Consider the following 72,089-nt stretch of genomic DNA (forward strand, 5'->3'; position numbering starts at 1 on the left):
GGTAATTTTTTAATAATGGGAGGATCAGAAATTGTTGAGCACAACAATAATTATCAGATAGCAGAAGTCACAAAAAATAGAAACTATGAAGGAAGAGGCCCAGAGGTAAATGATCCTGGAGGAACAGAAGACGATAAACTTCAGAAATCACAAGAAGACCCACAAGGACACAACCCAACATAGAAGGAGAAACAGCAAAAACAAAAAACAGAAACAGTAAATGTTACTGTTACATTGGAGAAAAAGCAGTTGCAGCTGTTAAAACAAGGAGAAGAGAAGGCCTTAGTCCCTAAAAAGAATGTATTTGGAGCTACATCAGGAGGGAAGGAAGACAATGAAGAAGGAGAAGAACCTGGTAGATCAGGATACGACATGGATCACGAATCAACTACCCAACACCTTATAAATGCTGCAAGGCAAGGTGACTTATCACCTACGCAAGTGGAAAAGGCAAAATCAGCAGCAAAAGGTAAGAAGAAGCAACAAAAAGAAAATTTTGCAGCCCCAAAACCTGGGGTTCACACAAGGAGAACGCTAACTAAATCAAACAATCAGTGATGAATGCTCTCATTTGGAATATAAGGTCAGTCAACACACATCAGGCTTTTGAAAGATTGACAAAAATGCACAGGAAAAATCACTATGAATTTGTAGGATTAATGGAGCCAAAGCAACAAGCAAAAAAATTGAAAAGGTACATAAACAAGATAGGACTTGCACAAGCAATTTCAAATGTTTCCAACAAGATCTGGGCTTTCATAGATGAGGTAGTTGTTATGTACAATATGGTACAACAATTAACACTACGATTGTTTCATACTGAAAAGCATGCGGAGTTTGTCCTAACATTGATATATGCTAAATGTCATGAAATTGAGAGGATAGAATTATGGGATTCTTTATATGAAATGGGAAGGGATATGGATGCACCATGGCTTGTAGGAGGAGATTTCAATGTAATATGGGACGAAGAAGAGAAGTTTGGTGGGTTACCTGTGTCTTTGAATGAAATTGATGATTTTCGACACTACATCAACATGTGCAATCTCTTCGACCTTGGATTTAAAGGTAGCATATTTACATGGTGGAATGAGAGAGCAGAGGAAGACTGTATATTCAAAAGGCTAGACAGATGCTTGGCCAATGTTCAGTTCCAACAAACATTTCCAGGAATAGAGGTGCAACATTTGTCAAAGACTGGTTCCGATCATAGTCCAATGTTTCTGAAGTGTGATATTGAGACTCTACCAGTAAAAAAGCCTTTTAAGTTCTTGAATTTTTGGGTGGAACATGCGACTTTTAAAGATGTGGTGAAAGAGAATTGGACAGCTGATTTCAGTGCAAATCCTTATATTCTTTTTAATCACAAGTTAAAAAAAAATTAAAAAAGGCCCTTTCATTGTGGAGCAAGGCTACATTTGTAGATATTTTCCAAAAGATAGCAAGCATGGAGGAGGTAGTGATGATTCATGAAGCAAAATTTGAAGCAAATCCTACAGGGATGAACTGGGAAAGGCTACAAAAGGTTCAGGCAGAATTGATCAAATGTTTTGCACTAGAGGAGAAATATTGGCAACAAAATGCAGGCATGACTTGGTTCAAGGAAGGGGATAGGAACACTAAGTTCTTCCACGCACAAGTGGGAGGTAAGAGGAAGAGACTTCAGCTTAACAGAATTCAAAATAGTGGAGGAACCTGGATTGAAGAAGAACAAGAAATTGCAGAAGAGGCTATCAAATTCTATGAGGAACAGTTCACAGAAGAAGCTACTCCTTCATCATTTGATATCATAGAGTATGTTCCTAACCTGGTTAACACTGAGCAGAATGCAGAATTGATTAAGCAGCCAACAAAAGAGGAAGTTAAAGTGGCAGTACTCGGACTTAATGGTGATAGTGCTGGGGGGCCAGATGGTATGACAGGCAAATTCTATCATTCTTGTTGGGACATAATAGGGGATGACCTGTACGACATGGCGAGGGCTTTTTTCAATGGTCATGAGCTACTCAAGTGTGTAACACACACCAACCTAGTTCTGCTACCAAAGAAAAAAGAAGTTACCACTTTTTCTGATTTAAGACCAATAAGCCTCAGTAACTTTTCAAATAAAGTTATATCAAGGGTGGTACATGAAAGGCTAGTGAAATTTCTCCCAAGTCTAATATCGGAGGAACAATCAGGTTTTGTTAAGGGCAGGAATATTGTAGAAAACATCATTCTAACTCAGGAGATAGTGACTGACATTAGGCTTAGAACTAAGGCTGGACCTAATGTCATCCTGAAGCTAGATATGACCAAAGCTTATGATAGATTATCTTGGCTATTCCTAACCAATGTACTGAGAAAGATGGGATTCACAGAAAGGTTGATAGGGATTGTCTTTGGATTAGTTTCAAACAATTGATATTCTATTCTAATCAATGGTCAATCTCATGGGTTCTTTAAGTCCTCAAGGGGAGTAAAACAAGGTGATCCTGTATCTCCAACTTTGTTTATCTTGGCAGCAGAAGCATTATCTAGGGGTCTCAATGCACTACATACTAACCTGTATTTTTGTGGATTTGGGATGCCACAGTGGAGTCCAAAGATCAATCATTCGGCGTATGCAGATGACATGATTATTTTCTCATCCTCAGATGAAACATCTCTGATGATGATTATGCAAGTGTTGAATGCATACGAAGCTGCATCTGGGCAGCTTGTTAACAAGACCAAATCAACTGTGTACCTACATCATTTAACAGACATGGAAGTGGTCAGCAAGGTGGAAAGGATCACAGGCATTCATAGGAATGATTTTCCTATCATATATCTAGGTTGTCCTATATTTTATGCAAGGAGAAAGTTGGAATACTATCAGCCCCTAATTACTAAGGTAATGGACAAACTGCAATCATGGCAGGGTAAGTTATTATCAGTAGGGGCAGGGCAGTTCTCATATCCCATGTACTGCAAAGCATGCCTATGCATCTATTATCAGCTGTAAACCCTCCAAATTATGTGATAAATAGGTTGCACAAATTGTTTGCTCAGTTTTTCTGGAGCAGCTCTGTAGGAGGAACTAGTAGGCATTGGGCTTCATGGAATACCTTATGCATGCCAGTTGAGGAAGGAGGAATAGGTTTCAGGTCACTGCATGATGTAGCAAAGGCATTATTCAGCAAATTGTGGTGGAATTTCAGAACAAAACCAAGCCTATGGAGCTCTTTCGTATGTCAAAAATAATGTAAAAAATTGAATTTTGTAATTGTTCCATGGAAAAGGGGGTCTCACATTTGGATAAAAATGTTAGAATGCAGAGATCTTATTGAACATCAAATCTTTTGGCAAACAAAAAAAGGATCCTCACTATTTTGGTTTGAAAACTGGACAGGTCTTGGGGCTATATTTTTTAGTTCCTCAGGACTTTGGCATTGATGAACCTATACATAATGTACATGATGTTACCTTAGATGGTGAGTGGGACGTGGACAGGCTATTTGAAATGCTTCCTGAAGATTTAGCAGTACACATTCTGGAAAAAATCAAACCACCTTCACCTCAGCAGGTTCTTGATATGCCTTGTTGGATGCTGGAAACAAGAGGATATTTCAGTGTTAAGTCAGCATGGGATTATACGAGAAGAAGAGACGAACCAAGAACAGCTTATAGGATGATTTGGGTAAAGGGACTGCCTTTTAAAATAGCATTTTTCTTGTGGAAAGTGTGGAAAGCAAAGCTACCTTTAGATGATTTCTTGAAAAGGGTAGGCTACTGCATGCCATCAAAATGTTGGTGTTGTGTACAGCCTGACGAGGAATCTCTTCAGCACTTGTTTTTTAGATCAGAAACTGCAAGGACAACTTGGAAGTATTTTCTATCGAGGGCAGGAATAGTTGTGGAGGGACTTACTTTGCACCAAGCAATCACAAAATGTTGGACTGCAAATGTGTGCTGAAGGCTCAAACCAGTTATGTAAGCCCTTCCCTCGTGTGTAGTCTGGGAACTCTGGAAAAGAAGAAATAGTATGAAGTATGGTGATGTTGTGACAACTAGCAGGGTGATTTATCAAGTTTCATCAAGTCTACAGGCATTGGTGATAGTGAGAAAGCCTGGGATGGAAATGGTACCTCACAAATGGCAAGATTTATTAGCTATGATGGAAAATTTCACTCCTAAACTTAAGTTTACCAAAGTCATGTGGGAACTTCCAAGTGCAGGATGGCTAAAAGTTAATATGGATGGTGCATCGAGGGGAAATCCAGGTAGGAGCTCAATAGGTTTTTGTATAAGAAATGAAAATGGTGACATAGTCAAGTTAGTAGGGAAGGAGATTGAGGAGACAACAAACACAGTAGCTGAAGCGAAGGCCATGGTAGAAGCACTAAGGTTTTGCAGATTTCAACAATACTCTCATGTATGGCTTCAAACTGACTCAATGTTATTAAAAAAGATAATGGATGGGATCTGGAAACCACCATGGATCATATCTGAGCAGGTAGAGGAAATGATGCAACTAATGAATTGGGGCAATTACGCAGTTACTCATATTCATAGGGAGGGGAACAAGCTGGCAGATCACTTGGCTAATTATGCTTTAGATCATGGAGAAATAGAATGCCAACAATTCTGGCATCTAGATGCACAGGGAAGGAGGTTAGTTAATGAAGATAAGATGCAAAGTCCAAGGCTAAGGGTGAAGGTGGACAGGAGATAAGAAGCAAAGAGAAAAGGAAGAGCATGAGGTGCCACTACATTTGCTTATGGCACTCAAGGCAGCAACTTTTCGAGATAACCTTTGCTAAAGAACAAAAACACATCAATAATCGAGCACAACAACAAAGACTAAGGGCATTGGAAACCCAACCAGCATGGGGTGATCGCGTGCTTTCAATTCTTTGGATATACAACCAGCATGGTGCAGAAGTGCTTAATTTCGAGGAGAATATGCCAGTTGAACAAAAGCAAACGCAGCTTTTAATAGCTTGAACTATTACCGAGATTCACTACTTTAAATACATTTGTACAGAAGCAGGAAATGCAATTTTAAAGGGGCAAAACACACGCATGCTTCAGTTCGAGACATGATCTGGGAATATAAAAATGATTGATCTTCATTTCGAGCACAACAAGAACCAAAACGCATTGGAAACACAACTAGCATGTGCAGAAAGAATGTCTTCAAGAAAAGGTGTCAACAAAGGCCAATGCAGTTTTTTGATTTTTATATTAAAGCATGCTTTGTCCAACAGCTGGTTTGCAAGCTTGTTTATGTCTTTCTTAATGGAAGCATGATTCTACATGGAATTTCATCAATCAAGGCAGGCACAACAATAGTCAAAAGCATACTAAAGCTTGGCAATGTCACGCTGAAAAGCTAACATTGTCTTGACAAACAAGGCCCTCTTGGAATTTTAAAATAGCTAACATTGGGTGGAGGAGCTGGTACAATTTTTAATACATGGATCATCTCCCAATCTTGGTATTCACATGCCTCAAAGCATGCTCCTTGGAAGAATCACAGCATGCTCCTTGGAGAAAGAATGGGCACATGCAAGAGGAAGGCATGTGCTTTGGGAAGCAAGCCTGAAGTCTTCAAAAGCTAACGTCTGCTACAGTGAAATACTACAGTGACATGCTACAGTGTCGTATGCTACAGTGCCATGCTACAGTACCAAGCTACAAAATTGGTGGAGTCGACGTGAAGTTGCTGAAAAGGGGCTATTCATGCAAATCAAATTTAACTCTACAACTGGGACGCGTTGGACTGTAGATACAACGTCGACATGGACTCACTTGGGCTGTTTTGACAACTACAAAGTTTTAATAGGCATAATGTGATATTAATTTGAGTATTATGCTCAATTTTAATAGTACGTTACATTAGAGTGCAAAGTCTATTTCCTTTCATTGAAGGAAGACAATGACAATTTACTAATTATTGTATTTTCGTTTCTATTTTTAATAAAAAAAACTAGCCCTAGGTGCTTGCCTAACGAATTGAAAAAAAAATAGAAAAAAAAAGAGAGAAAAAAAAATGATAACAAAAACAAAAGAAAGTCAGAAGAAAACAGAGGAATTGGGAACTACGTTTGACCTGATTCCTCAAAGAGGATACGTAGGCGCTTCACGGCTCGGTCATAGGGTGCATAATGGCCATAATGGTCATAGTGTGCATAGTGTAACATAGCATAACAAAAATAAAAATCCCCAAGCAAGAAACTGGGGCAAGAGTTGCGCTTGTTGTAAACAAATATGATTCCGAAGGTTGTAATTTTGAACCCTAAATTTATTTTGTTTTTGAGCCTTTAATACCCTTTCTTTCTAGCCCTATCCAAAAACCCACATTACGGTCCAAAGAAAGACCTTCTGATCAGTCTTCAAAAGATGCCAAGTCAGACAAATGAGAGTCTTACCGGTGAACATAACACTCTGTTCCACAGCAGAAAAGACTCTAATCCCCAGTAGAAAGAGTCATACCGGCAACACTCCAAATCCCCAACTGGAAAGTGATACAAATGAGAGAGTCTTATCGGTTAAAATCTTTACGGACACCATAAGGCGATGAAAGTTGAGAGAAAAACCAAAATGAGAGAGGCTTGATAGTGAAAACCCTTCGGGCACTACAAGTCGAATAAGATTGGGAATCAGATGGGGAATCGTCAAGGGAAGATCTTGAAAGATGATTGACGGCGGAGGATAGGCCACATGCGCATGTCATGATTATTAGAGTCAGTATCTGCGTTTGATAGGCTTTTATTTATAGTTTCTTTTGTTAAGGAGTCATATTTTCCTTTGTCTTTTATTCTATTCCTTTTTATCTTTCTCCTTTCGTAGAAAAATTCCCCAGTAGAGTCTGTTTGGTCAGAACGAGTGAGAAATGACTTCAAAATCTGCCATCAGCTTTCCAATTATACAAGACCAGATCCGATTAAAACATCCAAATGATCTAAGTCAGGAAGGAACAAGCGCGAGGCCAGTGTCAAGAAAGATATCCCCCGCAAAAGGAGACTAACAAAAGGACGGGCGAGTATCAAGAAGGATATCCCCGCCGAAATCAAAGGTTATTAAAACTCAAGGCCAAGGCCCGTGGGTAAAGCAAAGAGAGCTATGAGCATGATTTGGGAAATTCCTACGAGACTAAAAGGTCGGGGAAATGCCAGTTTCCGAGCTATGCCACAAAAGAAGAGGGATATCCCCAGAAAAAAGGGATTATCCCCAGCAAATAATATCATCCCCAACAAGTTTTTGGAACGCAAAGCAGGGAAGGAGAAAGGGAAAAGCCATCCCAGTAGGAGTATCACAACCAACCACCGCGTTTTAAACTAACAAATTTTGTTTGATTTGAAAAAGGTAAAGGAAATGGCATTGATAACGGAAATGCATGCCACAAGAAAGATTATAAAACTGGGGCAGAAAAATTTCCTTCCATTTAGAAAAATTTTCTGGAAGTCAGGTACCCATTCGGGGAAGAATAAAGATAACACCAGTCTCAAGGGAAGTGGTCTTTGAACCAGTGTTGCCCCCAACATAATAAGTTTCAATGGAGGAAGTTGTTCCCCAGCGGACAGAACAAAGGGATGAAACTTGAGCTCAGAAAAAGTAAAAGGCCTGTATCATTCCCAACAGCCTTCCGAAGAGTGAAGCACTAGTTCTGAAGGAATCAGAATCCCCCAGCAGTGTTATCCTCGACAGCGTTATCCCCAGCTGATAACATTTCATCCCCCAACAGGTAAGTAAATAATTCCCCAACAGTGTTATCCCCAGCAGTTTCGAGGAGTCCAACACAAGTTTGGTGAAAATCGGTATCCTCAGCGGTTCCTTTCGGGGAAAGGCAAAACGAGTCTTAAGGGAGGTAGTCTTCGAAGGAAGAAGCTAGCAAAAAAAAAGGAAGTAGATAGTTTTGGAATTACTCAGCAGAGTTATCCTCAGCAGTGTTATCCCCAGCAGGGTTACTCAGCAGTTCGCAGTGTTATCCCCAGCGGATCATCGAGATGTAGAAGCATCCTCGACAGAGTTTCGACCAAGTTTCAAGAGGGTCAGACAACCCAGAGTGGGTAAGGAAGAAAAGGAAAATTCATCCCCAGCAAAATAATCCCCAGCAAGTTTTGAGGTAAGACATTTTCAAGTTTTGAGGATATTTTGGGTTCATCCGCCCTCGAATAGGATATTTTGGGTTCATCCGCCCTCGAATAGGATATTTTGGGTTCATCCGCCCTCGAATAGGATATTTTGGGTTCATCCGCCCTCGAATAGGATATTTTGGGTTCATCCTCCCTCGAATAGGATATTTTGGGTTCATCCGCCCTCGAATAGGATATTTTGGGTTCATCCGCCCTCGAATAGGATATTTTGGGTTCATCCGCCCTCGAATAGGATATTTTGGGTTCATCCGCCCTCGAATAGGATATTTTGGGTTCATCCGCCCTCAAATAGGATTTTATTTTCAAAGTTGTTGTTGAAGTCAGGAGCCCGCATGAAGAGAGGAATGACGTTTTTATTTTTTTTATTTTTTTAAAAAAAGGTTGTTGAAATCTCGCCAGCCTAAAGAAAGGAATGACATTTTATTTTCAAAGTTGTTGTTGAAATCAGGAGCCCGCCCGAAGAGAGGAAAGGCGTTTTATTTTTTTTAAAAAAGTTGTTGAAATCTCGCCAGCCTAAAGAAAGGAATGTCATTTTATTTTCAGAGTTGTTTGTTGAAGTCAGGAGCCCGCCTGAAGAGAGGAAAGGCGTTTTATTTTTAAAAGTTGTTGAAATCTCGCAAACCTAAAGAAAGGAATGGCATTTTATTTTCAAAGTTGTTGAAGTCAGGAGCCCGCCTGGAGAATGGAGGTGTTAAAATTTAAATTGTTGAAGTCAGGAGTCCGCCTGTAGAACGGAGGTTGTTAAATTTTAAGTTAAAGAAGTCAGGAGCCCACCTGTAGAATGGTATTTTATTTTCAGAGTTGTTTGTTGAAGTCAGGAGCCCGCCTGAAGAGAGGAAAGACGTTTTATTTACAGAGTTGTTTATTAAAGTCAGGAGCCCGCCTGAAGAGAGGAAAGGCGTTTTATTTTTCAAAATTGTTGAAGTCAGGAGCCCGCCTGAAGAGAGGAAAGGCGTTTTATTTTTAAAAGTTGTTGAAATCTCGCCAGCCTAAAGAAAGGAATGACATTTTATTTTCAAAGTTGTTGTTGAAATCAGGAGCCCGCCTGAAGAGAGGAAAGGCATTTTATTTTTCAAAGTTGTTGAAGTCAGGAGCCCGCCTGAAGAGAGGAATGACGTTTTATTTTTAAAAGTTGTTGAAATCTCGCCAACCTAAAGAAAGGAATGACATTTTATTTTCAAAGTTGTTGAAGTCAGGAGCCCGCCAGAAGAGAGGAAAGGCATTTTATTTTCAAAAGTTGTTGAAATCTCGCCAACCTAGAGAAAGGAATGGCATTTTATTTTCAAAGTTGTTGAAGTCAGGAGCCCGCCTGAAGAGAGGAATGGCGTTTTATTTTTAAAAGTTGTTGAAATTTCGCCATCCTAAAGAAAGGAATGGCATTTTTATTTTAAAGTTGTTATTGAAGTCAGGAGCCCGCCTGAAGAGAGGAAAGGCGTTTTATTTTCAGAGTTGTTTGTTGAAGTCAGGAGCCCGCCTGAAGAGAGGAAAGGCGTTTTATTTTTAAAAGTTGTTGAAGTCAGGAGCCCGCCTGAAGAGAGGAAAGGCGTTTTATTTTTAAAAGTTGTTGAAATCTCGCCAGCCTAAAGAAAGGAATGACATTTTATTTTTAGAGTTGTTTGTTGAAGTCAGGAGCCCGCCTGAAGAGAGGAAAGACGTTTTTATTTTTTAAAGTTGTTGAAGTCAGGAGCCCGCCTGAAGAGAGGAAAGGCATTTTATTTTTCAAATTTGTTAAAGTCAGGAGCCCGCCTGAAGAGAGGAAAGACGTTTTATTTTACAAAGTTGTTTGTTGAAGTCAGGCGCCCACCTGTATAACGAGAGGAATACTTTTCAGTCTTATACTGCAGATTTTGAAATCAGTAACCCCACCGAAAGGCAGAAGGTTACAACAGGAATCCCCAGCAGGAAACAATAAAAATCTCATCACCGGAAAGCAGAAGGTGGCAACAAGAGGTCCCAGCACAAATTCAAGCGCATGAGTCAAAAGGAAGAAAAGACGCGTCTTGAAAGAAGCAGCCTGTGAACATTAAATTATGCCCAGCATAACAAATCTGATGAAGAAAGTCGTATCCCCAGAGGAACCGCTGAAAAACTTAATGAAGAAAGCCATGTCCCCAGCGGACCGAACAAAATGATGAAAACTGGTATTTAGAAAAGCAAAAGGCCAGTGTCATCCCCAAAGTCTCGGAAGAAAAGCACCGGAAGAAACACAAGCCGACAAGAAAGCAAGGCAACAAGAACAAGTTGAAGATAGATGAGATCTTATGATTCGTAGTCTAGCCTAGCTTCTTGTTTTCTCTTAAGCACGATGTAACAAGGAGATCGGTAAGCAGTGGTAATAGCATGCAACAGCAGTGACATTGCAGTCCCACGGTAGTCCCAACTACTAAAACTTCCCGAACTACATTGACCTGATTCCTGTTTAGCCCAGGATATGTAGGAAACCTCTAAAGCAAATGTTCGGTCAAATCTTTTTCAAAAAATGCTTCATACGGAGTACTCGTATGGGCAAAAATCGCTCACTTTATCTTTGCACGAAAACCCTTCGTGTCTTCGGGCAAAGAGGGGCAGCTGTAAGCACGTGATTTTTTCCCTATATGAGAATTACTCCCAAAAAATTCAAAATAAAATGATTTTCCTTGGTGTGCAATTTTGAGAATTTTTGTGACATTTTTGGATAATTGTTTGTATTTGTCTGTGCATGTTTATTTGATAAATTAATAAAAAAAATACAAAAATATGTCGCATTTTGCATGTAGGATTTAATTCTACAATTGTTAATAATTAAGTTTATTTTACAAAAATTGAAAATTACAAAAATAGGCATCTTTTGCATTTTTAGCATTTAATGTCCAAATGTATAATTTTATGCGTAATTGTTACTTAATTGTGCGTTAATTGTTATTGGGAGTTAATTTGCGCTTTTATAATTAATTTAGTTCTATAGAATAATATAAGGATTTTTAGAATTTAGTTTTAGAAAAATAAAAGAAGAAAAGAGAGCAAAAAATAAAGAAAATCGGAATTGGGCTCTTCTTCAAATTCAAGCTAAAAGCCCAAAAAATATTCAACCTTCCCTACGACCCGGTCCATTTCAAACCGGGTCGACCCAGTCCCTAACCCAAATACCCAACACCCCTCATAATCTTCATTTCATTTCCTAAACCTAAAACTAAACCATCCGTCCCCTCTCTTTTCTCTTCTTCTTCTCCAAAACTCCCAAAAATCCTACAATGGTTGCCCTCGCTACTTCCCTTCCACCTCACGACCAGCTTCTGCTCCTTCACGCCACTGCTGCTCTTTCTGCTTCACCATCCAAACACTTCGTCTTCTTCGTCGCACAACCCCGCCATGGACGACCACAAGCTCGTAGACGTGAGCTGCTGCTGCGCGCAGTTTCAACGCGTGTGTTTCATCGCCCATAACCCTGCACAGCAACTCCAAACCAAAAGCCAAGCAGGTTGCTTCCTTATTCGTCGTCGATCTCGAGCTTGAGCTCCCATGGCTGCTTTCCTTGGCGACGTCCAAAGAAGCTTCATGGCTGTTTCTGCTACATCCAAAGAAACCCAGTCGTTGTTGCTTCATCTTCTTCGTTTTCGTCGAGCTCGAACTCGAGCTCCCATGGCTGCCTACGCTCACCACTGCCATATCCGAGCTCCAGCCATGGACATGGGGTTTCACTTCATTTGTCTCCATCCAAACGACCAGCTGTTACTACTTCTTCTTCGCTACGTCCAAACAGACCCCATCGTTGCTGCTTCACATTTGGGTTCGTTGCTTTCAGTCCAGTCCAAAAACGAGACTCAACCATCTCGTTTGTTCGAGCTTTGGTCAAGGTTTGTCGAAACAATCCATACACAATTCGAGTTCGTCGTTGGTCAGTCGTTGTTCGTTGTTTCGATCCGGTTAGTGGGTTTTGAGTTTCACTTTTTGTCCGTATTTTGTTTTGATATGCTCGAATCTAAAATCGGTAAATTTTGATTTTTGTTTTGTTCGTGTTCCTTGTTTTGTTAATTTTTCAGTTTGTTCATGTGAAATTGTTAGTTTTAATGTCATTAGATTCAAATTGAAGTTAAATTAATTATTTCTTCAGTTTGTTTCATGTATTGTTATGTATTTCTTTTTCAGAAATGGTTAATGTTGGTTAAATCATTTGAATCCGTCATGTTTGTTGTTTAAAATAGATTTAATTCATGTTCATCTTTGTTTGAAGTTCGTTTGTAACCCAGTGGTTTAATGTGAGTTTTCTGTTTTTGATTAGTCGATTTAGTTTGAATCATGTATTTTGTTGTTGAAATTTGTTTAGAAATTGGTCATATTTACTGTATTTTGGTTGAGATTGATTAGGTAAATTGGTTATAGCTGATGGGGTAGTTTGGTAAATTGCAGTACGTTCAGGGGTAAATTGGTAATTGCAGTAAGGTCGGAGGGGTAGTTTTGGAATTGAACATTTTGAGTAATTGTTTATGTTAGGCATGGGGGACAAGATGTAATGGGGTGGGGTTGATATAATTGTTTAATATAGTGGGGGACAAGACATAATGTAGTGGGGGGAATATTGTAATTGTTTATGTTAGGCATGAGGGACAAGATGTAATGGGTTGGGGTTGATATATTTATTTAATGTAATGGGGGACAAAGCATTTAGGCATGGGGGACAAGGGTTTAAAATAAGGAAAACATTAAGTAGTGGGGACAAAGCATGCAATTGGGGGAATATTTCGGGTTGGGGATTCAAGACAAGAGTCTTGTTATATATAGAGTCATTTGACACATTTTAAAGGGAGCTTGAGGACTAAGACTTAGAAAAAAGACTTTTACACTTGAGCTTCAAGACTTAGAGTTGGATGACTTGAAAGATTTTTGAGGTTTACTTTTGAGAGAGTGAGACATTCTGAAAATCCTAAGAGAGTGTTAGAGAGTTAAAAAAAAAAGAGAAAACAAAAACAAGTGAGAAACGAGTTGAGTTTCGGGTTTAATACACGCGTGGTTTATTGTTGTTTAGTTTGTTTACAAGCTTTTGGGTTTGCTCTACTCAGTTGTTCGATTTTTCTTCAAAGTTTTCTGGGCCTCGAATCTGATTCGAATTGCTGCTGTTGGGTTGCTGTTGTTGCTGTGTATTTACACTACTGCTGCTTCTACTGATCTTCATCTTCTTTCCTTGCTTTCCAAATACCAGGTACACAAACTGATACACTGGTTCATCTTGTAAGCCACTCGAAGCATGAATGCAAAAATGAGAAAGATTTGAAGTTGTAATTTAATGTAGTCTTTTCTTTCTTTTCTGTCTGTATGTAGAATATTCTATGTGCTGCCCATATAAACTCTTTAAACAACTCACTTTCGAAACATAACTATAATAACTCGAAAGTATGTAAATAAAAGTAGGACCTTTTCTTCATTTATTTTAGAGAAAACAAAAAATAGAAAATGTAGTCATTCTAAGATTATCCTTAAAAAAAATGAGACAAGCCTAGCCCAAATAAAAAAAAATATACAAATTGCAAGGTCCTCAATAATTGGTCATAATAAATACTTAGAATTTGGGATGGACTGTTTAGTGAATTTCACTGCCTTCCCCAAAGATAATAACGCGTTAGCCTCTTTAGACACGATTTAATTAAATTACTTTCTTAAACTCGGGTGCACATTTATCTGACCCAAATCCAAATCTCAGTGGAGTCGAAATGTGTCTCTAATCACGGGTACATTGATTGTGACGTGGTTCGAGATGCGTGTCCATGACGTTGCAAATTCCTTTTAAAAAAATAAGAATGAGATGAGCCTCGCCGAATAAAAATACAAATTGCGGGGCCCTCAGTAAATATTTTCTTTAAAAATTGCTTAGACTTTGGGATGGACCGTTTAGCAAAATTCCACGGCCCTACTCAAAGTAGATGATACGCTAGTCGCTTTAGGCGCGCCTTTAATAATTTAATTTTCTTAAACTCGGGTGCACATTTATTTGACCCAAATCCAAATCTCAACGGAGTCAAATCGTGTCGACGACCACGGGTACATTGATTTTGACGCGATTCGAGATACATTTTCACAACGTTGCAATTTCCTGTAAAAAAAATAATAATAATTATGAAAGCGGTAAAAAGTTAAAATTTGCACATAAGTTCATATTTGTATAAAATCAGATAATCAAGCCGAATATGACAGTTGAGCGACCGTGCTAGAACCACGGAACTCGGGAATGCCTAACACCTTCTCCCGGGTTAACAGAATTCCTTATCCGGATTTCTGGTGCGCAGACTGTTAAATAGAGTCATTCTTTTCCTCGATTCGGGATTAAATTGGTGACTTGGGACACCCTAAATCTCCCAAGTGGCGACTCTGAAATAAATAAATAAATTCCGTTTCGATTGTCCTTTAATTGGAAAAACTCCTTCACCCGCGGGGGCGAAAAAAGGAGGTGTGACAGCTTGCATAGTACAATTGCTCTAGTTATTTGACTTTCCGTTGTTAACAGTGTATATATTGGAGAACTGATTTGGAAATATCCTACTACTAAAATTGTGTGTTAATGTTTTGGGGCTTGGATTCACTGGAAACACATGTCTGTCGTTAGATTTGGTAAACTATGATGCAAATTTTAATTATTGTTGATTGGGAGCTTCACTTAATTATTTGTCAAAGCTTCACTTAATTTGAATTAGTATAATGTTCCTCCATGTTTCCCTTTGTCCAGATCCTGTGAGTTAGCAATGTATTCATATTTTAGTTTAGGAAATATTTTCTATGATATTTTTGGTGTTTGGTTGGTCAAAATTAGGTGGCATGTGATAATTGTATGTGGTGGCGGATAGAAGCTATTTAGTAAGTGTAACTAATTGTCATTGTCAAATGTGCTCATTGCCGTGACACTTGATTTTGTTAATAAAACCCTTTGGAATAAATGGAGGTGTGTTGTGCCGAACAAAATGACAATTGCATGACCCTCGTTTTAATTAGTCTTGTATTGATCCTTAGAAATCGGGATATGCCATTTAGCGAATTTTCATGGCCTCCCGCAAAGTTAATAACACATTAGTTGCTTTAGGCGTGTTTTTTAATAATTTTACCTTCCTAAATTCGGGTGTGCATTTATGTAACCCAAATCCAAATCTCAACAGTATTAAAATATGTCAAAAACTACGGGTGCATTTATGTGACGTGGTTCGAGACGTATTTTAATAACGTTGCCAAATTCCTAAAAATTAATTTAAAGCGGTAAGTAATGTAAAATTGCATTATAGATGAAACATGTATAAAAATCAGATATTTAGCCATTTATAACAGTTTAAGCGATCGTGCTAGAACCACGGGATCCGAAAGTACCTAACACCTTCCCTCGGGTCAACAAAATTCTTTAGTCAGAATTTCTGGTTCGCAGACTTCATTCGGAACGTCAAAAAATTTCTCGATTTGGGATTCAAGAAAAAACCGGTGACTTGGGACACCAAAAGTCAAACCCATCCCAAGTGGAGACTCTGAATAAATAAATAATCCCAAATTCGAATAATGTCACTTAAATTGGAAAAACTCCCTTATACACTATCTTTCGGGATAAGTGTGTAAAAAGGAGGTGTGACAATAACAATAATGGCAAATCTTCTTAGATGCCAACATCAGCAACAGAAGAAAGAATCAGTATGAATTCAATTCCAAGACGATATAATTATGGAAATCCTCAGGAGGTTACCCGTACGGTCTCTTCTTCAGCTCAAATGTGTTTACAACTCTTGGCAGGCATTAATATCTGATCCTTACTTTAAGTTGAAGCATCTCAATCATGCCAAGAATAACCACAAATTTCTTATTTTCCAGTCATGGTTTGGTAGTGTTGATATGAAACCCACCATCAAATTTAGTTTCTATTTTCTCCTTTATCGAATGTACAGCAACTCGATTATCAATCAAAGTGTGTACAAGAACTCGATTGCCCTTCAACCTTCAAACCATTTGAGTGCCAGTTATTTTGTTGTTTCAATGGGTTGGATGTTCTCGGATTTGGTAAATCTGATCAACTTTTTCTATGGAACCTTTCCACAAGAGAGTCGACACTTCTTCCCCATTTAGAATTTAGACGGTTGTATACTATGTTCGGATTGGGATAAGACGCGACGGGTGATGGGTACAAGATCCTTAAGTGGATCATGTGTCAAATACTACATTCCGTAGAAATTCTCTCGCTAAAAAGTGGTTCTTGGAGAAAGATTTATTCCTATTCAACTACCATTGCCATTTGCCCTAGCTGGGGACAGAAACTTACGATTTATCCTTACCGAAATGACAATTGGTATATAGATACTATGGTATTTGTTCATGGAGCATTTCATTGGCTTGGTAAGACAATATCAAGAATTTATCATTTGGTTTTATTTGGTTTTTAAAATGAGGTGAACGGAGATACCTTTGCTAGAGCAAATTCACATAACTAATGAAGATGTGTTGTCTAATTATGGTCTTTCAGTAATGGAAGGAATGGTTTGCGTTTCTTCTACTCATAAACATCAAGGATGGGGCACTTTTAAGTTGTGGGTAATAAAAGACTATGGTGTCAAAGAATCTTGGACTGTATTGTTTACCATACGACTCAATAATATTGTATAAGCCAAATTGAAATATAGATTTGCAAATGGTGAAGTGCTACTATATTTATTTGAGACTTTAGGAAGTGCACCTTGGACCAACCATATGGATACATTTGGACATACTTCACTTAGGACATCCACAGGTCCTTTTGGATTCTGGCACGAATATTTTAGAGTTCATGATGGAATTGCTTATATAGAAAGTTTGATCTCTCTAAAATCACTTATTTAATATTTGCTTATGTATGCAAGAAACTTTTTTTTTCGGAGATCATGTAAGGACCTCAAGTACTATTTATCGCTTTCAAACTTTTGGTTCCTAAATGTATTCATTTAAGTTATCAACTTATTTCATGTTCGCACTTGTACTGGGACATAAGTGACTGAAACCCCCCTTTCGTTTTATCTATTATGGTTTTTCACCTCAATCTAACACTTCCAGAGAAGTAACACATGCGTCTCTAATGCCATTTTTTTATCTTTTTTATCTTATACTATCTTTTTATCTTTCAGATCTACTATAACAACGTCATTTATTCATCTCTAGATCTTATTATCTTTACTTTTGATTGTTTTTAAGCTTACAAAGTATATTGATAACTTTTGAGCCAAACAATTTGGCGCTGTCTGTGAGGATTTCGAGAATCAAAATCATAGTTTGCACTTAGAGGACAACCAACTACCATTCTCTACACCGCGCAAAAACAAAAGATTGCCGAAAATAACACAAGAATGAAAACAATAGTGGATTTTACAACCAATCTCATAGGTCCTCTCAACGAGGCTGGTGAAGAGGGTATTTTGAACACAACACCCGGTATCGTAGCCGATGGAGGAACCTCACCCTCCCCATCTGAGGATCTGACGATCTTACATGAAAAAAGAGCTTCAACATCTGTGGCTAAGGAAACACCCCCGGTAGTCAAGCAGCTATTGGAAGAGTGGCTGACAAGTACTCTAAGTGGCTTTGTCGAGAAGTCACCACAAAGTAACATCAAGTGCACACCGACGGTAGGCCTCACTACTTCTATAGGTGAACCTGAGGTTGTATGAGCAAATAACACGCCCATCGAGGCACTGACCAACAACGGCACACTCGCAGCCATCCTGAAGAAGATGGAAGAAATGGAGAATGAAAACAAGGCACTCCGTGACCAAATGAAAGAACATCAGGAGAGGGTAGACAAGATCCCCGGTGCTCCCAAGTTGCTACCAAAATGCGACGTGGGAAGGTTCGTTGAGCAACTGTACGCCGAGGAAGCTGCCCCTCACTCTATCCCAAAAACCTTCAAAATTCCACCCTACTTAAGGGTATATGACGGATCCACAGATCCCGAGGATCAACTGATCCACTATGTCATTGTTGTGAAGGGCAACGACCTATCAAAGGAACAAGTACCATCCGTGCTGCTGAAGAAGTTTGGTGAGATGTTAACAGGAGGGGCCCTAACATGGTACTCCCAACTACCAGCTAAAACGATATCCACGTTTGAAGAAATGGCGGATAAGCTCGTCACCGCCCATGCAGGAGCAAAGAAAGCGGAAGCAAGGGTAAACGATATCTTCGCCGTCAGGCAAACCGCAATAGAGGGACTCAGGGATTTCCTAGCCAGGTTTAACAGGGTAAGGATGAGCCTACCAAACGTGTCGGAAGGCAAGTCGGTCGCCACTTTCCAGAATGGGCTGAATAGAGATGGTTCGAGGGAGACTAAAAAGTTACTAAGCCGCCTCATGAAGTATCCCCCTACCACATGGGACAAAATCCATAACGCATACTGTGCTGGGGTACGAGCAGACGAGGACGACCTCAACGGGCCGATCTAATGGTTAACGACGATACACTAGGAGGGATCTATGCAACGAGGGGCGGCGGGAGCAAGTCCCACGTCTCAACAGAGAAAGGCACCATCCCTACATCCGATCCTCCCATCCGCCACCACCAAGGCACACGGACGCACTACAGAGACATGTCGCCCCACTCCGAAACGAAATAGGTATGCCCCCTTTATTATCCGCCCATAACTTTTGTGTGTCTCCTTCAAAAATAGTGTACGCACTAGAGAAGCTGGGCACCAAGGTGCAGTGGCCGCAAAAGATGAAATCGGACCCTACCACAAGGAAATCAAACATCCTATGTGAGTTCCACCAGGAACAAGGACACAAAACCGAGGACTGCATAGGCCTACGGCAAGAGGTAGTCAGGATGCTGAACCAGGGATACCTAAGGGAACTACTCAATGACAGAGGGAAAAGTAACTTTGCATGCGGATGGGAACAACCCCATGGGCCGCCGAAGCCACCCTCCCCAGCACGTATGATAAAAATGATCGTCGGAGGCGGCGACGACTCAGCAATCAATCACGTCAAGTTCACCACCACGCACAAACTGAAGTGAACCATAGCCCATGAACGGTATGACGACTTCGAAGATAGTATCACCTTCGATAAGTCCAATGCCAACGGTTTGTCTTTCCCTCAATACGATGCATTAGTTATCACTTTACGTATCGCCGATACGGATGTTAAAAGGATCATGGTTGACAACGGAAGTGGCGCCTGTTTTATCCATCTGAGGGTCCTCGTACGATGGGGACTCGAGGACAAGATAATACCGCGTTGCATAAAACCAATTGGTTTTAATAATGCAGTGGAACGGACCTATGGAGAAATATCATTACCCGTTTTAGTAGGAGGAGTCACGCTGGAAACAACTTTCCACATAATGAACCCGGAAACGGCGTACAACGCCATCATAGGACGCCCATGGATACACGCCATGCAAGCGGTCCCTTCAAGATTTTACCAAGTGATCAAATTCCCTACCCCGTGGGGAGTATTCAGCATTCGAGGCGAGTCGTGCACCGCACAGGAATGCTACAAAATAGCTCAAGATTGCGCCCACACCAAACAGCTAAAGGGGGTGAGTGCAGAGGCATAACAATCAGCTATGTCAGGCACTAAGGTTAACCCAACAACGGACGCCATTAGAGACCCCGACGTTGTGGAGGCCTGTAAAGCGACGGTAGAAGATCTCGACCCAGTCCAATTGGTCGACACTGACCTTATAAAGAAAGCCTACTTCGGGCATGGCCTCACCAACCCAAGTAAGTATCGTGAATTCTTAACTAACCATACAGATTTATTTTCTTTTTCCCATTTAGATATGTCGGGAATCCCGCGAGATATCGCCACCCACAAGCTGAATATTGATCCATTACATCCGCCCGTGCGGCACATGAGAAGGAAATTCAACGCCGCTATTAATAAAGCGGTCAGTGAGGAAGTAGACAAGTTACTAGCCAACGGCTCCATCAGAGAATCGAAGTACCCCCAATGGGTCGCCAATGTCGTCATGGTCAAAAAGAAAAATGGGAAGTGGAGAATGTGCGTGGACTTCACCGACCTGAACAAGGCATGCCCAAAAAATTCATTCCCGCTGCCCCACATCAACCAACTGATCGACGCCACCGCATGACATGAACTGTTGAGATTTTAGATGCCTACTCCGGCTACAATCAAATCATAATGGCCGAAGAGGACTAGGAGAAGACGACTTTCATCACCCACCAAGGGATATATTGCTACAAGGTAATCCCCTTCGGGCTCAAAAATACAGGGGCTAGGTACCAAATACTGGTCACTAAAATGTTCAAAGAGCAGCTCGGTAAGACCATGAAAGTCTATATCGATGATATGATGGTGAAGTCGACAAAGAAAGAAGACCACATCGACCATCTGAAGGAAGCCTTCGAGATATTGAGAAGGTACGGGATGAAGCTGAACCCCGAAAAATACGCCTTCAGCGTAGCCTCAGGAAAATTCTTAGGATTTCTCATATCACAACGAGGCATCGAGGTCAACCCAGATCATATCAAGGTGATAGACGCAATACCTGAGATTTTGAATAACAAAAAACAAGTACAAAAGCTGACGGGGCGAATAGCCGCCCTATCCAGGTTCATCTCACGATCCTCCGACAGGTGCCATAAATTTTTCAACGTGTTAAGAAAAGACCACGGGTTACAGTGGAACAAGGAATGTGTCTAGGCCTTGAGAAAATTAAAAGCATACCTATCTTCGCCACCACTGCTGGTCAAAGCAAGCCCAAGCGAACCCTTGCTGGTGTATCTAGCCATATCCGAGGTTGCCGTCAGCGCGATCTTGGTTCGCGAAAACGAAGGTACGCAATCTCCTATTTATTACATTAGCAAAACCTTAGTGGACGCAGAAATACGGTATCCACATCTTGAGATATTAGCTCTAGCATTGGTCGTAGCTTCACGAAAGCTCTTGCCCTATTTTCAATGCCACCCCATAAAAGTAATAACGACCTTCCCATTGAGAAGTGTCCTACACAAGCCCGAATTATCAAGCAGGCTCGCTGTTGATACCCAATTTTTTCCTATATATTTTTATACCAAAATTACTTTTAAAATAGCATATATGTGCATATAAGCACCTCAAAAGGTTTTGACATTTTTAAGGATTTTTAAACCAATTTATGGTCTATTTTTACACCATAAAATCCAATAATTATTCTCAAAACTTGCCATTTTGGAGAATAATTTATTTTATTCTCACATTTACATCAAAATATAGTTAACATGATTTTTTCATATTTTTATAAATTTGTTTGGTATTTTAAAACTAAATTGCATGTAACTGCAATACCAGCCTCTTTAAGATTTAATAGCATTTTTATAAATATAAATTGACCCCAATATTTTTAAATTAATGTTTACATATTATTTATTGACTTTGTGCTTGCTTTTAAAATACTTTTACTATTTTTATAAAATGAAAGAGGAAAAACTGGTTATTTCAATTGCAGCCCAATTCATTTCAATTATAACCATAATTCCTTTCAATTTTATCCCCAATTTCAGTCCAATTACACCTCAAATCAACGATCCAATTGGGATTTGGACCCGACCCCTGACCCAATTACTAAACCCATCCGTTTTGTATCTTTAGATCCTGGTCATTGATCATTTTGATCAACGGCCCTCATCCCTTCTTTCCTTTTTAATTCTACCAACCCCCAAACCCTAATCCTCATTTCACTTAGACCACTGCCTTTGAACTCCCTTCTCTTTCAAGCACTCTCAATCACTCAAAAAAAACTTGTTGTCTCCCTCGCCTTCTCCGACCAATCTCACCGGAGTCCATGGCTTCTCAGGCCATGGACATCCTGTGCCCACCCTCCTTCACTCCTAAGACCGTTTGTTCGATACTTCGAGGTTCGACCTCTATGGTGTTCGAGAAGATCCTCCGCCGATCTGCGCTCCTGTGGTCTCTCCGGTTCTATTCCGACGTGTTCGAGTTTTAAGAGCCTAGATATGGCTCAGACTTGTTCGAGACCAGACCTTTTCCAAGCCTTCTTACTTCTAGGGTTTCTGAGAAACCCTATAAGCCATTCGAGGTTCCTTCTTCTTTATTTGCTTGGTTATGTGATAAATCCGTGCTATTTTCAAATGTTTTAAGGGTTTTCCCCAATTTTCTTTGTTTAAATCGATTGATTTTCAAATTAGGGTTTCTGGAAAACTTTCTGATTCTTTCTTCTCTTTTCTTTATGAATGTTTTTCTTTGTTTATCTCGTATGTTTCTCCTCTACTACACATGTTGTAATGACCCGATCGGTCGTTTTGAGCTCTGGCGCGTCATTCAGCAGTTTGAGGCCATGAGCAGCTTCATCTCAGGTATATTGACTTGTGTGTATGGTCAGAATTAAAATTCAGGAAGTTTGGAGTCAAATCTAAATGGAAATTCTCATTTTGAAAGCTTAAAATTGAAGAAATGAACTAGGATTAGAATTTTGAGTAAACGACCTCGGAATTGGTATCCGAAGGTTCCAGCAGGTTCGTATGATGATTTTAGACTAGGGCGTATGCCCGGGTCGGATTTTGGATAACCCGGGAGCGTTTTGGCGCATATTGTGGAAGATAGCATTTTAGAAGAAATTGCATCAGTTTGGCTTAAAATGCATTTCAGTGTTATGGATGTCCGTTTGGAATTTCGAGACTGGGAGTAGCTCCGTATGGTGATTCTGGATTTGGGAGCGCGATCGAAAGTGAATTCGGAGGTCCGTAGGTCATTTTGGAGTCGTTTGGCTAAATATAGAAATTTGAAGGTTTTTGAGAAAATTCGACCGGAAGTGGAAAATTTGATATCGGGGCCAGAATGCGATTCTAAAAGTTGGGGCAAGTCTGTAATATTGAATGTGACTTATGTGCAAAATTTGAAGTCATTCCGGAATGATTTTGGTAAGGTTTGAGACACTTAGTCTCTTTTAAGGAAGCTTAAGTTGAAAAAGTCAACCGAATATTGACTTATGTGTTAGAGAGCTCGAAATGTGAATTTTATGGTTCGTATAGCTTCGTTAGGTGATTTGGGACTTAGGAGTGTGTCCGGAATATTTTTGTGATGACCGGTGTAGAATTAAGCTTGAATTGGCAAAGTTAGTATTTTGGCGAATTCCGGTTGATAGGTGAGATTTTGATCCGAGGGTCGGAATGGAATTCCGAGAGTTGCTGTAGCTTCGTTATATCATTTTGGACTTGTCTGCAAAATTTGAGGTCATTCGGACTAGTTTTGACGTGTTTCGACATCATATGTGAAAATTTGAAGTTTCAAAGTTCATAGGCTTAAATCCGTGGTGAATTTAGTATTTTTGCGTTGTTTTTTGGTGATTCGAAGGAACAACTAAGTTTTTGTCATATTATGGGACTTGTTAGTATACTTTGTTGGGATCCCATGAGGCTCGGACAAATTTTGGAAGAGTTTTTGAAAGATTTTTGTCGTTTTGAGCATTAAATGTAATGATCTAAAGGTTCATTTTTAGTTCTAGAGATCCAAATTTAATTTTGAGACTTCCGGAATTTTGATAATGAATTATAGGACTGATCTGAAAATTTTGGTCTAATTTCATCAAGCCGCGATTAGGTTTTTGATGCGAAACATGAGTAATTGTTTAACGAGCGAAATGGATATCGCACTGGGCAAATGAGCTCCGAATTGAGTTTCGATTGAAGGGTTGTGTTCGTATTATTATTTGTGACTCATAGGAACAAGAATCGTCTAATTCCAAGTTCGTATGATGGAGTTAGAACCATTTTAGTGACAAATGGTTGTGCTGCAATTTAAATTGGCTGCTGGTGTATTTTTTTAGCAGCAGTGAACAGTAACTCGTGCGTGAACAGTACCGCGCGGGTGAACAATAATTACAAAAAAACTGGGCAGTGAGTTTGTATCCGATTTTGGGTCATTTTTCTACCATTTTCAGTCATTTTGAGAGCTTTTGGACGAGGATTGAAGGGAGTTTCAACTGAGGTCGATTGGAGGTAAGTTTTATGAGTTAAATACATGATTTTATTGAAGAATCATCCTTGAAATCCATGAAAACATAGCCAAATTATAAGAAATTAGGGCTTGAAATTGAAATTCTAAAATGAAGATTTGAGGGCTCATTTGAACCCCGATTTTGGTAAATTTTATATGTACTGACTCGTGGCGAGACGAGGAATTCGGTGATGTGACTTTTGTAATTTTTCAAGAAGTGGGTCCGAGGCTCGGGTTTTGCTAATTTCGGGATTTTCGATATTTTTTGAGTCTTTTCGATTGGGTTATATTCCCTTAGCCTATTGTAACGTATTCGTTGTGGTTTTGACTAGATTCGATGCGCGAAGAGGTCGATTCAAGAGGAAAGGGCATTGCGGACTAGTCTACGTCCAGTTAGAGGTGAGTAATAGATGTAAATGCTGTTCTGAGAGTTTGAAACCCCGGACTTTCATATCGTAACGCTATATTGAGGCGTGACATGCACTCCATGGCGAGTGCGGGGTCGGATACTATTGGGGATTGTGACTTGGTCCATCCCGTGTGATGTTTATACTATACTGGTGATTGATACACATACTTCATTGATACTACTGGGATTGATGCCATGTTTGGGGCCTTGTGCTGATTTGTAAAATCCTTCGAGGATTGATATTATTGCTTAGCATGATTTTCATATCATTTAATTTCAGTCCAAGGTTTTAAATGTTGTTTTGCAAACTCAGCCATAATTCTAAGTGTTGAAAACTTAAATGATATTTTTAAATGTATTCCGGGCTGGGAACTTTTGTTTTGTAAATGCCCAAGGGGCTTATTATATTATTTTCTGGACTGATTATAAAGTGACTTGAAACAGTGATAACAATGACACTGTGTGATGTACTTGAAACAGTGGTAACAATGACATTGTGTGATATACTTGAAACAGTGGTAACAATGACATTGTGTGATATACTTGAAACAGTGGTAACAATGACACTGTGTGATATACTTGAAATAGTGGTAACAATGACACTGGATGATATACTTGAACAGTGGTAACAATGGCACTGTATGATATAAATTGGTCAAGTAACAATGGCTGATCGGTCAGGTAACAATAACTGACCAAGATATTGTGCTTGGGTTGTAGGAGCCCCTCCAGAGTCTGTACACACCCCCAGTGAGTGCCGTCGACGATAAATAAATATGGATGGCTCAGGCTGCACGCCGCAGTGGGTACTGGAATGTACCATCATATGTATTGCATTGTATTCATGTATTTGTATCTATATTGTTGTTTAGCTGCTCAGTTCTATATGATGCTGTATATTTGGATTTTAGCTTACTTGGTGTATTTACTGGGTTTTCTTATCTTCGAACTGTAGTTACTTTTATTACTCACTGGGTCGGAGTACTCACTTTACTCCCTGCACCTTGTATGCAGATCCAGAGCAGTCTCAGGCATAGTAGATCTAGTTGATCAACGGATCCAGCTTTTTGGGGAGTATCAAGGTAGTTGTACGACGTTCACAGCATTGATTTCTTCCCTCATATACTATCCTTTTTTTTATTTCCGCATTATCAGACTTTGGATACACTATGTATTAGGATGATATTCTGTATTCTAGAGGCTCAGATTCGTGACACCGGGTCCTAGTGAGATTATATTGTGTATTTTGTTAAACTCTTCAGTACTTTGATCTTGAATTAATTGATATTTCTATCCGCTATTTTTGATAAATTGGGTTAAGTGTTGACTAATGGTCGGGCTTGCCTAGTAGTGTGTTGGGCGCCATCACGACCGGGATTTGGGTCATGACACATGTACTCGATCTCTGCTTTTCTTTCTATTAAACATGACCCTTCTATGCTTTGTATTTTTCTATGCCTTTAGACCAAGCCTGCATGATTATCTTTGCTATGTTTTCCTACATGATTTCTATTGTATGTGTCTCCTATTGGGTTCTTTACATGTGTTTGTTTTACCAGATTTTACCAAGTTCTTCTCTAAAGCATTCACATCTACTGTATTCCTAAACCTGTATCGCTTTTTTCTTTTCTGAACTTGTCTGAGTAACAAGCCTTGCCTAAATGTATGCTCCGTGTTTCAACTTTACGTTCTCCCTGTTTGTTCTCTCATAAGTCTCTGAAAGAGGCTATTGAAGCCTATTCTACTTGTGGGTTCCTTGCCTATGTATATGATTTGAGTCAGAAACCCTAGTGTTTGGGGTTTTTGACAAGTTTGGCTAGGATTCCATTCAAAACCCTGACCCTCTTTCAAGACTCACTTTGAGTCTATGAACCTAACTTTCCTTGCTACTCTGATTTCTTGCTAAGTTTTACAACAATGCTCTCTTGTCTCTGCATGCTTTTTTATATGACATTCTCCTCTTTCAAAAGGCCTTTGGCCAGCCTGTGATTGATTCCGAGTTCCTTTTCAAAAGGGTCTGATTGATTGTTAATGAGTTTCTTCAAATCAAGTCCCTCTTTACCTTTTCTGGGATGGATACATTCATTCCAAGACTCGAAATCCGGATTTCACTGGCTATGATTGATTGCTTTCCTTATTTCTGTCCCAACCGTGTGCTATTGATTGCTTTCCTTAAATAAATTCTGTGTATTTACCCCTTTTGTGCTATTTTGAAAGGTTTTAATCAAAATTCTATTTCCTTAACTGGTTTTACCCGTTGGAATCAGAATCCCTTAACTAAAGGGAGACTGATTTCAACGACATGGCCTTGCCTTTCTTATATGTTTCCCTGCCCTATAAAAGGGACTGTCCTTCCACACACACAGTCACAGACAGACTTCGAATTATTCAATACTTTCTCTACACTACTACTACTTTCTCAAGTTATAAATTTTTTGGTAAATCTGATCAACAACTCTTTCTATGGAACCCTTCCACAAGAGAGTCGACACTTCTTCCTCATTCAGAATTTACACATTTGTATACTAAGTTCAGATTGGGATATGACACAATGGGTGATGGGTACAAGATCCTTAAGTGGACCATGTGTCAAATACTACATTCCGTAGAAATTCTCTCGCTAAAAAGTGGTTCTTGGAGAAAGATTTATTCCTATCCAACTACCATTGCCATTTGCCCTATGTGGTGACAAAAACTTACGATTTATCCTTACCGAAATGACAATTGGTATATAGATACTATGGTATTTGTTCATGGAGCATTTCATTGGCTTGGTAAGACAATATCAAGTGTCACACCTCCTTTTTCACTACACCCGCAAGGGCGTAAAGGAGTTTTTTCAATTAAAGGACAATCGGAACGGGATTTAGTTATTATTTATTCAGAGTCGCCACTTGGGAGATTAATGGTGTCCCAAATCACCGGTTGAATCCGAAACCGAGGAAAATTATGACTCTGTTAACAGTCCGCGAACCAGAAATCCGGATAAGGAATTCTGTTAACTCGGGAGAAGGTGTTAGGCATTCCCGAGCTCCGTGGTTCTAGCACGGTCGCTTAACTGTTGTATTTGATTTTATCTGATTTCAATACATGCTAACCTATGTGCCTTTTATTAATTTTACACCGCTTTTATCATTATTTATTTTAAAAGACTTGTGACGTCGTGAAAATGCGTTTCAAACCGCGTCGCAATCAATGCACCCGTGGTTGTCGACATATTTTAACTTCGTCGAGATTTGGATTTGGGTCGCATCAATGCGCACCCGAGTTTAAGAAAGTAATTTAATTAAATCACGTTTAAAGATTCTAACGTTATATTATTTTGGGGAAGGCCATGAAATTCGCTAAACGACCCTCCCAAATTCTAAGTAATTTTATGTAACCATTATTGAGGGCCCTGCATATATGATTTTGTTTGGCGAGGCTCGTCTCAATATATTAAAAGGCCCACTTAAGAGTCACTACAATTTTCTGTTGATCAATTGTCTCTAAAAGAAGAAATAAAACTAATTACGTGAAAACTGAACTATCCAGTGAAATTATGCACTGAAATTCAGTAGTCCAAACTCCACAACGAGTTGGACCATTTATGGACTTCAGAAACGGCCCAAATATTATGGCCGGCAAGAGTGAAGGAAGACCAGGTGACAGATGACTGCACCTGGGATCGAATCCCCTAGGAAGTCTAAACTCATGAGAGCAATCCATTTGACAGCCTGAGATCGAGCCCTCACAAGGCCAAATCCTATCCCCACGTGGGCCATGGCCCACCTGACATTCCTTTTTTAGAAGATTTCAACACATTGGGCCCATAGCATGAGAAGTCAAGACCAAACAATTACATACACCTGAAGACATGGCTCAGGATCGAGCTTGGGTAAGGACAACGGATGCAACTCCAAATACCCACCCAGCTTGATTGCTTAGGCAACTAATGTTTTTCCAAGGACTCAATAGTCCTAATCTCAATTTAAGCAGAAATATGAATTCAAAATACCACAGAAACTCGGATTACCTTTTAAAATATCCTATACTAAACTAAAAGCATGCAGAACCAGACCTAAATTGGTATTTAACTATACCAAACTAACGATTTATGAGCTCAATTTTGAATACAAATAGCAGGAGATATTTGGATTTGCACAACCCATATTTAACAGTACCAATAACTCAAATCTAGCTATAAGAATCAATTATCAAACGTGTGTACCAAACCAATCTAAACAAGTAATCTACCTACAATGAAGTCACTGAGTTTAACAGTCCAATGAGCATCTGTTTAGCTACATGACTCGACTACCAGACATGCATAACCAGTTTTAACCAAAGGATATAATTATAATGAAACAGATGAACTACATATATTAAGCATTAATGCCAAAATCACATCACACTTAAATTGCAACTCCACAGCAGATAGTTCACTTCAATCCTGATTCATATTTCCAGTGAAATGAAGATACATGGTGTCAAACTTCAGGATATGTACCTGGTTTTCGAATTACAGCGAAAGAAGAAGGAGTTAGCAGAAGCAGGTGAAACAACAGCAGTATCCAAGAACAATATTCAGCAGCTTAGGGAGAATTAAACACCAGAAACTAATCTCAAACAGCAACAACCAAACAGGTGTGATTTAATACAAAATAGCTTCACCAAACACTAAGTAACACACTACTCAACTACTGCATCAACTGAAGGGCCCAAACTGATTCAAATGAACTCAAAAACCAACAGAAATGGATCTAGGAGACTGCTAAGTCATGACAACCAAAATCTGAACTAGGAAGTGGTAAATCGAAAGTTGAGAATTGAAAGTCACTCAATGCCTAATGGAACAATAACATTTTTTAGTTTTTTTTGAACTTTTTGGTTTTGTATTTTGGTTTTTGAATTAGAAAGCTACTTCAGATCTGAAATCTATAATGGCCAGAGTTTTTGGGAGTTAATAATGGCTAAAAAAGAAGACCCTCTCTCAAGGCAATTCAATGCTTATTTATAGGTAAATAAAATGCTAGAAGCTACTATCACCTGCCCTTCCCCAAATAAGACCTAGACTACCCTCACATGTGATTTCCCATAGTTCTGAATTTATTCCCCTTGTTCATTCCCCAGACTACCCTTAGTATCTCCTAAAATTACTACCTGACCCAAAACCTTTCAGTTACAACCAAACAACTTACCAAGTAACACATGAACAATTTACAAGCTGGTAATACTGAAATCAACCCAAATCAAATTCTAAATCCAACGATCAAAGCCCGATTAACCAATGACCAATTATCAAAAAAACACATAACACTGACTTACCATTAGCAAACTAAAGTGAAGAACAATTATCCTGATTAAACTTAAACTAATCAAAACCTAAACTAACTTCTTGAATCGAAAAAGAGTAAATTCTAATATGCCAATCAAACTAAAATCAAGAACAAAATAAATTAGAATCAAGCCATAAATCAAAACATGGAATCCAAACATAGTTGACAAAAACTTAGACATTAGCAAGTATTAGAATAGAAGCAAACAGAAGAGAAGAAAACGAAAACTCACTGATGCCAAGAGAAACGCCGTCAGCCATCGACGTCCTAATCATTTAGAAGCAAACAGAAGAGAGGAAAACGAAAACTCACTGATGCCAAGAGAAACGCCGTCAGCCATCGACGTCCTAATCATTTAGAATTTTTGACACGTAAAATCCCTAACCATGTGTTTTCACAAGAAAACACATGGTTAAGGATATTACAGTCCAAAATCACAAAGATTTTGGGTTAGGGTTTTTGGCCTTAAAAATTTAAATCCAAATTCGAATAATTCCGGCGAGATTCGAGGAACACGGCTTAGGTATTTGGGATGAGAAGGTTAAGGCGAGTCAATGGTGTAAATTTGGTGGTGTTTGGCATACTTTGAGTTTTGGCCGGAAAATTTCAAATGGATATTCGAAGCTTTCTGGGTAGATTCGAGGTATAGGAACATGGGGAATGAAAAGAGGAGGTTGGGGGGAATCGATGGTGTTAATTTGGCGGTCATCGGCGTTGGTTGCGTTTCCCGCCGGCGAGGGTTCCGGCGAGGCTCAGGTCTGTACGAGGAAGACTGGTTTTGTCTTTTTGATTTAATTAATCAGTCCGACCATTATATATTTACCCACAAGAGACTAAGGGTCGTTGGATGAGAGGTAGATCAAGGGCTGTGATTGAATTGGAGCTTAAACGGTGTCGTTTTGGCTGGGAGGATTTGGACCGAGTTGATGAGGAAGGAATCTGGGCTGGGGCTGGCCGGCGTGTGATTTGGTTTGGGCCACAGACCCTACTACGAAAAATGACCCAAGTTAATTTCTTCTAAGACCACCCTTTATCTCCTTCTCTTATATTTCTTACCTTTGTTTTTTTTTATTTTTGTCATTTCCATTTATAATTTTGTATTGTGTTTTTTCTGAATTTTATAAAGACAAAAATAAAAATTTAACTAAATTAATTAATGCCTAAAATTAATTTTAAAACTATTTTGTGGCAATTTCATAATTAAAGCAATTAAAATGCAAAAACACTATTTTTTGAGATTTTTCCTGTTTTATTCTAAAACAAATGAACCCCTAATTAATCCTAAAAATATGAAACTATATCCTACATGCAAATGCATATTTTGTATTTTCCTGTGAATTAACATGCACAAAATAAAAATGCAAACAATTAACATAAAATGACAAAATAATTCACAAAATTGTAAAATAAGGAAAAATCATTTTGTTTGAATTTTGGGAATAATTTGCTTATGGCAAAAATCACGTGCTCACATCAAGAATTTGTCATTTGGTTTCATTTAGTTTTTAAAATAAGGTGTACGGAGAGATACCTTTGCTAGAGCAATTGCACATAGCTAATGAAGATGTGTTGTCTAATTATGGTCTTTCGGTAATGGAAGGAATGGTTTGCGTTTCTTCTACTCATAAACATCAAGGATAGGGCTCTTTTAAGTTGTGGGTAATGGAAGACTATGGTGTCAAAGAATTTTGGACTGTATTATTTTCCATACGACTCAACAATATTGTATATGCCAAATTGAAACATAGATTTGCAAATGGTGAAGTGCTACTATATTTATTTGAGACTTTAGGAAGCACATTGGACCAACCGTATGGTTACATTTGGACATACTGCACTTAGGACATCCACAGGTCCATTTGGATTCTTGCACGAATATTTTAGAGTTCATGATGGAATTGCTTATACAGAAAGTTTGATCTCTCCGAAATCACTTATTTAATATTTGCTTATGTATGCAAGAAACTTTTTTATTTCTTCTTTTTGTTTTTTTCCGGAAATCATGTAAGGACCTCAAGTATTGTCTATTACTTGCAAATTTTTGGTTCCTACACGTGTTCATTTAAGTTATCAACTTATTTTATGTTCTCACTTGTACTAGGAAATAAGTGACTGAAACCCCTTTCGTTTTACCTATTATGCTTTTTTTTTTAATAAAAAAATATATGTTTATTAACTTCACACTTTTATTGCTTGTCTAATCTATATACTAATGATATACTTGAGCCAGAATCTTCCGCACACGTCTGGCTCGGCCTGAGCAGAACGATCGAACGGCGGAGATTACACTTCAGCCAAGGTATATGAGCTCATTTCCTTTTTCTGCGCCTCTCCTTTCACTCTCATTCTCCTAAAACGCTAGCCAGCCGCGTCCGCCCTCTTTTAGATCCATGGTCAGAATCTTAAGCTACTTTTTCTTTCTCCGGCAGCATTTTCATTACTAGCATCCAGCGTCTGCAAAATTACTTAAGAGAAACCTTAGCAACCATTTCCAGTTCCATAAAAGACGAATCTTTTCGAAGAGAAGCCGTAGCTTTCAAATCGAAGCAAATAGAGAAGCTTCAAAGATGACAAAAAAAGGCTAATCTTTTCAATAGGGAAACTCCAAATATGGCAAATCTTCGTAGATGCCAACAGCAGCAGCTGCAGAAGAAATCAGTACGAATTCGCAAAGGTATATGTTTCTCTCTTTCTGTGTGTGCGCGCGCCTTTATCGTCTACATGAAAAGGGCTGACCACATTTTTTTAATTAATTTCAGGGAAGAGAGTTGTGAAGCCGTCAAAGCAGATGGATATTGTTGATCATCAGGTTAGTTCTGATTTCACACTAAGCTAGTTTCTTTACCTTTCTTTCTTTAATATTTGTTCTTGTTGTGCGTGTGCTTCCCGCCCGCCCTAAACACTAATGGCTTCAACCTGTGAACTACTAAAGCGCTTGCCTTCTCCTATCTAGGCCACTGGAATTCAATTCCAAGACGTTATAATTATGGAAATCCTCAGCAGGTTACCCGTACAGTCTCTGCTTCAGCTCAAATGTGTTTCCAACTCTTGGCAGGCATTAATCTCTGATCCTTACTTCAATTTGAAGCATCTCACCAAGAATAACCAGAAACTTCTTGTTTGCCAGTCATGGCCTGGTTGGGGTGATATGGAACGTACCATCAAATTTAGCTTCTATTCTTCTCCTTTATCGAATGTACAACAACTCAATTCATGTCTTTCAAAGTATGTACAAGAACTCGATTGCCCTTCAACCTTCAAACCAAATGAGGGCCAATTATTTTGTAGTTTCAATGGGTTGGTTGTTCTCGGATTTTATAGTTATAGTACATTTGATCAACAACTTTATCTATGGAACCCTTCCACAAGAGAGTCGACACTTCTTCCCCATTCAGAATTTACACAGAGGTGGACTATGATCGGATTCGGATGTGACGCGACAAGTGATGGGTACAAGCTCCTTAAGTGGACCGTGCTTAAAGGAGGACACTCCATTCAAGTTCTCTCGCTAAAAAGTGGTTCTTGGAGAAATATTTTGTACCGTCCAACTACCATTGCCATTTGCCCTGGGCGGGGAAGGAAACTTCCGATTTTTCCTTACCTAAATGACAATTGGTATACGGATCCTATGGTATTTGTTCATGGAGCATTTCATTGGCTTGGTATGACAGTAGCAAGAACTTATCATTTGGTTTCATTTAATTCTTCAAATGAGGTGTACGGAGAGATACCTTTGCTAGAGCAAATGCACATAACTAATGAAGGTGTGTTGTCTTATTATGGCCTTTCATTAGTGGAAGGAATGCTTTGCTTTTCTTCTACTCATAAACATCAAGGATGGGGCACTTTTAAGTTGTGGGTAATGAAAGACTATGGAGTCAAAGAATCTTGGACTGTATTGTTTACGATACGACTCAGCAATATTGCATATGCTAAATTTAAACATAGATTTGCAAATGGTGAAGTGCTACTATATTTATTTGAGATTTTAGCAAATTCACCTAGGACCGACCGTATGGCTACATTTGGACATACTGCACTTAGGACGTCCACAGGTCCAGTTGGATTCTGGCCCGAGCATTTTAAAGTTCATGATGGAATTGCTTATACAGAAAGTTTGATCTCTCCGAAATCACTTATTTAATATTTGCTTATGTATGCAAGAAACTTTTTTTTTTTCCGGAGATCATGTAAGGACCTCAAGTACTGTCTATCGCTTGCAAACTTTTGGTTCCTAAATGTATTCATTTAAGTTATCAACTTATTTCATGTTCTCACTTGTACTGGGAAATAAGTGACTGAAACCCCCCTTTCGTTTTACCTATTATGGTTTTTCACCTCAATCTAACACTTCCGGAGAAGTAACACCTGCGTCTCTAGCGCCATCTCGAACATCTGCTCTCTATCTCCTCCTGTTCTTAAGTTTGCACTTGAGTGTGTTTTCTTCCATCAATCGTATTTTCTGGTGAGTATCCCTTTTATATCTCTTTGATTCATCTTTATCTGTATATCAATGGCTTTTGTTCTTTAGGTGTTTGAGAAAATTCTTCATTGAATTACCATTTCTATTTGGTTTCTTATATATTATATTTCTGTCTTCTCTATTGTATAGGGTGTTTGAAAAAAAATCGTGAATGACCAAATTTATTTTTATCTTAAACCAGAGAGCAGATTTGTTCTCATAGTACCATAGTTGTTTGCGTAGAGCAATGAACTTGATCATGAACTTGGCTGCTCTTCGATTACTGCCTGCAGCTTGGTCTTGTAGCTTGCTCTGTTCTAATCTTCCAGCAGAGGATTCTTTGCTTCTTTGGCCGTTACAGTCTAGGAATTATAATAACCAGTCAAGAAAATTAGAATCTCAGGATGCTAATTCAGAAGTTTGTTCCTTGCCATTTTATTATGCTACACATACCAAGATAGAAAAAAGGTGGATTGTATGGGACGGGTCGAACTCATAATTCATTAGATGCTTTTTATGAATGTTAACTAAGTATCGTATTGTTGTAAGTAAATTGATCTCGTTGTTGATGAACTAAACCAGATAGTTATATGAGTGAAAAAACGACTTCTAAATTTGCAGTAGTAAGGTTGAGTCTCATTTCCCTTACCTGTAGTAAATTACTCAAGATTCTTCTTCCATCATGAAAATAAATCTCCAGAATATTGGAAAATGACTGCTTATCAATACGTATGAGCCTACAAAGTTGGCAAACACGAACTGTATATGGTTGAGGAAGGTTGCAAACAATGGAAATATCTCCGAATGAGCTGTTAGGTTCAAGAAGTGCCACTATATACCAACCTCCTCCTGAATTAAACAAAAACACAATGAGTAATTGTGGAAACCAATGTAAACATATGGTAGGACATAAAATGTGTTGCAACATAAAGAGCTGAACAGGTGTAATTGATTGTAGAACGTCGTACCAGAACGCCATGACAGACAAAATAAAGCTGGTCTACTACATTCCCTTGTTCCATTTTCACTTCTCCGGGGAGGAAAAATTCTTCGTGGACTCGAGGTTACCTGCCAAAATTCAACAGTACCCCAAATCAGTAAATATGCAGTCATCTAGTTTTCTTCAATTGCAATTGTAGCGCAGTCAAAAGCAAGCAGAAAGGTGTGAAGAAGCATTGCATTTCAAAGGCCATACACTATGAACTTTCTGTGAAGGATTGAATGAATGATACCAAAAGAAATTACTTACAACTTGACTTATGAATTCCGAGGAACAGCCCTTAAAAAGAGGAACATTTTCTATGTAAGACTGAGATAAACTCTGCGAAATCTGCCAAAAAAAAATTGGAATTATTTGTCACTAACATTTTAATGCAATATAATATGCATCAGCAATAAAAGTGGAAGCAAAATTTTTCTTTCATATATTTACCTTGACGCGGATTGAGATTGGAATGTCCTGGAGAACAGCAATATATTTACTTTCATATTGTAATCGCAAGTGACCTTTTATTTGATTACGTATGTCTCTTCCGAGTCTATTTCTGTTCATATATTTCAATAGATCTGTCATTTTATCCCTGTATCACTCAGTTTTTGATCCTTTCACGATTAAAGCTGTCATGTTACCGATCAAATAAGCACTAAGAATCATATCAAAGGAGACATAAATCATGACAAATATCATTTCCCTCAAATTGACTGCGTGTATATCTCCATAACCTGTAAGATCAAAAAACATCTCAAATATCAGTACGATGAAATTGCTATAGAAAGTCTTTAGAAAATTAATAAACTTGAAATGAAATCCGAATAAACTTACCAACAGTTGCCATAGTAATAATAGCAAAATACATTGAAGTAGTGTATCGCGTCCAAAGATCAATATCTCTGAAGTTTGAATAACTGTAATCTCCCAATTTCAAACTACCAATCCATGTGTAACCTTCTTGTTGTTCAGACAGCGTAGTCGCCAAATAGTAAAAGATGCAGGCAGCTGTATGTGTGCAGTAGAGTTCAACAGTGATAAGTTTTACAATTCTGGTGAAGAGGTAATTGATCCGAATATCTTTTTCCATCTTCTGGAAAAAGTAAGTAATTCTGCGCGCCCTGCTTAACCTAATCCATAAAAGGTATCTCACTTCCTCTTTGCTGCCAACAGCCTGATAAGTTCAATGTGCACAGCATTTGTTAATAGAGCTGGAAATATGTAACTAACATGTCATGCAGGTAACCAATACCAAATCCATTGTTATCTGTTGTAGTATTATTTTTCATTGTTATCATCTTTTTTAGTATTGCAAAATATGGTTGGTCTTGTTCCATGACAATTGGCAAATCTCCAAATTAAGTTTAAGATTAAATGCTTTCTAAATCAGTCAAGAATCAGAAAAACATTAGTCATGCTACAACTTAAAGCATGTTTGTAAAGAGCGAGCTATTGGAAGAAAAACTAATTCCTTAGTCTCATGTATATGACGCTCAAGGGGAATTTAGGGGTGGAAGGGGGTTCACTTGAACGCTCTTCGCGAGAAAATTTTACTGTACATATAAGGCAAAATTCAGTTCGTACCTCTATATATATATATTGTAGGATTGCGTATAGGTGTTCGTAACACGCAGTGGAAGACAATAACAATCCTAGGCAGATCTTTTCGTGTTTAAAAATTTATTTACATGTCAATAGATCAGATCTAAGACGTACCTGGTGAAGAAAGTCTCGTTTCAAATTCTTCGATAGTGCGAAGACTCTATGCGTATCCACACCGAGACTGATCCTTGCTATCAACTCTTTGATCAACGAAACCCGCGAACAAATTGAACGAAAAACTTGTGCTGAAATTTTTCTCAAAAATCTCAACTCAAATTAGAAGAACAAGAAACACTTTTCTTGTAATTGTATTTTCTCTCTTGGCTTTGTATTGTACTCTCACTTTCACAAAGTGTTTTTCTTCTCAAGAATTAAAATTATGCGGCAAATTTTCTTCATCACCCTTTATATAGGGTCACCTACAAACCCTTTTTCCTATTTGGTTGAGGTAAAGATTTACTTAGGGTAAAAATTTATTCCAAAAATAAACTTGATGGAATTTTCTATAAAAATTCGAATCCCATTCTCAAAGGGATTGAAGTGCCGAACGCTACTTAGTCCAATTGGACTTTCACGTCTTTACAATTCCAATTCCAAATTGGAGAATAAATTAATATTATATATAACCTTTATATAAATCAATAATAACTTATATTATATATATTACATGAGCGACTGGCTGTAGTGGGCACGCGGAGAGGTAGAGGACGACCTAAGAAGTATTGGGGAGAGGTGATCAGACAGGACATGGCGCGACTTAGGATTACTGAGGACATGACCCTTGATAGGGAATTATGGAGATCGAGCATTAAGGTTGTAGGTTAGGGGAGAGTGTGAATATTTCTACAACACAATAGAGTGAGACTATCCAGTTAGGAGTTAGACTAAGAATGTCATTGGTCGTCTATTGATGTAGGGCTTTACCTTCTAGTTTTACTATACCAGCCATCTATTTCGTATTTCGTATTTCGTATTCTGTATTTCATATCTCTTATATATTGTTGTTATTTTTATTATGCATTTTATGGTACTAATATATCATCTCCTATTGCTTTTTTGAGCCGAGGGTCTCCTGGAAACAGCCTCTCTACCCTTCGGGGTAGGGGTGAGGTCTGCGTACATATTAACCTCCCCAGACCCCACTTGTGGGATTATACTGGGTCGTTGTTGTTGTTGTTGTTGTTGTTGTTGTTGTTGTTGTTGTTGTTGTTGTTGTTGTATTCCAAATAGAAAACTTCAATTTGTTCACAATATTAATTATATCCTCTGTGCTAGCAAAGAATATAATAATATTTCATTTGGACTAATAATTTAATATATTCGACTAATTAAATTCTTTAATTTAATTATCAAATAATAAAATAATTAATCCTTTAGCAAAGATCAGAACACTCGTTAGTGTGCGACCCCATAGGTTCAATACTAAGCCGGTAGTAAATTGATCACATCAATATACTAATCAAGGGTGACGTCTAGCAACACTCCTTAATGACTGGATAGAATGAAGTATACAATTTACTCTCAAGAACCAGCAGAAGAATAATGTAGTAATTCCTTCTGTCCTTATAGCTCTGGATCACCCTATTATATGGTTTAACTGTCAAATCCTAATAGGCAACCAACTATGTGTCATGTCAAACATAATCGACCATTGAGTGACCTAAGAAACTCTTTTCTTCTTTCATTCAATTGCCCTGGCCAAGGTCTTAATTTGGTCGTTTATAATTCATGACAACATGGAGCTTAAACTCATTACCAAGAGTTGACAAATTCCATCTTGATCAATCACTAATTCTACAAGCATTTAATCATACCCAATATCCTTTTAACTATCGTCCTAGGGCCATAGGTGTCTGGTATCAAAGCACAATAAATAACTTGTTAATTACTATGACGATCTCATGTCAAAGGAAACTTTTACATCACATTCTTCAAGAGAATATCCTATTGACAGTTTATGGTAATTCTAACCATTAGGAATTATCCAATGAGTCGGTTCAATGATCATATCTCTATATGCATCATCTATCTATGTAATTTAGTTAATGAGATCAACTAATCTTTATCCCATAAAGACGATCACATAAATATTGATCTAACCGGATTACTAATGTCCAAATTAATAATCCTACGATCAAGAACAAATTTAGATTAAATTGTAAGAGACTTTTCTCTCATTATCATGATCTCTATCACGATGATAAATCTCAAAATTTAATCAAGGACATTATCAAATTAATCAAACAATTAATAATAACTATGATAAAAGAATGCCATATATTTTTATATCGAATAACGTTCACAAAAATATGTTCAAATCATCAAATATGAGATTGGATCTAGGGCATATCTAGTATATCCCTAACAATCTCCCACTTGCACTAGAGCCAATCGCTCTTGTACTTCATTCCCAATTTTCACTTCCGCTTGTCAAACTCCTTTGCACCAAGAGCTTTAGTGAATGAGTATGGGGCATTTTCCTTTCCATCAACATTTTTAATCTAGACGTCTCCACGTCTAATGATCTCTCTTATCAAGTGATACCTTCGCAGAACGCGTTTGGATTTTTGGTGTGATCTTGGTCCTTTTGCTTGAGCAATGGCTCCAGTGTTGTCACACAACAGTGGAACCCCACCTTCTATTGAAGAAACCACACCAAGTTCAGTTAAGAACTTTTTCATCCATACAGCTACCTTAGCAGCTTCACTAGCTGCTATATATTCTGCTTCAGTCACCGAATCAGCTACTGTAGCTTGTTTGGAACTTTTCCAACTCACTGCACCACCATTTAAGGTGAATACATAACCAGAAATAGATTTGCTATCATCTCTATCTGAAGAGAAACTTGCATCAGTATAACCTTCAAGTTTCAACTCAGAATCTTCATAGATGAGGAATTGGTCTTTAGTCCTTCTTAAGTACTTAAGAATGGTCTTCACCACCTTCCAATATTCCTCACCAGGATTTGCCTGATAGCGGCTAGTCACTCCAAGTGCATAAGCCACATAAGGACGTGTATATGTCATGGTATACATGATAGCTCCCACTGCACTAGCGTATGGGATCCTACTCATGCGTTCTCTCTCTTCAGGTGTTTTAGGATAATCCTCCCTACTTAGAGTAATTCCAGTACCTATTGGTAGATAGCCTATTTTGGAATTATCCATGTTATACCTCTTTAAGATGGTATCAATGTACAAAGACTGGGAAAGTCCAAGCAGCTTCTTAGATCTATCTCTATAGATCTTTATTCCTAATATAAGCTGTTTCTCCCAAGTCTTTCATGGAGAACTATTCAGTTAGCCAAATCTTGGTACTTTGCAATGCCGGCATGTCATTCCCTATGAGCAATATATCATCAACATACAACACTAAGAATATAATTGTGCTCCCACTAACCTTTTTGTACACAGAAGGTTCTTCGCCACATATAACAAAATTGAACTTTTCAATTGTCTTGTTAAAGTGAATATTCCAACTTCAAGAAGCTTGCTTTAGTCCATAAATGGATCTTTGTATCCCGCAAATCTTATTATGATCATGCAGAGATGTGAAACTTTCAGGTTGTGTCATGTACACATCCTCTTCTAGCTCACCATTAAGGAAACTGTTTTCACATCCATTTGCCATATTTCATTGTCAGAACCTTGTGTCGCCTCTTCATAGGTCTCAGGGTCATCATCATTATGATCAACCTCATTTGATACATCATCTTGTACCATTATATTTGATCTAGTTGGTACATGACGTTCTCGTGTAGACCTTCTAAGAGGTTCTTTTACAATTTGCTCACCTTGTGCTGGATTTTGTTGTTGTTCAATTTGGTTTGGAACTGGTTCATTAACCTGTTCTTGAACTACGTTTAGTTCTTGAACTTCAACCATTGAAGATGTCAACTTCCTTGTCAACTTCAAAATATCCAATAAAGTTTCTTCAACTTGTGTCTCGTGATCTTGATTTTGTATTGATTCATTAGTTTCTTGAACTTCATCAAGTTTTATTTCTTCACTATAATTTCCTTCTAAAAGAAATTCCCTTTTCAAAAGGGTTGCTCCTCTAGCCACAAACATTTTATGGTCAGAAGGGTGATAGAAATAATATCCTATTATTTCCTTAGGATACCCAATGAACCTACACTTATCAGATCTTGAATCAAGTTTATCAGACTGCAGTCTCTTAACATAAGCTGGACAACCCCAAACTTTAATATGTTTAAGGTTAGGCTTACATCCTTTCCATATCTCATATGGTGTTGTTGAGACTGACTTATTGAGAACTTTATTAAGTAAGTATGTTGGTGCTTCCAAAGCATATCCCCATAAATTTATTGGAAGATCAGTGAACCCCATCATAGATCTCACCATATCTAATAAGGTTCGATTTCTCCTTTCAGACACACCATTGTGTTGTGGTGTTCCTGGAGGTGTCCACTGTGAGAGAATCCCATTCTCTTTGAGATATTTGGTAAAATCTTCACTAAGATATTCTCCACCTCTATCAGACCTTAGTACTTTGATACTTTTACCAGTCTGCTTCTCAACTTCACTACGGAACCTTTTGAACATTTCAAAAGATTCAGACTTGTGTTTCATAAGATACACAAATCCATATCTTGACATATCATCAGTGAAGGTGATGAAGTAAGAATATCCACCTCTAGCTTGAATTTTCATGGGCCCACAAACATCTGTATGAATTAGTCCCAATAATTCAGAAGCTCTTTCTCCACTTCCAGTAAATGGAGATTTGGTCATTTTTCCTTTGAGACAAGATTCACAAGTTGGATATGATTCAAAATCATATTTGTCAAGGTACCCTTCCTTGTACAACTTGTTAATTCTTTTCTCTCCAATATGACCAAGCCTACAATGCCAAAGGTATGCATGATTTACTTGATCATCTCTTTTCCTCTTAAGACTTGAAACATGCATAATCGAATTAGCATTCACATTAGGTAAGACATAAACGTCATGTTGGAGATAGCCATTCACATGTAAATTATCACTATAATAAATAGAGCAAATATCATTGCCTATATTAATGCGAAAACCACGTTTGTCTAACATAGAAGCTGAAATTATGTTCGAAACAAATTTAGGAACATAATAACAATCATCCAACATAAGTACTTTGCCCGTAGGCATTATCAAAGAAATTGATCGTACAGCTACGACCGCAACTTTTGCACCATTTCCAACTTGTAGATTAACTTCTCCTTTCTTTAGTTTCCTACTTATCTTTAAACCCTTGCAACATATTACATATGTTATAACCACTGCCAGTATCTGATACCCACAGTGAAGAATTAGTAGTAGCTAAAGAAACTTTGAAAACATTTTTCATTAATGTCTCACCTTGTTTCTTATCCTTTAGAGTTGCAGGATACTCCTTGCAGTTTCTCTTCCAATACCCTTTCTTCTTACAGTGAAAACATTCAGCATCATATACTGACTGCAAGATCAAATCTTCAGAAAGCTCTTTACCAAGCTTGTACCCCAACTCCTCATGTTCTTCGGTAAGAACAATCATATGATTGACAAGGGGTCCAACTGGAGAGTTTTCAATGTCCAACTATGTATCAATCATCTTCTTAAGATATTCAATGATTGCAGTTGGATCCATATTCTGATGTTTCTTCTGGAGTTCAGAACTCATAGAAGAGAGAATGATGTGTTTAATAGCAAGCCATTCTTCCAAGTGTTTCTGATAAACCTTGGTGCCTTGAACATCATTCTCTGGTGGGACTATCTTTGCAGGCTTATCGATCACATCAATGAGCCTTTCATGCATGAGAACAATTCTCAAATTTCTATACCAGTCATCAAAGTTTGGTCCTACCAACTTGTTGGTCTCAAGTATTTCACGCAGTGATATAACAGACATATTGAGAAATCTAAAATATAGAAAAGAAAAGGCAATGATATAAGAACATATTTGCATATATCATAAAGACATGGACTTTTATCTAAATGATATTTTCACTAATTATTTTAAACTATTTACCCTCATTATAGTTTACGAAATCTTTATTTCTATTAGTGGAGTAAAGGAATCCTTTAACAATATGTATGAGCCCCTTGGAAGTCAAGTCGTTTCTCACATTTATTTTAAAGGTAGGTACTCTTACCAATTGTATCCCCATACAATTTACTTAAATAGCTCTATGTCAAATAGTCCCCTGGTAGTCAGGTCGATCCTATTGGCATAGTTGAGTTCAACCATCATGATAGCAAAGAACTTATTTAATTTTATACTCCCCCGGGTAGTCCAGGCGTCTAGTGTAAAATTGAATAATTCTTTCAATCCATACATCTAATGCAATAAATAATTTTAACATATTCTCGAACTATAAGTCTCCTGGTAGTCAGACCGCTCCTTATAAACAAGAAATAAGTTAAATTATTTACCTTGATGGATAGCTCTATAATAAAATATCTTATATTTTATTATTTAAGAACTCAAATTTTAGTAAGAGGGAATAGTTACTAAAACAGTTTTTAATAACATGAAGATCAAATCTTTTATAGCATGTGAATTTAGTTCAAATTGTCTACATGCTTAGTCCTAAATTGATTTACATCACATGCAATAAATAATTCAAAATTATGTAATGAACAAGCATGAGACAAAAAAATGAAATTCAACATTCTTCTAACATGTTTATTCTATATATCACAAAAATAACTCATGCCAGAATATTTTTATTAATTAATATCTCATGAACTAATAATAATTATCATAACAATAGAGTCTAATAACATATTATAGATTCTCGTCATATCTAATACAAAATTTCAAATTCAAGTTATGAACTATTTCAATAGTCATATGAATACATATTTCATCCATAATAAAATAATATCAACATTCAAAAAATTTGACTATTGCACAAGACATATGCATTATGGTTTGAACTCTTCAAATATAATATTAAAATATTTCGTAAATAAATTTTAGACACAATAAACCATGGCTCTGATACCACTGTAAGATTGCGTATAGGTGTTCGTAACACGCAGCGGAAGACAATAACAATCCTAGGCAGATCTTTTCGTGTTTAAAAATTTATTTACATGTCAATAGATCGGATCTAAGACGTACCTGGTGAAGAAAGTCTCGTTTCAAATTCTTCGATAGTGCGAAGACTCTATGCGTATCCACACCGAGACTGATCCTTGCTATCAACTCTTTGATCAACGAAACCCGCGAACAAATTGAACGAAAAACTTGTGCTGAAAATTTTCTCAAAAATCTCAACTCAAATTAGAAGAACAAGAAACACTTTTCTTGTAATTGTATTTTCTCTCTTGCCTTTGTATTGTACTCTCACTTTCACAAAGTGTTTTTCTTCTCAAGAATTAAAATTATGTGGCAAATTTTCTTCATCACCCTTTATATAGGGTCACCTACAAACCCTTTTTTTCCTATTTGGTTGAGGTAATAATTTACTTAGGGTAAAAATTTATTCCAAAAATAAACTTGATGGAATTTTCTATAAAAATTCGAATCCCATCCTCAAAGGGATTGAAGTGCCGAACGCTACTTAGTCCAATTGGACTTTCACGTCTTTACAATTCCAATTCCAAATTGGAGAATAAATTAATATTATATATAACCTTTATATAAATCAATAATAACTTATATTATATATATTACATATATATTTCATATATATTTCAACTAAGAGAAATAATTTAATTTTTCTATTCCAAATAGCAAACTTGAATTTGTTCACAATATTAATTATATCCTCTATGCTAGCAAATAATATAATAATATTTCATTTGGACTAATAATTTAATATATTTGACTAATTAAATTCTTTAATTTAATTATCAAATAATAAAATAATTAATCCTTTAGCAAAGATCAGAACACTCGTTAGTGTGCGACCCCATAGGTTCAATACTAAGCCGGTAGTAAATTGATCGCATCAATATACTAATCAAGGGTGGCGTTTAGCAACACTCCTTAACGACCGGATAGAATGAAGTATACAATTTACTCTCAAGAACCAGTAGAAGAATAATGTAGTAATTCCTTCTGTCCTTATAGCTCTGGATCACCCTATGATATGGTTCAACTGTCAAATCCTAATAGGCAACCAACTATGTGTTCATGTCAAACATAATCAACCATTGATTGACCTAAGAAACTCTTTTCTTCTTTCATTCAATTGTCCTGGCCAAGGTCTTAATTTGGTCGTTTATAATTCATGACAACATGGAGCTTAAACTCATTACCAAGAGTTGACAAATTCCATCTTGATCAATCACTAATTCTACAAGCATTTAATCATACCCAATATCCTTTCAACTATCGCCCTAGGGCCATAGGTGTCTGGTATCAAAACACAATAAATAACTTGTTAATTACTATGACGATCTCAGGTCAAAGGAAACTTTTTACATCACATTCTTCAAGAGAATATCCTATTGACAGTTTATGGTAATTCTAACCATTAGGAATTATCCAATGAGTCGGTTCAATGATCATATCTCTATATGCATCATTTATCTATGTAATTTAGTTAATGAGATCAACTAATCTTTATCCTATAAAGACGATCACATAAATATTGATCTAACCGGATTACTAATGTCCAAATTAATAATCCTACGATCAAGAACAAATTTAGATTAAATTGTAAGAGACTTTGCTCTCATTATCATGATCTCTATCACGATGACAAATCTCAAAATTTAATCAAGGACCTTATCAAATTAATCAAACAATTAATAATAACTATGATAAAAGAATGTCATATATTTTTATATCGAATAACGTTCACAAAAATATGTTCAAATCATCAACTATGAGATTGGATCTAGGGCATATCTAGTATATCCCTAACATATATATGATACTTTGAATCCCCTTTGAAATAGCCCTAAAGCTATGTCAGTACACGAGGGTTCAAAACTTTGTAAGGTCACTGGTTCAATTCTCACTGGCCACAGTATCTTCTAAATTTTTAAATTTTTTTTAATTCCTTTTGCGGAATCCTGCCTCTGCCACTGATGACACTCTTTCCATTTTGGGACTCCCCAAAATGTTTGACGCCATTCAATTAACAATATTATTCTATACAGTTTAAACAACATTCAAGAATTAAAGTTCATTTATTAACTATTCAAATTTTAAACTCTGATTGATGATCTAACTTTGCAACCATATACACTACTAGAAACCCGGAAAAAAGCAAACACAAAAAGACCAAAGTTGGTCGCTTACAGATGAAAAAGCGACCAAAAAGCGTCCAAACAGGCTTGGTCGCTATTTTACTGGTCCCTTTACATTAGGAACCAAAGTTGGTCGCTAAACTTTGGTCTCTAAGGTAAAAGTACCAAATATTCCGAGTAAATAACATACCGACCAACTTTGGTCGCTTTAATATTTTAATAATACAAATTTAGCGACCAAAGTTGGTCTCTATATTTAAATTACGTTTTTTAATTTATTATTAATCAAAATATAGCGACCAACTTTGGTCTGTAAACCAAATATTATATTTTAAAATCTGAAAAATAGCGACCAAAGGTGGTTGTTTTTTCTAAAAATTTTTTATTTTTTTTTAAACATAAACGGCCAAAATTGGTCGCTAATTTCAAGAATTTAATTATTTTTTAAACATAAGCGACCAAACTTGGTCGCGATTTTTCAGAAATTATTTTTTTTAATAGAATAGCGACCAAGGTTGGTCACTTTTTAAGAAATCTGGGTTAATTAGCGACCAATCTTGGTCGCTTTTCTGGGTATAATTTTGGCAGAAACTGCCTGTTTTGGCAGCTACACCACCCCCGAGCATACCAAATCCCAACAACAACAACAACAACAACAACAACAACAACAACAACAACAACAACAACAACAACAACAACAACAACAACAACAACAACAACAACAACAACAACAACAACAACAACAACAACAACAACAACAACAACAACAACAACAACAACAACAACAACAACAACAACAACAACATTAGTATATCATTTCACTACCACTAATTATAACACACCAAACAAAATTAGCATCTTGAACTCTATATCAAGTCAAACATCGTCATATGAAATAAAACAGGTACCTTGTAAATTATATCCCACGGCATGCAACTAAGAAAATCAAGAATGAAATGAGATTTCAAGTACCTGCAAATCAAAGAAAGGTCAGCATATATATCTACTAAAGCAATAATCTTTTGTTGCATATGTAATTTTTAGCAAAATGAGAAGTTAAAGGGAAAATTAAGGAGACTGACCGTAAAGCGACAGGTGTTCGTTTGTACACCATCTTGTAAGTCTGACTATCTCTATATGCAACAAAGAATTGCAGGACAATATCCACAAGGAAAACTATTTGACCACAAATGTCTAAGAGAAATAGTTTCCTTGGTAATCCATTGAAGAATGCAAACTCCATAGGTGTGAAAAATGATGAATAAATTGACCATATAAGAATAAAATTTTCCCACATCCGGTACCACCTGCATGGAAATTTGTTTGGTCATGTTCACATACAACCTTGAAAGTACATAGAGTTTAAAACATAAGAAGCATGTTTTGGAAGAAGGGATCCTTGGCGCAACGGTAAAAGACTTATAGATCACGGATTCTAGCCGTTGAAGTAGCCACTAATATTGTATACATCACAGCTCCTAATGTGTGGTCCTTCTCCAGATGCTCCACATAAGCTTATTTTGGAAAGGCGCGAGACAATAGAAGGAATAGTAATAAAGTGGCACTATGTGGAAGTTGATTAGAACTAATATATCCTCATTTATGTGGTATCATATCGTTTTTCGCAGCGACGGATCTAGCATGTCATCGTTCCCGCGAACTCAGTAGTTTTTGTCCAATGTAAATGTGTTCTAAAAATTCATTAAATATCTACAAATATTTAAATGTGAACCCAGTTACTATTGAAAATTTACTCGAAGTCATTGCAGGAACCCATAAACATTAAATCCTGGATCCGCCTCTGGTTTTTCGCCCTATTTTGCTTTCCAAATTTGGAAACTATTTAATTTAAACTCTCTTTTTTACTCAAACACAAGTTTTTATAATCATATAATGTTATAAAATATTTAAGATTACAAATTTTAGTTTTGTAATTACATAAATATTTATTTTTACTATAAAGTAGCGGAGGTGCAAAAAACCAACCAAATTTACTATACACCAACTTTTACACTCTCTAGTCTCTTCAAAATAAAACCAAAACAAGAACAAAATTAAAATTGGGGATTCATAGTAGAAAGTAAACTCATCTAATTTTCATACTTCTAACAAAGTGTATTTTTCTCAAAAGTGCTTCTTAAAAAAGTGCTTTTGGAAAGAAGCTACTTTTTTCTACTTCTCTAAAACTGCTTCTGCTTCTCCTCAAAAGCACTTTTTTTCTTTCCAAAAGCTTGGCCAAACACTTTAATTTTTGGCCAAAAGTGCTTTTGGCAAAAAAAGAAGAAGCACTTTTCGCCAAAAAGAAGCTTGGCCAAACAGGTTATTAATTAACAAGGACATGACCAAATTATAAAAGAATTAATTTAATATTTATGCGGACGATGTAAATAATATTTATACAATCAACTGGTTTCTTAATAGATGACTAGAGACAAATCTTTTGGCAAAAATTTATCGATAAATTAAATTAATTGTTAATCTATTATTGATCACGCCCAACTATGCCTTATAAAAAGGATAATGCGAACGTTGTAAATATAATCCGAGTATTACGCCCAGGGTCGAATCCACAAAGAATTAACCTATCAACCACTATCTTTAGGCCCACTAAACTCTTCAGAACCAGCTTCCCAAACTTTTTGAATCACAGTTGGAGGTTTCTTTACGAACTAAGATTACAGTAAAATAACAAGCTGTAAATTAACTAACTAAGGTTTAAACAATGATGAGAGAAAAGCTAAGGTAATGATTTCCCCTATTGATGGAATCCCTTCTGTTTCTGCTTCATACAAATTTACCAATTCACCTTTATCATTCATGAACACTCGCCTTACCGTAAATCTCTCCCGAGTAATCACATCAATATACTATTGCACTCTCCCGAGATATACTAGCTAGCTTTAATCAACACAGTTCATTTAAGATTGCACCCAAGGCTTCGTTATCCCTAATCCCGCCTTTAAACCCGCAGTTATAGATTCCTCTTATACTTTAGGAGTGGTGTTATTCAATAACAACTTAAATATGCACTCTCTTCCGAGTTATGCACACTAAATAGGCACAACTAATTGAGGATCCTGTCAATTAACTACAATAAGAACACAGTTGAATAAATAAAGATTGAAACTAGCAATTTGTATTCACATAAACAAGAAGTTCATCCCCCAATAGGTTCCATCAAAACCTTAGACAAGGAATTTAGCTACTCATGGCTATGGGTAAACAAACTAAATTAAGATTCATCATAAACTAACAATAAAAATCAAAGGAAAAGAAGAAATATGGTTTGGGTATTCTCTCACAATTGTTTTTCCTTCAAAGAACTCTAAAAACTCAATACATGCCTCCCTTGGGCGAAATATAGTGTCTAAAATAGGGTTTAGGGCTAAAATTTCCGTGTTGACACTTTCGTCCCTAAAGTTTACTGCACCTACCGCGGTTCTGCCGCGGTCGCGGTAGAACCGCAGCCAAATAGCCCCTCTGATTCTTCTTTTGTCCGCAGCAGCTTCTCACCGCGGTTCTGCCGCGGTCGCGGTGAAACTGCGACAGTACCCCGTTCTCTGATTCTTCAGCTTGTTTTTGGCGTGATTCACTTAGGCATTTTTACGGTTGGCCTCTTTTTCTTCATTCTTGACTCCAAAAGTACTCCCTAGCCTTCCCTAGTCATATATAACCTGCAAATCATGAAAAACACTCATAAGAGCATTTTGTTATCACTTTTATTACCAATACTATGCAAGAAGGTGGTTATTTAGGGCCTGAATATAATTAAATTCACCTATTATCAGTTTAAAATTGACCGACATTTAAACAATCTTTATAATGTCAGTACATTAAAGTGCAGTTGGTTCTTTCTCAAATTAGACTAAATTTATAAGTTTGTATTAAAATTCAATGTAGATCAGATAATTAAGATCGAAACAAAGAGTACTTTTATTTTCATTATCTCAAGAAATTTTACCCATGTATGATCATTACAAATAATCATGTAGTAATAAGTTATTCAACTAATAATAGCAGTGATTAATTGGTAACCAATGCTCTATATATTTTCTCCGACCAATTATTCTAAATATATCCAGACAAAATTGTTCCCAGTGAGCAGCTTGATATGTAAAGTGTAGTCAATGTTTTTCATAAATTCCAATTTGTAGTCTCCTCCCAACCTAATTAGATGCCACGTATTCGAAAATGATGCTTATCTCCCTAATATTTAAGGATTTAAATACAGTAACATTATTTTAAAGAAGAACCACTATTACTATCAGTTTCATAACTTACTAGATTATTACTTTATTTTTCAAAATATCAAGCTTCCTGTAAAATTTTGAGCAAACTTCATTTATAGCTGTTCGGGCTAAATTAATAACACCCGCTAGTCCAAAGTTACATTATATACTGTATAGCTAAAAAGTTATTCTAGTGACTAGCCACGGAATTCACAAGCACCCGATTGGCCGAAGGCAACACTAACAATATTTTTGCACTTTCCCCATTTAGTTTTGCTTAGATTCTTTCTATATATCTTGTTTTTCCCAATCTTGTAGTATTACTTCATTAATTTTTTCTTCCTCGCATAACCTTTTTTCGGCTAATTTCTAAAGATGCTCTTTGTCGGCCAAAACTAATAGCCCAAAGAATCACATTATTTTTCATTTGCAAGAATTTTAGCTTTTATAATACTCCCACTAAAAACATTGGAAGTATGAATGAAGAAGAATTACATCAATCATCAATATTGCCAATTGGCAAATTTTGAGAGGGACATACAACTGTTTAAATTATTTTCTTGACAAGCTATAATCTTTTTTGGCTTACATGATATCATCAAATTAGAAAGAAAAGAAAACTTATGAAAAGAAGAATACAATTCTGGTTATAACTTTTTAAATCAGATATGCAATTGGTCATTTGATTTTCCAGTTATGTCTTGGTAAGTGGTAGGGTACAACCGTACAAGGTAGGAAGGTAGTGGAAGGTACATAAAAAATAGGTTGTCGCTATTCGTAAATTATACAAAATAGACACCGGTAATGTGATAAAATGTAATACTTACTAATTATAGATAATTATATACTATAGTAAGTACGAATTAGATCTCAAAAAATAGTTAAATAATTGTTACCAGTAGGGGTATACATGGACTGAGTTGGTTCGTTTTTTATCAAAATCAAACCAACCAACTATATCGGTTTGGATTGGTTTGGTTTTTGTCGGGTTTTTCGGATTTTTTTGTACATCAATATTATTTTAATCTTACTTTGTTAAAATTATAGATAAGTTTTGATAAGTGAATATATGTTTAGTAAATGTGGAAAAAATTTGACAAACATATGATCTATTAAAATATTCTAATGGGAGAATTTTTGTAGTAACACATGATAGTTATTTTCTTAGTCGTCTGACAATAATTTTTCGTTAATTTACGCTTTCATGGTTAATACATGAGAGGATCCCAAATATTTCTACATTTTCTAAAGAAAATTCCCATAAAGTCTTAAAATATAAATAAAATGTATATATTTATATGTCGGTTTGGTTCGGGTTTTTTACTCAATACCAAACCAAGTCAAACCAAATCTAGTCGAATTTTTTAATCGGTTTGGTTTAATTTGATTTTTCGGTTTGGTGTGGTTTGAACAATACCCTAGTTACCAGCTAGACATATATATATCAAGTAAAAACTACGCTCTAATTAATTTCCTGACACCTAAGTTTCTCTTCTAATTCAAGCTTCTTCTTTCACAAGCATAGATAGATAGACAGACAGAGAGAGAAGAGAAGTGAAATATTTACATTTCCACCATTGAAGCATAGATGTAGAGACTAGAGAGAGAAAAAAGTTAATTAAGTTGGAGAAGTCTAATTCAGGATGAATAATGAAACCTTGAGAGAGATTAATCTTAAGGCGGCTAATTCTCCGGCGAAACAAGTTTAAACCGAGATCGTCTTCTATAAGTTGAAATCGACTTCCTCTAGAAGATTCTATCTTATCTCTAACATCTTCTACTTCATACTCTACTCCTCCATTCATATTCATCGTCTCCATTACTTCCTCTGCTACTCTCGTCATTATCACCAACTATATAACAATCAATTAGCCAAATTCTCGATGTATAAATAGAGAAATTTGGAATATTTTCAAATAAATGTTGATTGAATAGTGAACTAATGAAACTTTTCTGGAGAGTTAGTGTGATGGATAATTGAACTCGTGGTAGCTATATTTTACGAATAAAACTGGAAATGGATCAAATTGGCCAGAGAAATTGGATATAATTAGAAAAGATGAGTTTTCACGAGAAAGTTATGGTGAAAATGGCCTGAGGAAGAATTTAGCGTGAGATTTAGATGTAATGTGTATATGGAGAGGGAGAGGGAGAGAGAGAGAGAGAGATTATTTATGAGAGATTTGATCAACTGTTGAACAAAGAGGATGGACTATTTATATGCAACTCAAAAACTCTACCACAATTTTTTAAAAACTTTAATGTGTTTATTTTTGTTTATATATAATTTATATAAATATGGAAATTTGTGACATCAACGTGTGAGCGTTTATGCGCCCACAAACACTTGAGAAGTGCATGTTATTTTAATATTTATTAATTAAAAGTATAATAATGTATATGTGGCCTAAGAAACTAAGGATAGTATAAAAATATTTTAGATTATCCTGTTCAATTTAACTGGATAGTAATACCATCTTATTTTTAAATTTTTAAATTGTTATATCAGACTTATTATAATAAATGTGTTATTGCACGTTAACTTAACAGGTTAATTTACCGTATAGAACTTAAACTCAAAAATTAATGATATCAATCTTTATGTTTGATTTTTTTTTCTTTTGGTTTTCTACTCAGTGTTCGTTACTTTAATTAGAGTCCGATTATATCCGGATTCGCGTCGCGTAGGGCCTCATTCGGGAGAAAATGCTCCCTATCAAGGATTTTTTAATACCCAAGGTTCGAACCTGAAATCTCTGGTTAAGGGAAGAGCAATACGACATTCTTTGGTGGTACTATTGAATTTAATTACCAAAAAAGAAGAAATAACAAATGATATAAGAGAGATGCGAAGCACACGAGAGAACCGTAGAGATTAATTCTAACATGCATGAGGACAATTAATAAACTCTAATGGTCAAGTTGGCATAGCTTGATGAGGAAAATCAAAGGTAAACAACGTACGTTAGCAGCTTGATAAAAAAAAGGAAAACAAAAAAAACCGTTGGCAGTTGCCAGTTTGGGTGGCTTTGCTATCTGTTTAGGTGTCAATCTGATCAAATACTAGGTAAAATGTATGGGTCAAAACTTGACTCCATGATAATTAACGGGACCAACCCATTTTTCAAAGCCTATTTGTGATTAATAAATGGTATGGCCATTTATTAATAATGTTATCGGGCAATTACCCGATTTGATCAATGGGGCTACGGCCTATCTGTCCTCACGAGGGCGTCCTCTCAGTATGGTCACCGCCTTTCAGCGCCAACTGGCAGGTTTCATAGCTATAAGTACTAAGAGAAAGAACCCTAAAAGGGGGTTGTTTCTTCTTCTTCACCTCTACTTCTAAAGAAAGAGAGAAAACCATTGTAAGGCTCTGAATCTCTCCACGGGGAGGCAGACCACATACATATTAATCAATAAAAAGCTCCCCACCTTTATCATCTTAATACATAAACTTATTTCTTGTCCTTTTTATTCGGTCTTTTAGTTGTTTATTAAGATCTGCTATGATTGGCCCTTGTCTTACTTTGATTGTTTTATGCTTGTAGACGTGTGATTTTTGACCCTCCCCGAGAATTTTCACATTTTTAGTGTAAATATTTAATTTAGGCCTAATATAGCTATTTTAACTATTTTTGACTTCTTTATTTTATTTTCGTCACAAAAATAAAAAATTACAAAAAAAGGATATATAAATTTTAGTTCATGTATTTCTCATAAACTCTAAGAATACAAAAATAGTACTTTATATTTTTATCTCTATATAAAAACGAAAATTACAAAAAATAATTTCATTAATATTTTATAGTCTTTTTAATCCTTAAAAATACAAAAATAGTACTTTATATTTTTATCTCTATATAAAAACGAAAATTACAAAAAAAAATAGTTTCATTAATGTTTTGTAGTCATTTTAATCTTGAAAAATATCCAAAAATAGTTTTGTTTTAATTATCACTCTCAGTTTAATAGTTATTTTGTTTACGTGGGACTAATTAAATAGGATCGTGTTTTTATTCTCGGTTGCGGGGAAAGAATAACATTTGGATTCAAAAGATCCATTTTTAGGCCTAATTTTCGGACCTAGCCCAAAACATTTTCAGTCGAGACACACATGAAAACACACGCTAACACATGCCAACACATGGAAACACATGCTAACACATGCCAACACATGCTAACACATGCCAACACATGCTAGCACATGAACACACACACTCTATACACTTTACAACTCACACTCCACAAACACACAAAAAACAGTACACAAAAGGGATGAAAAGCAAAAACAAGTGACAGCCATGTCTCCATTTTTTGCCACCCCAAAAAGAGCCACAAAATCCCCTCAAATCCATCACCAAAGAGAGAAAAAAGAGGATAGAAAGTTAGCCTCTAGAGCTAAAAAGGGGGCGGTATACACTCTGTATACACTAGATATACATGAAATATACATAGGATATACACAATATACATTCTGCATACAAGGAATATACAGCGGCAGAAAGAACTAAAAATGGCGTAGACCCCCTCATTCTTGAGAATTCTCTTCCACACAAACACTCATAAATATGGAGAACAATCTCACACCATAAGACTGGAGAGCTATATCCATTTTTCACTTTGATTAGATTTTACTTCAAGAGGAAGAAAAATCGAAACAAAACCGGAGTTGCAATGAGATGCTCGTGTTTGGCCAAGAGGTTCCGATCCCGTTCGTAGTCCGATCCGCGATTCCGAGTATATTGCTCGTTGTTTCTGTTGTTGCTGTTTCGTTGATTTTCCATTCAGTTTCTCATTTCTGTTGCTTACTTGTACCTCCGAACAAAGGCTATATATAAAGAAAGCTTCTTTTAAGGTCGGTTTCTTCCTTATCCTTTATGTTATTGTTTTAATTATTTGTGAAGATTTGGTTTATACTTTCATGGAATATATCAGGTTTACTTTGCTTTTTTCTTGTTATTTGGGTTTAATTGCTCGCGTTTGCAATGTCCTCATAGATTGATATTGAATTACTTTTGAGTAATGCTGTTGGAATGATTTTGTTGTTGGGTATTTCTTGTTTGGGATTGATAATAAAGTTGACTGTGATTAAAGCTTTGATGACATAGGCCATGAGGGAATAATCTGATTTGAGGCCTAATTTAAAGATTGCAATATATAGTTTAACATGGTATAATCCGACTCATTTATCAATAGGATATTGCTTTTATTATTAGAGACAAGAGGTAGAGTACAAATCGTAGTCACTTTAGGATCGGCCTTTAATAAAATGAGACGAGCCTCGCCAAATAAAATTCATAAATTGCGGGGCCCTCAATAGATGGTTATTTTAAATGCTTAGATTTCGGGACATGCCGTTTAACGAATTTTGCGGCCTTCCCAAAATAATAACGCGTTAGTATCGTTAGGCGCGTATTTAATAATGTTATCTCCCTAAACTTGGGTGCCCATTTATGTGACCCAAATCCAAATCTTAATGGAGTCGAAATGTGTCAACAACCACGGGTGCATTGATTGCGACGTAGTTCGAGACGCGTTTTCACGACGTTGCAATTCCTTTAAAAAATAATAATAAAGCGGTAAATAATTAAAATTGCACTATAGTTTTGAACATGTATTAAAATCAGATATTTTAGCCATTACAACAATTTAAGCGACCGTGCTAGAACCACGGGATCCGGGGGTGCCTAACACCTTCCCTCGGGTCAACAAAATTCCTTACTTAGAATTTCTGGTTTGCAGACTTCATTTGGAAAGTCGAATATTTTCCTCGAATTGGGATTCAAAATAAACCGGTGACTTGGGACACCAAAAGTCAAACCTATCCCAAGTGGCGACTCTGAAATAAATAAACAAATCCCATTTCGAATATTGTCACTTAAATTGGAAAAACTCCCTTGTGCGTTTACCCCTCGGGGTGGGCGCGCCAAAAGGAGGTGTGACAGCTCTGGCGACTCCGCTGGGGACAAGAACCCAGAACGTTTTGTTCAGGGTTCAGAATTCGAGCTTAGATAAATTGTTGTATTTGGTTATATACGATTTTCCTACATGCTTTGTGCTGAACGTGCTATATGTTACCGCTTTGATATTATCTAAACTGTATATAAATTGTGCCGACACCCTTATCTCTTCACCTCGGGGGATGTGCTTACTGGTTGAGACTCCCTATTCTGTTAGTGTCATACCTTGAAATAAGAAAGAGGCTCGGATAAGTTACTAAGCCGGATGGCCTTTTGGTTCCCAAAAAGTTGCCCCTTCCTCGACTCGAGTTGTCCGCTCGGGCACACAGTCTAGAACACCGACCCAGATTTTGAACATAGAATAACGTGACTTCATGCCGGATCCCTAGTAGGATTGCTTATTTGCATCAAGTTGCATTTGAATTAGGGGACTCAACACAGGGGTTGGGTCCGTCTAGGACTAGCAACCTGAAATGAAAAGACCATCTTGATGCATCCTATTTATTTTCCGTGCATTTATTTGTCTCGCGCCCGCATGCTGACCGGCTTTTGAATATCAGGAATATTGTGAAATTGAGGAAAAGAAAAAAAAAAGAGAAATAATGGTTAGGGAGTTAATTGTTTATTTTTGAAAAACCCAATGCCCAAATACTGTCGAAACTCTGCCGAAATTTTGAGAAAATAAAAAAAAAAATGTTTTATTAGTTTGTTTTACTAAAAGAAAAGGAAAAATAGAAAAAAAAGAGTCGTTGTTCTGTCTTGTTTTCAAAAATAGAAAAGGAAAATAGTTTGTCTTGCCATGAAAATTGAAAATGAAAAAGAGTCTTATTTTTAAAATAGTTTTTTTATTTGTTTATGAAAATGCCAAAAATGAAAATGAAAAGAGTCGTGCTTTGAAAATGGTTTTGTTATTTGCTGCCAAAAATGAAAATAAAAAAAAAGTTCTGTTTAAAATAGTTCAGTTAATTTGCCCGAACTACGCATGGTTTGATTCTCACAGGGCGTGAGATACGTAGGCAACCCTCATCGGGTCCAATCTCCCCTTTTGCTAAAATAGCCAAAAAATATGTCAAATTTTAATTTCATCATAAAGAAGTCGGGTGACGCTGTTTTGTCAAAACATAACCGAATGTTCCCGAAAGGGACGCCGGAAGGCTGACTTTGCATAAACAGCCACATTTGGGTCATTTTTTTAGATTTGGTCCAGTTGACCCACACAACCTTAAAAATCTTCGTCCCCGAGGCGCTGAAAGGTCGTGTTTGTAATATTGAATTTTCTATTTTGAAAAACAAGAAAAGGTCATAAATATGTCGGGTGACGCTGTTTTGTCAAAACATAGCCGAATGTTCCCGAAAGGGACGCCGAAAGGCTGACTTTGTATTAACAGCCACCTTTGGGTCATTTTTTTTAGATTTTGACCGATTGACCCACACAGCCTTAAATATTTACATCCCCGAGGCGTTGAAAGACCGTGTTTGCTATATCGGGTTTCCTATTGTGAAAAACAAGAGAAAGAGTCATAAATAAGTTTGGCGATGCTATTTTTGTCAAAAATAGCCGAATGTTCCCGAAAGGGACGCCGGAAGGCTGACTTTGTATAAACAGCCACCTTTGGGTCTTTTTTAGATTTTAACCGATTGACCCACACAACCTTAAAATCCTCGTCCCCGAGGCGCTAAAAGGCCGTGTTTGCAATACTAGGTCTTTTATTTTTATTTAAAAGAAAAAATAAGAAGAAAAAATTGTCAGTGGGCAAGTGAATGCCGCTTGGATGTGTTGGTCAAAATAAGCCGAGCCAGCTTCAGCATTGTATTAAACCGTTCTTGCCGAGATAGCCTTAGAATATCTTTCAGTTGTTGAAAGGCTATTTTCGTAAAAGAACGGACAAGTTTGTAAAAGTGTCATAAAACAGATCCTCCCCGGTCTCAAAATTCATGAAAAATTGGGCAGGGGCCACGTCTGCAAAAAACAGCCATTTGGTTGAAAGTGGCAAATGGGGGAAGGAATCTGTCAGTCTGTTTTTAATTTCTTTTCATTAGAGTATGTGGGTTGTTTAATGTTCAAGTCTATATCTCGTCTTTCACCAGAGTCTGTTAGTTCGGTCTAAGTTTGTCAGTTTTTTTTAAATCATTGTAATCAAAGTGTGTTTTACTGTGAAAAATTGAAAGTTCCAAAATATGTTTTATTATTTTTTTTACCTTGCATTGGTCCGAACTACGCAAGGTCTGATTCATGCGGGGTCATGATACGTAGGCAATCTCCATAAGATTCGACCACAACTAAAAAAGCAAAAAAAAAAAAAAAGACATGATAGAAATGGTTAAACTTCCTAGGTACATTGCATTCCAACGTGCAATTGCAATATGTGGTAAAACTCTAACGCTGATGAGTTTGTTGTTTTTCCAATCTCAAACAGTTAGTTTGTTAGAACGTACTGGCACCATACCATTATCAAACAAGATCTAAAGGGCCCATACCGAAAAACATGACTAACTCAGAAAACAGTGTTGAGGAGGAAAAGATGGAAAGTCAGATGCTGAAGGAGGCAATGGAAAAAATGGAAAAAATGAGACTGGAGATGAACGAAATGCAGCTAGCCTTGGCTAGGGTACAAAAGGGGCCCAAACCACCCGTTACTCCTACTCTCCCACCAGGACACACACCGGAATATCCTCCACCCGGCCCTTCGACAAGCTTCTCGAGTCACCACTACTATCAGGGAAGAAATGCCTACGATCCCCAAGTTCCACCACTCAATCAGAACTTTCCCCCAAATGTTCCTGTTTTCGTGGCACCCCCACCAGCCACGCTACAAAGATTGTCCAGTGAGCCATTGTTTCAGGCTCACGATAACCAATATTACCCCCGGAACCTACATTCAAAGCACCCGATCCACATGCCTATAATCCCCACTTTGAGGTCCCGGTAGAGATTGAAAAGCCGGCTAAGAGCCCAGAGCAGGACGAAGTGCTTCGAAAATTTAAAAGCCTGGAGAAATCCTTCAGGAATATGCACAGGTTAGGCAACCAGGTCAGCGTGGCCTACAAGGACCTGTGCCCTTTCCCTGACGTTCAATTGCTGGCAGGGTTCAAGATGCCAAAGTTTGATCTATACGAAGGGCACGACGATCCTATGGCATATCTGCGGGGCTTTTGTAGCAAGATGAGAGGAGCAAGTGGTAAAGATGAGCTGCTGATAGCTTACTTTGGGCAGAGTCTGAGCGGTTCTGCACTGGAATGGTACATAAGACAGGATCCGAGCAGGTGGTACACCTGGGACAATCTAGCACAGGCATTCGCAGGTCACTTTCAGTACAACCTTGAGATCGTCCCAGACCGTCTCACATTACTGAAACTTGAGAAAAAGCCCGGGGAAAGCTTCCAGGAATTTGGGTTCTAGTGGAGAGAACAGGCATCCAGAGTTGATCCTCCGATGAGAGAGGGGAAATGGTAGACTACTTTCTGCAAACTCTAGAGCCAACTTACTTTGGTCACTTGGTGACGTCAGTTGGCAAATCCTTCAACGAGGTGGTGAAAATGGGCGGTATGATCAGAGGGACTTAAGTCCAACAAAATCCTGAGTTATTCGGCAATTAAGGCAACAACTCAGGCCATTCAGAGCGGCACGGGAGGTGTGCTCGGGAAGAAGAAGGGGGAAGAAGTCGTAACAGTTGAAGCGGGTACTTGGTCCAGATCTAGAGGTCCTTCACCCTACTATCAATCCAGACCCCTACAACCTTACTACCCACCAGAGCCACAATTTTCTGTCCATCATGCCCAAACATATCCCCGAGCTCCACATAATTCAGTTCAGTATTATCCTCCGAACAATGTCTGGTCATCTGTCCAACCACCAGGTCACTCCCTATGGCAAGCGCCAGCACCACATAATACATTCTTGCCTTTACAACATTTTCAAACACCCAAAAACCCAAGAAAACAGGGACAGGAAAGGGAACAAAGGCAAAGAAATAGTTTCACGCCAATTGGGGAGTCCTACACAAGCTTGTTTGAAAAGTTAAAGCTTTCTGGCCTGATTGAGCCGCTCCTTGGCTATACTCCAGACCCATATGCAAAAGGATTTGATCCTGCTGTACGATGCATGTACCACTTTAATGTCCAAGGACATAGCATTGAAGACTGTCGTTCTTTGAAAAAGAAAATAGAAAGAATAATTCAGGAAGGGGTAATTGTGATCAATGACAGTGACATAGAGCACGCGAATCCTCTTGAGAACTTGTTGACTGATGTTGATGATACTGTAGTTGGTGATGGTCTTGGAAATGTTGATATAGAGCTCAGTAGCTAAGATGTCGTGCTTGGTAGTTAGAAAGACGCTCCATTTTTGGGTCAGCCGGAGAGGATCTTTGATGACTTATTTTGTTGTCATTTCTGTTGTCTGGATTATTCTTAGGGTTGTAATCCAGATATTGTCTTGTGTCAAACCCTCTTATCCTTCCATTTTTGCCATAATGGTTTATTTAGTTTTTTCCAGGATTGTTTCATGGTGTACTTTGGTTTGTTTTGCTTACTTTGTTATTCTAAGCGTTCCACCGTTAGTCTAATGCAAATTTCGGTCTTTTATTATTTCTAGTCATTTTCTTTGTTTAGTTATTTTATCCTTTTGTTGTGTCTTTTGTTCAAACACCGATTCTAGTGACATGACATGCACACACAGTTTTGGCCTAATCTTAAAAGTTGATCATTAAACCATTGGGAGGTGATCGGGACACTTAAAGGAAATAAGAATAGTTTGAGATCACTTGAAGCCCGAACTATGTGAAACTGGGGCGAGTAAAACAAAAAGAAAACCGTTAAAGGCGAGTTGGCCATGTTGACATGGGGGTCGTTCATGGAATGATAATGAGAGTGTTGCCCAATGTGTGTATATAGTTATCAAGTCTGGCACAATCAGAAGAGGCTACAAATCTTTGTTTAATTGTGTTGTTTGCACTTGGCATGTTTTGAAGACTGGAATGACGGAGGTATTTTATTCGGCTATCCAAACACTTTATCCTTCGTTAACCCTTTGAGCCTTATTTGTTTTCTTTCATACCCCTCTTTCGGAATCAGTAGCAAAGAGTAGAAACACAAACATAAAAATATAAGAAAAAAAGAAGAAAAAAAACAACAAAAACAACAAAAAAAAAAAAAGAGAGAAGAGATAAAGAAAAGGAAAAAAATGACAACAAAAATAAAAGAAAGTCACAACAAGGAATTGTGAACTACGTTCGACCTGATTCCTTAAAGAGGATACGTAGGCGCCTCACGACTCGGTCATAGTGTAACAAAAAATTAAAAAATCTCCAAGCAAGAAATTGGGGCAAGGGTTGCGCTTGTTGTAAACAAATATGGTTCCGAAGGTTGTAATTTTGAACCCCAAATTGATTTGTTTTTGAGCCTTTAATACCCTTTCTTTCTAGCCTATCCAAAATCCCACATTACGGTCCAGTGAAAGACCTTCTGATCAGTCTTCAAAAGATGCCAAGTCAGGCAAATGAGAGTCTTACCGGTGAACATAACACTCTGATCCACAACAGAAAGGACTCTGATCCCCAACAGAAAAGAAATAAAAAGAGAGTCTTATGAGTAACACCCCAATCCCCATCTGGAAAGTAATACAAATGAGAGAGTCTTATCGGTGAAGATCTTCATGGGCACCATAAGACAATGAAAGCTGAGAGAAAAACCAAAATGAGAGAGGTTTGATAGTGAAAACCCTTCGGGCACTATAAGTCGAATAAGATTGAGAATCAAATGGGGAATCACCAAATGAAGATCTTGAAAGACGATTGACGGCAGAGGATAGGCCACATGTGCATGTCATGACCATTAGAGTCGGTATCTGCGTTTGATAGGTTTTTATTTATAGTTTCTCTTGTTAAAGAGTCATCTTTTTCCTTTGTCTTTTATTCGGTTCCTTTTTTTTATCTTTCACCTTTCATAGAAAAATTCCCCAGTAGAGTCTGTTTGGTCAGAACAAGTGAGAAATGACTTCAAATGCCATCAACTTTCCAATTATGCAAGACCAGATCTGATTAGAACATCCAAATGGTCTAAGTCATGAAGGAACAAGCGCGAGGCCAGTGTCAAGAAAGATATCCCCAGCAAAAGGAGATTGACAAAAGGATGGACGAGTGTCAAGAGGGATATCCCCGCCGAAATCAAAGGTTATAGACCTCAAGGCCAAGGCCCGTGGACAAATCAAGAAAGAACAACGCGGAGAGCAATGGGCATGATTTGGGAAATTCATATGAGACTAAAAGGTCGTGGAAATGCCAGTTTCCGAGCTATGCCACAAAAGAAGAGGGATATCCCCAGCAGAAAAGGTTGTTTTCAGTGACACGAATGAACAAAGAATGTGGTTTATCAGCAAAACATTGCAAAATCCTCAAGGGGAATCAACTATCATGGAAAAGATACATGGTCAGATGGAAAACAACGTTGAGAGGTTGGTGAATAAGGAATCGACAATAAGGTCGGAAGTTATCGACCAAGTTTCAAGATAGCCGAACGATGCAAAGCAGGGCAAGTTGTTCTAAGACCAGCAGGAATATCATCCCCAGCAAATAATATCATCCCAAGCAAGTTTTGATAGTGTAATGGAACGCAGAGCAGGGAAGGAGAAAGGGAAAAGCCATCCCCAGTAGGAGTATCACAACCAACCACCACGTTTTAAACTAACAAATTTTGTTTGATTTGAAACAGGTAAAGGAAATGGAATTGATGACGGAAATGCATGCCACAAGGGAGATTATCAAACTGGGGCAGAAAATTTTCCTTTCATTTAGAAAATTTTCTGGAAGTCAGGTACCCATTTGGGGAAGAATAAAGATAACACCAGTCTCAAGGGAAGTGGCCTTTGAACCAGTGTTACCCCCAGCATAACAAGTTTTAATGAAGGAAATTGTTCCCCAGCGGACAGAACAAAAGTATGAAACTTGTGCTCGAAAAAAGCAAAAGGCCAGTGTCATTTCCAGCAGCCTTCAGAAGAGTGAAGCACTAGTTTTGAAAGAATCAAAATCCCCCAGCAGTGTTATCCTCGATAGCGTTATCCCCAACTGATAACATTTTTATCCCCAGCAATGTTGAGAGAAAATAAAAGTTTTGAAGGAAGTAGTTTTGGAAAAAAAGGGGAAGAAAGGAGATTATCCAAGTAGTATTATCCCCCAACAGGTAAGTAAATAATTCCCCAGCAGTGTTATCCCCAGCAATTTCGAGGGAAGACAACACGAGTTTTTAAGGAAAACAGTTCTGCAAGAAGGTAATTCAGGAAGAAGGAAATGGTTCACGCATAGGAGACGCACTTCCTAAATTAAGATTTCATTCATAAGAGACGCACTTCCTAGTTTAAAATCATTAAAGTTTCACCCATAGGAGACGCACTTCCTAAGTTTATTTTTACCCCTAGGAGACGCACTTCCTAAGTTTATTTTTATCCATAGGAGATGCACTTCCTAAGTTTATTTTCATGCATAGGAGACGCACTTCCTAAATTAAGATTTCATGCATAGGAGACGCACTTCCTAGTTTAAAATCATTAAAGTTTTACCCATAGGAGACACACTTCCTAAGTTTATTTTTACCCCTAGGACACGCACTTCCTAAGTTTATTTTTACCCCTAGGAGACGCACTTCCTAAGTTTATTTTCATGCATAGGAGACGTACTTCCTAAATTAAGATTTCCTTCATAGACGCACTTCCTAGTTTAAAATCATTAAAGTTTCACCCATATGAGACACACTTCCTAAGATTATTTTTACCCCTAGGAGACGCACTTCCTAAGTTTATTTTACCCATAGGAGACACACTTTCTAAGTTTATCTTTACCCATAGGAGACGCACTTCCTAAGTTTATTTTTACCCCTAGGAGACGCACTTCCTAAGTTTATTTTACCCTTAGGAGACGAACTTCCTAAGTTTATTTTTACCCCTAGGAGACGCACTTCCTAAGTTTATTTTACCCATAGGAGACACACTTCCTAAGTTTATCTTTACCCCTAGGAGATACACTTCCTAAGTTTATTTTTACCCATAGGAGATGCACTTCCTAAGTTTATTTTACCCCTAGGAGACGCACTTCCTAAGTTTATCTTTCCCCTAGGAGACGCACTTCCTAAGTTTATTTTACCCCTAGGAGACGCACTTCCTAAGTTTATCTTTCCCCTAGGAGACGCATTTCCTAAGTTTATTTTGCCCATAGGAGACGCACTTCCTAAGTTTATCTTTACCCCTAGGAGACGCACTTCCTAAGTATATTTTTTTCCCATAGAAGATGCACTTCCTAAAAGTTTGTTTTCATCATAGGAGACGCACTTCCTAAATCAATAGTTTAGTCATAGGAGACGCACTTTCTAGTTTTAGTCACTGAAGTTTTCACCCCCAGGAGACACACTTCTTAGTCTTGGTCATTTAAATTCACCCCTAGGAGACGCACTTCCTAGTTTGTTTCATTCAGGTTCTATTTTAGCAGACGCATTTGGTAGTCAAAGTTTTTTGGTTTTACTCGTAGGAGACGCACATCCTAGTCTAGTCTTTAGTTTACGCTTATCATTGCATCAGTAGTATCAGTGGCTTACAATTTTGCTAATGACTCACAAATCTTCCTAGTGCAAACAAGTGTAGGAAATTTTGTTTGTTTTGTTTGTTTTGATTGTAGGATCCCGCCCTGAGAGCGGAGGGTTACAACAAAAAAACCCAGCGTTCAATCCAAGTTAGAAGTAGCAGAAGCTCGCCTCGAGAATTCGAGTCGACAGAATTTAGTCACAATAAAGAAAAATATAGAAAAAAAGAAGAAGAAGAGAAAGGCGAGAAGTCAATCCAAAAATGCAGAAGTTGATGAAAGATGGGGTTGCTCAAGACATGGCCAAGGTCACAAGCATTGCAAGGCTGGTCCTGATCCGGAGAGCCGAAGAAAGAAGAACGAGTTGGCACCTGCAGCTAACCAGCGTCAAGGTTCAAATCTAAAGTCTGCATGAAGCACCATTCAAGACTCGAGACCAACGTTCAGAGGACTTATAGATAGGGATTTTGTAACTAGTAGCTGATAAGTTTAGTTAGTTATTTTTTTCATTTTGATTTTGATGTAATAATACGACCACGGACCGGAACCTCGACGGAACGGCACCTCGATCGGCTCTTCACTTCGGTACACTCCATATTCTCACTCACTTCTGAACTACACGTTACCTGATTCCTTTATAGCCAAGGATATGTAGGCATCTCAGATACCAGGGCTCGGTCACATTCCCTTCCTTTTCTTTAGTTTTAGTCTCTCCGAATAAGGGTCGGGTCAAAACATGTCTAGTCGTTCTTTGTCGGAAAGCTCTTCGCATTTCTAGTCAAAGCGAGGCAGCTGTAGACGTGTGATTTTTGACCCTCCCCGAGAATTTTCACATTTTTAGCATAAATATTTAATTTAGGCCTAATATAGATATTTCAACTATTTTTGACTTCTTTACTTTATTTTCGTCACAAAAATGAAAAATTACAAAAAAAAGGATATATAAATTTTAGTTCATGTATTTCTCATAAACTCTAAAAATACAAAAATAGTACTTTATATTTTTATCTCTATATAAAAACGAAAATTACAAAAAATAATTTCATTAATATTTTGTAGTCTTTTTAATCCTTAAAAATACAAAAATAGTACTTTATATTTTTATCTATATATAAAAATGAAAATTACAAAAAAGAAATCGTTTCATTAATGTTTTGTAGTCATTTTAATCTTGAAAAATATCCAAAAATGGTTTTGTTTTAATTATCACTCTCAGTTTAATAGTTATTTTGTTTACATGAGACTAATAAAATAGGATCGTGTTTTTATTCTCGGTTGCGGGGAAAGAATAACATTTGGATTCAAAAGATTCATTTTTAGCCCTAATTTTCGGACATAGCCCAAAACATTTTCAGTCGAGACACACATGAAAACACACGCTAACACATGCTAACACATGCCAACACATGCCAACACATGCTAACACATGTCAACACATGCTATCACATGAACACACACACTCTCTACACTTTACAACTCACGCTCCACAAACACATAAAAAATAACAAACAAAAGGGATGAAAAGCAAAAAAATGTGACAGCCATGTCTCCATTTTCGGCCCCCCCAAAAAGAGCCATAAAATCACCTCAAATCCATCACCAAAGAGAGAAAAAAAAGGATAGAAAGTTAGCATCTAGAGCTAAAAAGCGGGCGGTATATACTCTGTATACATTAGATATACAATAAATATATATAAGATATACACAATATACATTTTGCATACAAAGAATATACAACGGCAGAAAGAACTAAAAATGGCGTAGACCCCCTCATTCTTGAGAATTCTCTGCCACACAAACACTCATAAATATGGAGAACAATCTCACACCATATGACTGGAGAGCTATATCCATTTTTTACTTTGATTAGATTTTACTTCAAGAGGAAGAAAAATCGAAACAAAACCGGAGTTGCATTGAGATGCTCGTGTTTGGCCAAGAGGTTTCGATCCCGTTCGTAGTCCGATCCGCGATTCCAAGTATATTGCTCGTTGTTTCCGTTGTTGCTGTTTCCTTGATTTTCCATTCTGTTTCTCATTTCCGTTGCTTACTTGTACCTCCGAACAAAGGCTAAATATAAAGAAAGCTTCTTTTAAGGTCGGTTTCTTCCTTATCCTTTATGTTATTGTTTTAATTATTTGTGAAGATTTGGTTTATACTTTCATGGAATATATCATGTTTACTTTGCTTTTTTCTTGTTATTTGGGTTTAATTGCTCGTGTTTGCAATGTCCTCATAGATTGATATTGAATTACTTTTGAGTAATGTTGTTAGAATGATTTTGTTGTTGGGTATTTCTTGTTTGGGATTGATAACAAAGTTGACTGTGATTAAAGCTTTGATGACATAGGCCATGAGGGAATAATCTGATTTGAGGCCTGATTTAAAGATTGCAATATATAGTTTAACATGGTACAATCCGACTCATTTATCAATTAGGATATTGCTTTTATTATTAGAGACAAGAGGTAGAGTAGAAATCGTAGTCACTTTAGGATCGGCCTTCGACAAGAGCTCGCTCCCACACCCCCCCATTTTCAAAGCAAGCGCAAGAAGAAGAAGAAGAAGAAGAAGAAGAAGAAGAAGAAGCAGAAGATCCCCTCCCTGCGGGAAAACACATATAAGGTACCCCATCCCCCTGATACGGGATCCCGCCAAAAGGAATGTAGCACAAAAGCATCTCGAACCGAGATCCATAACGGGGTAACCTATACAAACCAGTCGAGAAGACTACACACACGAATCTTGCAAGATCCTAAATCAAAATCAACCCCCAACGCCCTACACACAACGGGTTATGTGGGAGGACAAAGATTCAACAACCGGCTGAACCAAACCTCAGGCTACGTGCCCTCGCCCAAAAAGTTCAACTATGAGTTGAACTGGGACTCAGGCCATGTGTCTTCGCCATCAAAGAATTATAAAGATTCAACTACGGTTGAGCAACGACTCAGGCCACGTGCCCTCGCCCAAAAAGTTCAACTATGAGTTGAACTGGGACTCAGGCCATGTGCCTTCGCCATCAAAGAATTATAAAGATTCAACTACGGTTGAGCAACTACCCAGGCCACGTGCCCTAGCCCAAAGTTCAACTATGAGTTGAACTGGGACTCAGGCCATATGCCTTCGCCATCAAAGAATTATAAAAATTCAACTACGGTTGAGCAACGACTCAGGCCACGTGCCCTCGCCCAAAAAGTTCAGCTATGAGTTGTTGAATTCGACTCAGGCCATGTGCCTTCGCCATCAAAGAATTATAACGATTCAACTAAGGTTGAGCAACGATTCAGGCTACGTGTCCTCGCCCAAAAAATTCAACTATGAGTTGAACTGGGACTCATGCCATGTGCCTTCGCCATCAAAATTTCAAGTTCAACTATGGGTTGAACTGGGACTCAGGCCATGTGACTTCGCCATCAAAATTTCAAGTTCAACTATGGGTTGAACTGGGACTCAGGCCATGTGTCTTCGCCATCAAAATTTCAAGTTCAACTATGGGTTGAACTGGGACTCAGGCCATGTGCCTTCGCCATCAAAATTTCAAGTTCAACTATGGGTTGAACTGGGACTTAGTCCATGTGCCTTCACCATCAAAATTTCAAGTTCAACTATGGGTTGAACTGGGACTCAGGCCATGTGACTTCGCCATCAAAATTTCAAGTTCAACTATGGGTAGAACTAGGATTCAGACCACGCGCCTTCGCCATCAAAATTTTTAAGTTCAACCACAAGTAGAACTGGAGCTCAGGCTATACGCTTTCGCCGTAAAAATCACAAACCCAACCACGGCCAAATCAAGGCCCAGACTATATGACTTCGCCGTTACGAGCCCAACCACGCTCAGACAAGGCTGAACACTTCCATCCTCAAACGTTCAACCCTAGTTGAACCAAAACTCAGGCCAAACGCCCTCGCCATCAAACACGGCAAGGCCCGTCAATCAACAGACGAGGAAACAAGTTAAACACCCTCGCCATTCAAGTAAGTACGACTAACTCAAATTAAGATTCGGACCACATAAAGTTCGGCCCCGGTCGAATTACAAGGCCGCGTTCCTTACTATCACGGCCAGTAGTTCGACCACGCCCGAACTGGGACTAAGGCATTGTGCCGCCATAAGGCTATGTGCCGCCATAAGTCTATGTGCCGCCATAAGGCTATGTGTCGCCACTGCCAAATAATAGCTACAACTCGCTCCCACAGAGCAAAGGGAAACGACAATCAAAAACGTCTTATCATGGCCAAGACCATCGACACTAATTTCTGATTAAGGCAAGGAATCGATTCGACAACGGTCGAAATCACCTAACGGGCCAAGGCCATCAACGCCATCATGGCCAAGACGACCAAAGTCGTAGGGGGGCCAACATGCTCACTAGAAAAACTCTAAGGCAAAGCCCCCTCGAACGAGTGCAGAAAGAAAAACACAAAATTAATATAAGGCAGATAGGGGAAAAGAAAGTCGCATATATTTACAAAATTTACAATGGGTTATCCCCGCCTACATTCGGCCAAGGCCGGCAAACAAAAAAAAAGATAGCCAAATGGCAACAAAAACTAAAAAAGAAAAAAGAATGGAACAAAACAAACATTACAAAGTTTACTTTCACTCGGCGCCACCAGTGCCCACCTTCAACATCATCAGTGCCCTCGGCGCCATCATCAACCCTAGGAGTAGACGGGTCAAAGCCACAGTCGAGGCGAGCATCATGGGCCTTTTGACGGGCGTCTTCGTAAGCAGCTTCAGGCACAACGCCGGCTTCCCATAATCTTTTGTACACGTCGAGCTGGGCCTTAGCGAATGTCCAAATCTCACGAGCAGGACCGAAAGAGGCAGCCTGGTCCCTCAGGCGCTGATTCTTGGCCTCCAAGGCCGTAATCCGATCTGCCGCAATCCGGGCGTCCTGTTAATAAACACAATACGGCCTTCTAGCGTTCACTCTCGATAAGCCGCCGCAGCCCTCTCCAACCCACGCTCCCTTTCATGGGCGCGGCTCGCCGTCTCTAGTGCCTCAACCCTCGACTAGGCGTCCCTTGCTTGCTTCCTTAAAGCAGTAGCATCCGCCTCCAAGGCAACCACCTGCCCAGTCAAAGCCTCAGCGGCCTCTGCTGCCATTGCCTGGTTCTGGCTCTCTCTCTCAGTGGCAGCCCTCCTCTCAGCATCTATCTCTTCATCCTTTTGACGAAGCTGCCCCTCAAGGGTATTTACCCTGCCAAGGGTCTGCTGCATTTGAAGCTCCCTCCTTGCCAGTTCTTCGACCAGTTCCCAGTTTCGGGGGTCGTTCCTTAGGCGCTCACGCAGGTCACGACACTGGTTCCGGTAACAGCGGTATTTCTCCAACAACCGCAGAAAGACCACTGAGCGGACGTTGGCTCGGCGAATGCTCTCCACCTCCAACAAAAATAACTACAATGACAAAACAACAATTAGAACAAAGGGATCAACTAAGGGAAAGAGTAAGCTAAGGCTACTACACATACCTTTATGCTCAGAGAGGCCACTTCGCCCATCAACCCAACGTCTGTAATACCCCTCAAAGACGTGTTTTACACCTCCGAGCACATAACCTCGAACAACGTCACCAAGTTTTCTTCCTCAAGAAGCAAGTTCTGCTCTATAGGAATCTCAACATAGCGAAACTGCCCCTCAGCCTGCACCGCCGGGTTAGTAAAACCCTCTTGGAACATGCGGACGTCTTCGGGGTCCACGTCGGACTCAGAATCATCTCCTTCTCTTGAGGCTCCCCTTCCTTCCGCCGCCCTAGAAGTTGAAGCTTCCGCCACCCTCGAAGTTGAGGCTTCCGCCGCTTTGGAAGTTGAGGCTTCCGCCCCGGCCAACACATTGGCGCTTGTTTATCCCCCCAAAACAGTTGCTGAGGAACTACCTCCCCTCTCAGCAACTGGAGCTACAATTTGAATCGTCGAAGCGATGGTGTCACCTTGGCCTGAGCCAACCGGGGCAACCCCCACTGTATGCCCGCCCTCAAGGACAGGCGCCGCCACATTCCCCTTCGCGTCCGATAGCGGGGAATCCAAACTTATCACCACCGGAAGGGCCGGATTGAATGCCACCCTATGCCGAACCAGCGGCCTCTCCTCTTCCTCTTCATCCTCATTCCAGGGAAACTCTGCCCTAGGGCGTACGACCCTTGAAGACTCTTCGACCCGATGTACGGACCGTGTTGGGGAGTGAGCCACTGAAGATTCTACCAAAGTCGCCCTCGGAATTGAACGAGGCGCCGACATTGTAGCTAACCGAGTAGTTGCCCCCGGCCTGCGGAAAGCGACCTGAGAAGCCCTTACGCGGCGTGGCCTCCCTGATCAACGAAAGAAGAGAGTTGAAAGGAAGAAACTAAGTATAATGAAATAAAGACAGTACAACATGTCAGATTCTCACCAGCAGTGGGCCTACGACCATGGCTTTCCCAGAAAGACGTCCACGTGCGGATTCCCGCTGTATAAGGGAGCACGGCCTACACCCATTCGCTGATGCTAGACAACGGAGCCGACGGTGGACCTCCAACTATGAATATAAGAAGGGTCAATACGTATAAATGTAAGGCGAAATGTACTAAAGAAGTTGGAACCAACAAAAGAAGAACTTACGTGCATGGTTCCAGGCCTCTGGGAACTCAGTAGCACACACCACCAAGTGCTCGGTCCTGATACAGAAGAAGTGTTCATAAGGACGAGCATCAGCCATGTTGTCCAACTCCGCAGTTAGGCCACTTGTCCCACGGGGGACCAACCTAATCATGGTACCTCGGACCCTCTAGGGAGCGTAGAGAGTCAACACGTGCCCAAGCGTGATCTCCCTTCGGGCCAACTCCGCATACTTTATCAGCATCACCAACTGTTTATAAAAAGAAGGAACGAGTTGACCAGGGCACACCCTGTAGTGACGACAGAAGTCCACCACTAGCATTGAGAGGAAGCCTGAATCCCAACTTAAAAGGGTAAGCGTAGAAAACGCAATACCCTTGGTGGTCGACATGGACCCTCTCCCCGCTCCCAGCAAGGACGATATCGGCATAGCGAGGGATATCCCACTGTTCTCTCAATTGGGCAATGCCCACCTCCCCCATCAATGGGGCCTCATTCACCTGATCCTCTCCCCCATCATCGTCAAAATCAGTCGCCGGACCTCCGGGCAAGGACAGAATGTCATTCACCGACGAAGCCTGTCGATCTCCGCCGATTCGGTGGTCCTCACCACCGTGGATGGTCCTTCATCCACCGGAAGGGTTGCCGGAGTAAGATCGGTACGAGAACTAATCGCCATTGTTGGTTTATAAACAAGAAATGAACAAGATTCACCAGAAAGCAAATGAA

The 72,089-nt window shown here is 38.2% G+C and overlaps 2 protein-coding genes and 1 pseudogene across 2 annotated transcripts; 2 read left to right on the forward strand and 1 right to left on the reverse strand.

Annotated features, from left to right (window-relative positions):
- The first annotated feature begins 557 nt into the window (after nucleotides 1–557).
- On the forward strand, nucleotides 558–1,385 carry LOC138869749 (uncharacterized). Its single transcript, XM_070147407.1, has one exon. The coding sequence runs from the start codon at nucleotides 558–560 to the stop codon at nucleotides 1,383–1,385; it is 828 nt and encodes a 275-aa protein (XP_070003508.1).
- Nucleotides 1,386–32,024: 30,639 nt separating this feature from the next.
- Nucleotides 32,025–34,110, forward strand: LOC104246193 (F-box/kelch-repeat protein At3g23880-like). The gene is made up of 3 exons (XM_009801957.2): nucleotides 32,025–32,441; nucleotides 32,527–32,576; nucleotides 32,721–34,110. Exons 1-3 carry the CDS (start codon nucleotides 32,378–32,380, stop codon nucleotides 33,909–33,911), a joined length of 1,305 nt encoding a protein of 434 aa, XP_009800259.2. The 5' UTR covers nucleotides 32,025–32,377; the 3' UTR covers nucleotides 33,912–34,110.
- Nucleotides 34,111–34,815: 705 nt separating this feature from the next.
- Nucleotides 34,816–52,400, reverse strand: LOC104224320 (potassium channel SKOR-like; annotated as a pseudogene).
- Nucleotides 52,401–72,089: the final 19,689 nt, after the last annotated feature.

Source organism: Nicotiana sylvestris, chromosome 5, assembly GCF_000393655.2.
Source record: "Nicotiana sylvestris chromosome 5, ASM39365v2, whole genome shotgun sequence".
NCBI lineage: Eukaryota > Viridiplantae > Streptophyta > Magnoliopsida > Solanales > Solanaceae > Nicotiana > Nicotiana sylvestris.

What these genes read in the sequence shown, in the direction of transcription:
- LOC138869749 (XM_070147407.1), top strand. Translation starts at nt 558, where the DNA reads ATGAATGCTCTCATTTGGAATATAAGGTCAGTCAACACACATCAGGCT.
- LOC104246193 (XM_009801957.2), top strand. Translation starts at nt 32,378, where the DNA reads ATGGCAAATCTTCGTAGATGCCAACAGCAGCAGCTGCAGAAGAAATCA. An exon ending in ATCAGTACGAATTCGCAAAG is followed by an intron (nt 32,442 to 32,526) that starts GTATATGTTTCT and finishes AATTAATTTCAG; the next exon opens with GGAAGAGAGTTGTGAAGCCG. An exon ending in TGGATATTGTTGATCATCAG is followed by an intron (nt 32,577 to 32,720) that starts GTTAGTTCTGAT and finishes TCTCCTATCTAG; the next exon opens with GCCACTGGAATTCAATTCCA.